Below are 72089 nucleotides of genomic sequence, written 5' to 3' on the forward strand. Positions count from 1 at the left end.
CATAACTTTTGCAGAGGAAACAACTTGGGAGTTTATATATCCACCTGGGACAAGAAATTGCTTGGGTTCACCCTTTTTTGAACCTAATGGGCTATCTTACTCATCTCCAATGTTTTGTTTAAGACCACGTTTTGGTACATTTGGTACTGGAAGTGGATATCAATTTCCTTGACTTGTTATGCCCAGCCCAACATCACCTGGATAACCAATTTGTTCTATCATATTTTTCCCTTATTTGTTGATTAAGTACAACATATTGTCCAGTTGTTATTGAATCAAATGTACCACTACTTGAAGTAGTGAATTTAGTGGAACCAGTGGTAGTGCCTATGGCTATGGATGAAGGATCCTTACAAACCTAATATTCATTGCCTTCATCAGCCGCATCACACTGTGTTGCTGCTACATTTGGATGCTCATTATCCCATAATTTGCTAAATGTTTCATACTCAGCTAAGTCTTCAAAATTTGTAGAGGTATTTGGTTCACCGAGATTCTTCCTCATCTCCCAAAACACATTAATTTTTGATTGACACCACTTCGTAGCTGTACAATCATGATTTATGGCATCTGTAAGATGTTTTTTACTTGGATGATCTGCTTTCTGGTAGAAATTGTAGGATGTCATAGGCTGCACTTTTTCTTTGTCTGTGCAATTTTTTAAATTGTGCTAACAATTCCTGTACTGAAATATTTTATTCACTGGAGCATTTTTCCATCTCTATTTTGACCTCTTCCCATGAGTCCATATTTTTAAATCTTTCAATCAATGACACACTCTCATGTTGACATTTGCTTGTGAAGTTCCCATTATGTACAAGCTTTGTACCAATTATGTCTAGGGGGTCATATTGTTAGTGCCTAGCAACATCAAATTTAAAAATTGCAAACAATTCATGTACCACAATGAATGATCTCCTCTTAAATGTAAACCCTCCACATCTAACAGGCAACAAAGTAAAAATGGTTTTCTTTTGCTGACCATGAAACAATACATCTATGCTTTCCATATGTTGTTCATATTCCAATGCAAATATCCTCTCCATCACATGTATAGGAACTTTGTAGGGTTCTACAACTAAACCATAAAATCTTAATACAATACACTCTTCTATAAGGTACCAGTCAACCAATTGAATTTGACTTCCCAGTTGAATTAATCATTTACAAGACACATGCAATCTAAGCATTGAATTGCCTATAATTTTATGATAAAGTGGTGCCAAAAAGAAGTCTAAAAAGTGGTTGTAGTTCCCTTGGGGATCACCCTTCCTAATCACAATTGTCCATTCAAATACTGGTTTACCAAAATTAAGCTAAAGCCTCTTTCTTTAAAAAATTTGATGATGGTTTGATAACAGAAGATAGCACAAGTAGGCCATGTATCTAAATGTCTTTTGTGACAGTGGGTCTGCCCCTCTTTTAATCATTAACAATTGTTCATTCATGTGATGTAAAATGTGCCCAATATAATTATATCTTATGAGTTGTTTTAGATAATGAATATTGAAAATCATTTCAAAGCACTGGCACCCACTTTCTCGCTACTTTCCAAACCTAGACACATTGATAGTTGAGATACAGTATCCTAAACCCACTACAAAAAATATCCAATTCATAAGGAGGTTTATGATCACGAGGAAAATTGAATGCATCTCTTAACATTCTAATATAACAATGTTTTTTGTCTGAACCTAACTTGTCATATGTTTCTACCAGTTTTTCTAGGTTAATGTGGGTTGAGTTTTGTTCTTCAAACCCTAGGTCCAATAGTCTACCAAATTCACTCTACATCATAGAAAAAATTACCTCTTGTGTGTTTCAATTCACAATTGCCTTTTTGTTTTCATCATATTTTTAGCACAAACTATTACTAATTCTAGACAAGGGAATACTTGAGGGAACCCCAAGCGGGCAATTCCACCAGTCCATGTTGCAACTTTGTTCACAATGGTCCCTATCATGGTGTTCAATTTAATATATTTTGATTCTTTTTGTGCATCATTCCACTTATCTTCAATTGCATATCTAATTTCCTTAATACTCCTTCCATAGATAACAAGATCCAAAATATCATGGAATTTATCAGTAAAACCTAGCATTTTAACAAGTTTCTGCATGTCAAAAACTAGTTTCTGGATCCCCTATATTCTCTTTTGGGTTGCAATTCCACTGCCAGTGCCACTCCTTTTGTATGTTTTCATCATTGTTGAAAAATTTACAAAACTATACACAAACACAAATTACAATTTATAGACACAAATAACATTTAAACCCTAAATTGTATTTGTAATTTTTTACTTTTCAATTTAAATAGCTGCTAAAAAGTAAACAATTTAGGCTTACAATGCACGATAAATTAGAAATTAAACCCTGAATTTTATAGCCAATACTAGTTGCTAAACTATTAGTAAAAAATGTGTTCAGGAATCAAGATCTTAGTTCTTACCTGGAAAGTTGAAACTGTAATTGATAACTATTTTCTGTGACGTTGTGAGTTGTAAAAGAAGACTAGGTTTCTAATGTTCATAGCTCCAATGCTTTTACTGAATCTTGGTCCTTGGATTGGTAATTTGTGCACATAGTAGAAATCCAAGTTTGAATAATGAAAACTAAACCTTAAGGTATGCACAAAATCTAATTACTCGAGCATGTGTTTGATATTAATTCTAACATACATTGTACAGTGGATAACTAACATCATAATTATTCATGAAACCATAAACATATGACCGTTATAGTATAATTCAAGATTAACTCTAATAATTATTGCTAATTTATGAGGAGTTCTTTCTGAAGACTTCTTTTTAGGGGAAATTTTGAAACAAATTTGAAGGTAGTCAAATTCGGCCCAAAATAAATCTTGAGTTGTCAATCTTTGATGCTCCAATGGTGTTAGCCATCAATCTTTACATGTCTTGTTACTGCACCATGGTCTACATAAATGCCACATTGTCTTCTTTCTAACCCGATTCCTGTATGGCAGGTGTCTTCTTTCTGCGACATTTGAGAAAGCAAGACTACTCTAGCCGAAATCAATACGATTAGGGCCATTCGATCTTTGTTGATCGAATGGTGTGTATCACTATAAATGATGTGAATGTTGTATAGATGTTATGTCAAGTATGCCACATGTCTTCGTCTTGGGGAATATGTGAATACAAGTCGTTTGTTGCTGAAATTGACCCAAAATTTATTTAGAGTCATTGATCTAAGTTGATCAAATAGTGGTCAGCTTAATTCCCTATATCGCTTGTCAGTATGGTATCCATCGTCCATGTCAAAATAATTATCAAATAGTCATTGGTATTACATGTATGCCACGTGTCTTATCTCCGAAATAATTTGGGAAAATGAGTTGAGTGCTACCCAAATAAGCCTAAAATACGTCTCGAGCCATTGATCCTTGTTCATCCAATGGTAGTGGTGGCATCCCCTTTATTATATTAACACTTGTGTCATCATATTAAATTATAACTAGTAGTTGTGTGTTTATGTACTCTCAACAATTAGCCAATAGGAGTCATTTGTTCATATGAATGTGAAAGAAGAAGATTTCTACTAAGACCTTTTAGATTTTTTATAGCAATAATTAATATTTTTAAATATATTTAATTGTTAAATCTTGGAAAATTTATATAATAGTCTACAAATTCTATTAATAAGAAATATATGATCAAATCCTACATTAGAAATATAATGTAAATTGCATATCAACACTAATAAATAAAAATCAAATTGCCACATGCTCAGAGCTTAAATACATATACATAGTTTAACTATTGATAACGACAATCCATACATAAATGAAGCTCTTGTAAAAGAAGAAGGCAAAGAAAATAATTTCAATTTTTAAAATTAGAGTATTTTTTTTGTGAATACATATAATTTTTTTTAACTGTAGATAATAAAATAAAATTTGATATTTATTTATTTTGACCTAGAAAAATAGGAGAATTTTAATTGTCACAAATAATAGCACTAAAAAATAGGAGAATTTTAATTGTCACAAATAATAGCCCTATAAATACTAAGATTTATACATAATTACTTGGAATAGATATTAAAAACACCATCCAATTAACTAAAATAAAAATTTAAAAAACATTTGTTACACAACTTTAAAATTATTTTTTCTTTACAAATATATGAATACTTTTATATTTATATTAATTTTCTATCAAATATAAAAGCAATAGTAATTATTTTTTTAATTGAATTAATTGAAATTCAAAAAATATTTATATTAGTGTACTATTGTCTATTGTAAGAATTTTTTTTTTTTTTCATAATTTATGGTGCCTATTCTATATTACATGAATATCAAATTGAAGTAATTAATAGTAATTTACAATGTTGTTTACATGTTAAAAATATAAATGACATTGAATGAACAAACATATATAATAGAAAGTAGATGTGAATCTATGAATTGCAATATCTACAAGAAATCAAAATAGAAACTTGCTAAAACATTAAAACTAAGATTGATAAGAATAAAATTACATTTTTGAAAATTATAAAGATATATTTTTTATGAATATCTCATTGGAAAATCAACTGTAAAGAGGTCTTACAACATTTTTGGAGAAATAGTAATTTTTGGGAGCAAAAACTCCCATAATAAGGCTATCGGCTTAATTATTATTATTAAAATATTATAATAAAAATAAGATTCTATTAACACTTGTGCATTTGTGCAATGTGCATTGAATTTCAAACTAAACCATTTACATTAAAAAAAAATATTTATCTTATTTTATGCTTTTGAAGATGCTTAAAACTTAATTAACTTAAAGGACCTAATATAGTATAGTTAAATTATTCTAATTCAAATAGTATACTTAAAGTTTTAATTAAAAAGTGATTACAATATGAATAGTTTAACGTTCTTATATAGTATATTTATTACTTATTATAGACTAGAGATGACACGTGTCTTTTTTCTGGTTGCATTTATAAAATTGGTTGAGCATGCCCCACATTTGCCCGAAAAGCATCTCTAGTCGTTGATCTAACTTGATCAAATGGTGCTACTATGCACATAGTGATTTCGCACTTGATCATGTTTTCCATTTGTCTTCTTTTTGGAGCTTTGGAAAAGCTAGTTGGTTGTTGCCGAATTCGGCCCAAAAATCATCTAAACCTATTGATCTTTGTTCATCCAACAGTCATAGTAGCATGACCTTTTAACTTTATAATATTAGTAACATAGTTCTTAAATATAGTAGAATATTTCTAATTTTAAAATTGAAATAGTTTTTCAACGATACTTTAAATTTGATTGTAAAAGTAACTATCGATTAAATTGATTGTTAAATGTGAAACCTCAATAAGTTAATTTTAATTCAATGTTAAATGTTATATTTTATTTCTTAACAAGTTAATAGAAAATTTGGAAAATGACAAAATATTGCATAAGTAAGCATAACAATGAAATACAAATTTATATGGAACTCCAAAATTTTCATTAATATTCATTGTCGCTTGAAAATTACAATCTGAAGTAGAGTTTAGAGACTCTAGAGGCATGTACATTGATTGTAATTTGATAGAACAAAATGGAAAGTGAAACCAAACTTCAAGGGAAAATGCTAGTATAACTGTACTAGTCATTGTAGAAAGCACAAGACCAAACTAAGGTTATGAATTCTTCTAGCCACAGGTTGTCCTATGCCACTTTGTCTAGGTTATACCATTTTTGGAGAAAATCCAAGCCAATTCATGCCCATTTCTTATGATGCTTCAACTGCCCAACAATCAAGCCCAACAAAAATGGTTGCAAAGCTTATGGATTTCACCCTCCCAAGGGATCCCCACCCCTAATTCTACATGAGCAATAATATCAATGTCATCACCATAGTATTCTACTTTAAAAATCTTCCTCAAGAGCAATAAAATGTTGACCCTTGCTTCTTTGATGTCAAGCCGAGAGGCTAGAAAATGATACATAATGTCAGTGTTGACACAATACCTATTCTAATTCTCCCAAAACTAATGCCCCATAACCATTTTCACAACATGAATAATTAAGTTCACATCAGTAGCTATAGCAAGAACAACCTCATTGTAGATTGACAAGAGGTTTTCATTAGGGCCTTTACCTAAAAAGGCCTTTTGTTCCTCTTCCAATTTGTATGTCAGGCAAAGTGGAGTGGCCATCTTGACTATAAAGCAAGGCCTACCACTCTACCGGACTACCACCAAGTAAATCAGACCAAAATTGAATGAGCACTAAAAGTATATACCTATTATGAAACTATTAACTACCAAAAACAAAAGAAGCCACTCAATTGCCTATAAATAAGTTGAGTGGCTGAGAAATGGTCCTGACTCCCTACATATTTGTCCATCTGGATTCCAATTAATTTTTTTTAAATTATTAAATATTTGTAAATCTTCAACATAAATGCAAGTTCGTGTCAAAAAAATTGTTATGCATGTGAAGGAGATGGAAGAGGTAATGCCAGTAACAGTAACAAAGACATGTATGTACTATCCACTGGAAGGAAACGTGTCACCATTCCAAAGATTTGAACAAGGTCAAGGCTTCATTCCAGACATTTGACTCGAAATAAACCTTCAACTGTTGATATATTATCATCCAATGGATGATGGTCTGTAAATGGATGTTACTTGTTACACATGTATATTGGGGATATTAAATGATATTAGAAACATTTTCCAAAAATCTATTACTGCATACATCAATTCCTGGTCACATGCGGCACGTGTAGTATGTACTACGTACTACTACCAACCAATAAGTACTTACTAGAAAGTGAAATTATGATTCACACCAATTTAGAAGGTAAATTTATGATTATTGTAAAATAACTAGAGTCCAAAAAAAAACACCATGCCCACTGAAATATCAAATGCCAACAAAAGTGTTTTACTTTGCATTATATTCTTTGCATCTGCTTTACATTTCATCTTCATACATATATATATATATATATATATATATATATATATATATATATATATATATATATATATATATATATATATATATATATATATATATATATATATATATATATATATATATATATATATATATATACCAATAATGGTTGTGGTTTCCCTCAAAAAGGGAGGTGACAAAGCTTTGAACCGTTACATTTCAAAATCATACATTTTCGATAATATGTTTAAAAAAATAAATTGACGATTCTCTATGTAGCACTTATTTTATCCTTCAAAACATCCCAAAAGCATTGAAGTTACAGATTTATTGTTCCACTACATCTACAATTTGATCTTCAAAATTAGCAAAGTCAAGACCCATTTCAACAAACATCGCTTGGAGGTCTACCTTTTCCATCTCCTTTTTGAGCTCTTTGATAGCATCCCCGAGATTAGCAGAGAAAACTTGTGAAGCTGCAATAAGCCCAATATAAAGATCACTTTGTTCCTCATCCTCCTCCACAGACAAATCTAGGTTGACAACAAGGCTTGGATTTTCATTCAACGATCCCTCTTCCATAGCAAGTTCCATTTTTGGCAACCAACTACTTTTCTGATAATGGCAACCACTGAGCAGGATGTCTACAATTTAAAGAATGTTTTTTGAAATAGATTCCACCATGCCATAAATGAAATAGGGCATTCCACATATGTGTCATCCAGCCACATTCGCCAACACATTATATATGTTTTTTCAATAGAAAGGAAAAAATTGCCTAATCAAATGTATATTTTTTCCAATACATGAGAAAAGTTGCCTAAAGCAATTTTTTTTTTTTCCAACAAACAGGAAAAATCGCCTAATGCAATATATATATATATATATATATATATATATATATATATATATATATATATATATATATATATATATATATATATATATATATATATATATATATATATATATATATATATATATATATAATATTCCAATGAGTCGCCACCTACAATATATACCTTTTGTATCAAAAGGGACAAAATTGCCTCGATTTTATGAAATTTTGTAATGGTTGAAGAAAATTCGCATCTAACATCAAACTTTTTATGACATCAAAAAAAAAATTGCCAACAAAAATTAATTTTTTTCCCCTAAAAGTAATGTTGGATTCACCATGAATTTATATATTTTTGGAGAGGGGGTTTCTTAAAGTTATCCCTATAATAGTGGCCTTGTTAGAGGTCTTTAGACACTTCAATCTAGAAATGCCACCTTGTTAGAGGATTAACAAATAGTTGTTAAGCCAACTTTGTTAAGAGATTTAGATCACTACTATAATGGTTATAGAGTAGTAATGAGATGGCCTAATTTCTAATGCAACTATATTGCTGATTTAAGATCTCAATTCTGGCTCGAATACTTGATCCTTCTTGATCGAATGTATCTTTGCAGCTCCTTAAGGATATTCTACTTATTCTTCTAATTCACTTCCTCTATGCATCTTCTATTCTTCCATATACTGACACACACATTCAATCCTCCACTTGACCTTATTCTTATATCATATCTATTGTCAAGTCATCTTGAATATATCTTAGAATAATTTATATTCATCTCCTTAGTCAAATAGAACCAACAAACAAATCAATTAAATTCAATATGCAAAAACAAGAAAATCCTTCGTTAGTTGAACCTGCTCGGTAGACACTAACTCAGAAAGGATTTTCCTATGTTAACCAAGTGAACTCGATTAACGCTACATCTTCACAAAATTCCTTTAGTAACCGAATGAGCTCGGTTAACACTGGTTTCATCTAACTTTTCTTTGTTACCCAAGTGAGCTTGGTTAACACTCAACTTTTGTGAACTTCTCTTCAACACCCAAGTGAACTTGATAGACACTGCCTTCTGAACTTGGAAAACACTAGAATTTGTTAGGATTAAACCATAGATAGAAATAATGATTACATGAAAATATAAAGAATATCATAAAATAATAGATCGCATAGAAGAACACAAGTCACTGAGATTTAACAAGGCTCACCCAATCCCTAGGCTACATCCACCAAACAACAAGTCCAATGTTATTACGATCTAGTGATTACAACTTGATTACAATCTCTAATCCCTTACAGCTCAATACCGCCACAAGAAGTAATTTTTGTATCACACATTATGAAAATCCTTAACCCTAAGCTCTTTTGTAGAAGTATTTTTGTTGCTTTAGGGTTATAATTAATTGTTACATGTCGGCCCAAAATCTTGATAAAATAGGGCCCAAAGAATTATGAAGTATGTACAGTACTTCCCTTATCAGTCACCACAAACTAACAATCTCCCACTTGGGGACTGATTAGGCTCCACACTAGACAACAATCTCCCACTTGGAGACTGATCCTATACCAATACCGCTACCACATGAGGCTCCCTCTAGATCAAACCACCTTGGACTTTGTTGCTCTTTTATTCTGTTCAATCTAGAAGACCAACTGATGCTGAAGAGGAGTTTAGCTTCTCCCTTGTCACTACCATTGTAAACATATCTGCTAGATCATCATATGTATGTATCTTGTCCAGCTTTAATTGTCCATCATCCAAAATTGATCAAATGAAATGGTACCACAACTAAATGTGTTTTGTCTTAAAATGCAGAGTAGAATTCTTCATAAGAAGAATGACACTCTGGCTATCTATAAACAAATAATTATCCCTTTGTGGGTGTTCTAATTCTTCCAAGAAGAACTAAAGCCATATCATCTCCTTGGTGGCCTTTATAGTGGATAAAACATTCACCTTCTATAACATAGAAACCCAACTCACTGTTGCCCCACCAACAGTAAATACATAACCTATAATACTCTGCTTGATATCAATATCTCCTGTCAAATCAAAGTCAACATATCCTTGTAAATCAGTAGTAGAGCCCCCAAAATGTAGACACTTACTGGATTTTCCTCTAAAATATTTGAGAATCCATTTTACTACATTCTAATGCTCAATTCCTAGATGACTCATATACCTACTAATGACTCCCACTACATATGCAGTATCTGACCTTGTACATACTATAGCATGCATCAAGCTTCCTACAGCTAAAGCATAAGGTACCTTGGACATCTTATCCTCTTCTTCTTGTGTCTTGGGACACATCTCCTTAGTCAACATCAAATGACCAGGTAAAGGTGTGCTGACAACTTTAGCATTCTCCATAGAGAAATGTTGCAACACCTTCATAATATAATTTGCCTGAGATAAAGTCAATTTTTGTTCTTCCTATCTCTACAAATCTTCATACCAAGGATTTGTTTTATTGCCCCCAAATTATTAATAGTAAATGCATGTGCTAACTGGCATTTCAACCCCTTAATGTGATCCATGTTAGACCTAGCTACAAGCATATCATCCACATATAACCATAAAATAATGTAGCTATCATCATCTAACCTCTTAAAGTAAACACAAGGATTTGAATGACACCTACTATATCCATGCTCATTCATAAAATTGTCAAATTTTAGATACCATTGTCGAGGTGCTTGCTTCACGCCATATAAACTTTTCTTCAATCTGCACACTAAGTTCTCCTTACCTTTGAATTCAAGTCCCTGTGGTTGTGCCATATATATCTCTTCATCCAAATCACTATAAAGGAAGGTTATTTTAACATCAAGCTACTCCAAATGCAAATCTTCAGTAGCCACAATACTTAAAACAATATGGATAGAAGTCATTTTAACAACAAGAGAGAATATCTCATCAAAATCAATGCCCTTTTTCTATGCAAATCTTTTTACAACTGACCTGGCTTTAAATATTTTCTTACCTCCATCCTCTTCTTTCAACCTGTAAAACCATTTATTTTGTAAAGCCCTTTTACCTATAGGCAACTTACATAAAGCCCAAGTCTTATTTTCCAACAAAGAGTCTATGTCTTCTTTCATTATAGACTCCTACTAAATCTTAGTATTCACTAGCACAACTTCATCATAACATTCAAGGTCACTAGCATTTGTTAGTAAAATAGAATAAAAAGAGGGAGACAATATTTTTGGAGGTCTACTTAGCCTTATTGACCATCTTTAACATTCACTAGTGTATGTGATGTTTGTTGTTATGGTTGTTGTACATCATGCGGAATTGTTGGAACACCATCTTTTGAAGTATCATCCAACACTTCATAATCATCTTCTTTCTTCTCAAGTTGCTGCAACAGATCTCTGTACAACACTTTCTCATTGAATATGACATCCCTGCTTCTTACAATTCTACAATTTTCAAAATCCCAAAGCCTATAACCAAATTCATTAATTTCATATCCAAAAAATACACATTTTTTTGACTTAGCTTCCAACTTGGTTCTATTTTCAAAATCTATATAAACAAATGCTTCACAATCGAAGGTTTTGACAAAAGAATAACTCACCTTTTTACCACTCCATGCTTCCTCTAGAATACCACAACCCAAAGGAGTAGAGGGACCTCTACTAATGAAATATACAATAGTATTGATAGCCTCACTAACATGTTTAAGGGCAACCCAACATACAACCTCATGCTCCTTGTATGTTCCATTATAGTCTTGTTCATGTGTTTAACCACTCCATTTTCCTATGGAGTCCTTGGAACAATTTTTTATCTACGAATACCATTAGTGGAGAAATAATCTTCAAATTCATGGCTACAATACTCACCAGCATTATCAGATCTGAGATATTTTATCTTTTTACCAATCTCATTCTCAACCAAGCATTTCCATTTCTTAAAAAGTTTGAAATATATTAGATTTATGTCTAAGGGAATAAACCCATACTTTTCTATTTGCATCATCAATAAATGTAACATAATAATGAGAGCCACCAAGGGAAGATACTTGAGTTGTTCCCCATACATCTATATGCACAATCTCTAATCTCTCACTTTTCTTTTCCTTCCAAGTCTTCACAAAACTCACTCTCTTTTGTTTTTCATACACACAACTTTTACAAAAATCCATATTAACACATTTTAGACCCACTAAAACTTTCTTTGAATGAAGTAATTTCATACCTTTCTCACTCATGTGCCCAAGTTTGTTGTGCCACAATGTTGTATTAGAGTCTACAACAACTATTTGTTCTCCTTGCTCAGTTGTAACAACTGTTCTTGAACATTTATTTTTCACTGAAACAATCAAAGTAGAAGGAACATTATGACCTGTACAAAGATATAAGGTGCCTACTTTTACACCTTTTGCTACTACAAGAGAACCTTTTGAAACCTTCCAATTTTTATTATTAAAAGTAACTACACAACCCTCATTACCAAGTTGCCCTACTAAAATTAAATTCCTACTCAACCTTGAAATATGTCTTACCTCATGTAGTAGCCAATGATTCCCATTCTGCAACTTAATCTTAACTTTACCCTTTCCAACAATCTGACAGGGTTCATTATCCCCCAAATGAACAAGCCCAAAATCCCCTTGGGCATAATCAATAAAATAACCTCTATGGGTTGTAGCATGAAATGAAGCACAAGAATCTAAAACCCATGAATCATCAACACTTTCTAAATACAGAAGCAAAGCATCCTCTACGGATTTTTTATTTACCACATCTGCCTCCTTGTTCCCTTCTAGTTTATCTCCTTCATTATCTTTCAAGTCTCGTAATCTTTCTTCTTATGCCCTCATTTTTCACAGTACCAACAATCTCTCGGTCCTCTGGATTGAGACCTCTTCCCCTTTAACTTTCCTCTTGATTTCTAATGATTTTCAAAATTATTTCCTCTCTCAGTCATTTTACCTATGCTTTGTGTGTTCAAAGCACTTCTTGATGTAGATCCACCTAAGGTTTTCCTATGAGTTTCCTCACTTATAATAACACCAATTATATCGTCAAATTTTAGGTTATTAGATCTAGAAACAATTACTCATAGCCATTACCAAGCCATTCCAGCTTTCAGGTGAAAAACACAAAATTTAGAGAGCCCTAATTCCTTCATCACAATTAATACCCACAGAAGGTAACTGACTAGTAACAATATTAAACTCATTTAAATGATCTGCAACAGATCCACCTTCTGCCATCTTCATATTAAATTAACAATTCGTGAGAAATACCTTATTTGAAGCATTTTTCATACAATTTCACTAGGGTTTCCATCAACTCTTTCATCGTCTTAGCTTTTGTAATGTTAAAAGTCACCAATGGTGCTAGGCATAACCAAATACTTCCAAGTTCCTTTTTGTCTAAAATATCCTAGTCCTAATTTGTCATAGTTCCCTAGTTCTTAGTTTTTCCTTCCAATTGCTTCCATAAATCCTTCTGATAGAGATAGTCTTCCATTTGTATTTTTCCATAGTTGAAATTTCTTCCCATTAAACTTGTCAAGCCTCAACTTACCCTCATTTTCCATCACTTCCACTCAATCGTGAGACTCCCACTCAACCTTGAGACTTTCTTGCAGAGGATAACAGAAAAAACAACCTCACTCTAATACCACTTGTTAGGATTTTCCTGTGTTAACCAAGTGAACTCGATTTACACTGCATCTTCACAAACTTCCTTTAGTAACCGAATGAGCTTGGTTAACACTAGTTCCATCCAACTTTTCTTTGTTACCCAAGTGAGCTTGGTTAACACTCAACTTCTGTGAACTTCTCTTCAACACCCAAGTGAACTTGGTAGACACTACCTTCTGAAGTTGGAAAACACTAGAATTTGTTAGGATTAAACCATAGATAGAAATAACGATTACATGCAAATATAAACAATATCAAAAAATAATAGATTACACAGAAGAGAACACAAGACAACAAGATTTAACGTGGTTAAACCAATCCCTAGGTTACGTCCACCAAACAACAAGTCCAATATTATTATGATCAAGTGATTACAACTTGAATACAATTCGTAATGCTTACAACTCAATACCGCCACAAGAAGCTATTTTTGCATCACACCTTAAGAAAATCCCTAAGCCTAAGCTAATTTATACAAGTATTTTTTCTGCTTTAGGGTTATAATTAATTATTACATGTTGGCCCAAAATCTTGATAAAATAGGGCCCAAAGAATTATGATGTACAATACTTCCCTAATCAGTCACCACAAACTAACATGAATGCTCAACAGACACATGAAACTATCTTCATTGCCTGAGTGAGCTTGACATACACTAACTAATAAAGATATGACATTTTGTGTAACATCAAAGCAATACACAATTAACCAATTGTTTTCAACACTTGGGCCTTGCACAAAAAAAAACCTAGCTTGCAAAAAAAAAAAACCCACAATACTTCCCACACATACTTTATGTTGTACCATCGACCACTCTGTCATGAATTGTGAATGATACATTTTTAAAATAATACTCATGTTTGTTAGAATTTTGATGAATATTGAACATGAGCATTATTTAAAAAGAAAAAACAAATTTCACACAAAATGAAGGTTTGCCAAAATGTTTATAAGAGTTTGAGACCAAATGCATTAGTGCAACCTTGACTTGAGACTTCCAAATTTTTAGGGTTAGCAGATTTTAGCTTCTTAATTCCAAATCTTGCTTGCTTCGAATTTCTTCTATAGTTTGACAATTTATTTTCACATTTGAATCAACACCCTCTATTAGCCCTTAAGGTGAGTTTGATTCCTTCTTTGTCATTTCATATCACTTACTTTAATTACATTATGATCCCTTATCTTTGGGAAATGAGGATAAAAACCTAAGGGACTTCGACATTGAGAAGATCATGCATTGATGCTTTATTTTGCGCTAATCAAATTTCTTTTATGATGGATTATTGGTATTCCTCCATATTTGTTTGTGTGTGTACCCCCTTTCACACCATTACAATAGGTTTTCTCAAGTTGGCTTTATCTTACGAGATTTAATTGTAATTGATACAAACATTTTAAATGATATTGCATCATTTCTTTTAAAGACCATAAGCCATTTCCATCTATAAAATTTATGGGTCTTTTTCACCTTAATAATAGTTTACTAGTGGTTTTTTTGAGTAAGATTAAGGCACATGTTGTCTTTATCATGGATTACAAAATCTCTCTTATAGTAAGATACTAGGAGAGAGAGATATGATTTCTTTTGACACTGAATAATTTCCATGTGACGCATATTGAGAAATCTATTTGTACAACTCATTATTGGCAAAGAGTGGTTCAAAGACAATCTCATTACTCTTGGTAATTTGGTGGCCTTACATTTCCTCATTGTTTGCATGGATTTGATTATGGACAAAGATATGGTCATGGTAATAGATAATGCTTTTACTTTAACCATACAAAATTTTCATCCTCTCTTAGTAAAGTATTGGACAAATACTCACTTTTTAATTGGTGATTTTCTATAGGAGGCTTTATAGATATTTATGATATAATATCTAATGGTTATTATGTTCAACTCCTTTTTGTGATAAGAGTAGGTGTAATTTATGATGATTATGATAATACTTGCAAGTTTTCTATAATTGCATTGATTTTGTGAAGGCTCACACTCTCTCTACAAGATTATCAAGTTTGTAGGCTCCACAATTTGTTTGGACATCTATTTCATGATGGAAATTCACTACTATAAACGACTTTTGTTCAATAGTTTCCTTCTAAAGAAGGTACTAGTAATTAAGAATCCTAATTGATTTTAGGTGTTTTATTGGCTTGTCTCAACTGTTAGAGTAATATTTTGCTTTCTTACTACTTAAATCTGTTTGATTTAATTAGTCAAGTTATTAATCTTTAGTGCTTAAGCTTTCTCTTAAGTGCATTAATAATTAATTCTTATATTAATTATTAATATGCAACCTAGCTTTCTTAGGCTTTAGGATTTCGTTCACTTTTAAGGTTGAATGCTTGTATTTTCTTTTTTATGATCTTGGAATACATTTTTGCTCTCACTCCATTGATATTTCCAAGCTACACTTTTTTCCTTCTTTGGTTTCTCTTCAACATAGGTTATTTGCATGTAGGTGTTCTTGGAAAACTATGAAGTTGGTTTTCACAACTTCTACATGGTATCAGAGCTTCCCTACTATTGCCTGGTTTGGAGATCTTGAAGCCACAATTCAAAGATAAAAAACCCAACTTTTTTTAGGTTTTTTTTCTCCAATCTGGAGGAGGCACCTTTTTTGGGTACACTTTAGGCAAAAATGGATGCTACCATTGCGCTCAAAAGGCCAGCTATAGTCGAAATTCATATAAAATTTGTGAATTTCAGCCACCATAGCCTCTGAATTTTTTTTGGCCTCTCAAGGGTCGTATGGATTGTAAAAATCGAAAAAAAAAAAAAATTCTTTGATTTTGGGCACTTTGTTTGGCAGCCACTAGCTTGCCACCTCGCCATCGCCGGTGCACTGCCTGTGCCAGGCCTACGCCCTGCTGCTGCCGGCACAACACCGACGGCTTAGCCCATGCCCAACCATCGCCAGCGGGTTGCCCTCCCACCACCAGCACTTGCGCAACACCACCCGGTGATCACGGTGTTGTGATCACTGTTGGTGCCCTCCTGCCAACGCCCTCCCACTGCCTAGATAGGCGACATCATTTCCTAGTGCGGTGACGTCAATATTTAGTGCTGACATCATCATTTTGACATCTAACATCATCATTATGATCGACAAATTTTTTTCAGGTTGTTGACATCATTTTTCGACAAGCTGACATCATTTTACAACACGTTGACATCATTTTTCAGTGACCAGATTTTTTTCTAGCAGATGGCCATATGATTGTCAAATTTTTTCCAGTGCTTGTAATTTTCCAGAGAGCTTATTCTTTAGAGGAGTAGTTCATTTTTTGGTCATAACTTGAGCATACAAAGGTCTTTTTTCGATCTGAAAGAAGTGCTAAAAAGCTCATTTTGAGCTAGAGATGATGATGCTAGTTTCATTTCATGATGCAACTATTTGAGCTCTTATTTTTGGCATTGAAGTAGAGGCTTCAGTTTTCTCCCTCTTTGCATTTGGCGTCCAGGTTTTCTTCTCAAATTTTGTGCTTTTCTTGGTTCTTTGGTTTATGAGGGATAAAATTATACATCGTGGGGGGTGCATTTTCATTTCTATCATTTAATTCAAAAATGACCATTGTACTTTCATTTTCTTCTCTCAATGGCAGACTCTTCTATTGCCTGCCATACACCTCACAACTACCATACTTGGAAATGATAGATGACCAAATTGCTTATGGAAAAGGGGTTATGGTCATGCCTCAATGCAGCTCAGCCAGTTCTACAGATGCCTTATGAGGTTCTTGTGTAGCACAATAAGATGGATGAGGCAATGTGCCTCATTACAATTAATATTTCAAATGGGCTATTATTTCACTTGGATGGTTTGACTACACCCAGGGCTATGTGGGACAAGCTTTCCACCTTGTTTAGCATAATGAATCAGTTTAGGGTTCTACAGATAGATGCAGAGTTCACCTCCTTGGTCCCTAAATCATTCACCAGCATTGATGACTTCTTGATGAAATTCAAGTCTCTTCATTCTATTTTATAGATTGTTGGAAAGACAAAGTCAGATGATGAGTGTATCTTTCTGATACTCTCAAAGCTTTGAGGTCCTTATCATATTTTCACTTCTACCTTCTACTCCATTATGGATGCTCTAGGTGCACGACATGTTATGCCCTCTTTTGAGACATTTTGGGATAGTTTAACTCGTGAGCAATCCAAGCTCACTCAAATGGATTCACTTATAGGTTCATAGTCATAGGCATTGCTTGCCAACTCACCTTAGGATACACAGAAGCCGAAATTGAAGCAGATATCAGATTCCTCTTCTCGACACTCTACTAGTCCATCATCTTCTTCTAAGAAGGAGAAAACAAAGAATGAGACTCCTTCATGTTCCTATTGTCGAAAGGGACATCATGATGAGTCACATTGTTTTCAAAAGAGATTTGATGGCTATGAGAAATAGATTGCAGATTTGCAAGCTCTTCTTCAGAAGAACACTGTTTCCTCTCCATCCTCTTCTACCTCATAGGGGTCTAGCTTTCAGTCTTCTTCCATCTCTTCGACATCTACACTGGATTTTGGACAGGGTCATGCATTACGGGCATCCATTGCATCCCCTTCCCAGGTCCCTTGGATACTGGATTCAGGTGCTTCTCACCATATGACATCTTCTCAAGGGGTCTTCTCCACTATTAAGGCTTCTCCCATTCCTCATATTCTCATGGGGAATAACACTGCCCTAATAGTTTGTAGAAAAGGTTAAATTGGCATTCAGGGTAGCACATTCAATGATGTATTGTATGTTCCATCTCTGTCTACTAACCTTCTCTCGATTTATTAGATTACACACAGTGGATCAGGGAAGATAGTTGAGTTCACTACAGATTTAGTCTTCATTCAGGATAGTGCAACATGAGGCCTTATTGCTGTAGGGATAGTAGATCATACCACCTGTGTCTACATCTCGCACTTTGGTCCACCATCTCCACTGTCGGAGCACAACTCTTCTCTTTCACCAGAGCATCATGTGGTGCTGTCAGGACACTTGAACCTTTGTACTGTTCTAGAGATCACTGTTCTGACTAGCACACAACATCCAGTTGAGGTCTTTTCTCTTTAGCAAGATTCTTCTTCCACTTTGCCTGACCCTCCAGCTCCATTCATCGAGCCTCTAGGTACACTTGTTGAGGATTCTACAGAGGACATTCATCTCCTCTTTCATGACAGTGTCAACACACCTGCATTGGGGATTCCCTTTCAAGATCCTCATGTTTTCTCCTTTGAGCATCAATTAGGCCTTCCAATTTCACCTCTCATTCAGGGGTTTCCTTGTTCTGTGCCCTTGTTTTTTTCGCATTGGAGTTCAATTGGTTCACTCTTTTCTACAAGGGCTCCATCATTTTGAGGGGGCTTTAATGTCTCTTCTCTCTCTCATGGGGGGGTTGGTTTTACTTATGGTTTTGAGAGAGTCTCTTGAGCCATTTCTTTTTGTTGTTTTTTCATCTCTTTTTGGAGAGGAGTTTTTCCCATTGGGCTTTCTCCTTTGTTTCTGGTTTATAGAGATTTCCTTGTATTGGGTACCTGATCAAGCCTTGTTGTCGGGACCCATTTTCTGCTTTCATAGCTATGCTAGGTTAGCTTATCTCCTTCGCTTAGCTTAAGAGTGGGTGTTAGAGTAATATTTCTCTTTCTTACTACTTAAATCTTTTTGATTAGTTAATTTATTTCTCTTTAGTGCTTAAGCTTTCTCTTAGGTGCATTAATAATTAATTCTTATATTAATTATTAATGTGCAACCTAGCTTTCTTAGGCTTTAGGGTTTTGTTCACCTTTAAGGTTGAATGCTTGCATTTTTTTTATGATCTTGGAATACATTTTTGTTCTCACTCCATTGAGATTTCTAAGCTGCACTTTTTTTTTTCTCTGGTTTCTCTTCAGCATAGGTTATTTACATGCAGGGGTTTTTGGTGAACTGTGAAGTTGGTTTTCACAACTTCTACATCAACTTGCCCAATTTTATATTTGTTTTAGTTTCTTTTGTGTACACTTTACACAATTTTGTATTTAGACTTCCTTCATCAATACCAATTTTGTTCAAAAGATTTCTTTGGGTTCAAAAGCCTTTTTAAAAGATTCCTTTGGGTTTAAAAGACTCTTTAATGTCTATAATAATAACTTTTCTTAACTTCCTATCTACCGTTTTTCAACCATCTCCTTTATTCTTCCTCTATTCTTCTATATAATAAATATAATGACTTTAAAGAAAGAAAACGAATAAAGAATAAAGAAAGAAAAAGAAAAAGAATAAAGAAGGAAAAACAGTGAAAAAAAGCAACATGAGACAATAAGAGCTATCAGATTTCCACAATCCATCAATGCTGAGATTTGCTATCTGGATTTGATTGTGTGACCAATTTTTTTACATCAACGTTTCGGATCACACTCCGTGATCCATCATTCTGGATTTGATTGTGTGACCAATTTTTTTACATCAATGTTTCGGATCACACTCCGTGATCCATCATCCGAAACGTTGATGTAAAAAAATTGATCACACAATCAAATCCAATAACAAATCTCAACATAAGACAAAATAAACAGTGTGTCTTTTCATTTTAAGCATCAATTATACTAATAAATTCCTTTAAAATCATAATTCATTATTAAGCATTAACTGCGCTCGTATACCTCCTCGTTTCTTCCAATTGGCGAGTTCATCTAAAGAGGAGTAGATTTTACTCATTTCTAACAAACATTTCAAAACGGGACGTGGAATTTCAAAATAAGAAGATTCTACTTTTTTTCTCACATACTTTTTTCGAGCGGTGCGAAAACTTTCTTTTCCTGTCGCAGCAATTGAAAATTTTCTTTTCTGAAGCGTTGCAGCTGAAGATTTTCTTGGAAGTTGAAGGCTGCAATATTATCTCTTTCATGCGATAATACTGCAGGAGAATTAAAAATGTCTTATGTTCCGCCGCACAGGAGAGTACATTCGTCGTCTAAGCCTGAAACGCCTCCAATCTCTGTTCACAAACAAAATTACAAATCCCCAAAACCTGAATTTGACATTAAATATGCCAACTCTAGCGTTCGCCAGTGGTTTGCCGTTGACGCAAATGTTAATCCGCAGGCTAATTTGCAGCTCGACTTCAAACCCTTCCCAGGCGAATCATTTCCACATCTGCTAGACTCGAAGCTTTACACCATTTCCGTAAATCCCCATCCTGTAGCCGGTAACGATTTTCAAATCTTTAATTAGTTTTGACAATTTTGAATTTACTTGTATCCATAGTATTGCCTTTGGAATTACTATATTCCAGCTTTAGAGGTCTCATTGTTAAGTCTTATCAACATCCGAATGGATACAGTCTGACTCCTTTTCTTGACTTTTAATGTGCTATAAAAATGTAGCTGCTATCTCAGTTGTAGGCAGATCTTTTAGGGTACTGACATGACAGACATTTCTACGATTGTTGTATACCCAATCTTTTTCTTGATTGTTAAGTTATTTAAATATGACCGACTTTCAACTCAACTGTGTATTTTTAGCATCGACGTTTTCTGGTGACATTCCGTAAGTACTAAACAAAATGTTTTAAGGCTACTTTAACCTACAGTTAGTTCTAAATATTTTATAGCTTCAATTACTTTTTCTTGATTTTCCTTTTGTTGTAAAATCTGCTCAGCTGTTTTCTTTGAAATAAATCTCTGTGAGCTATTTTGATGACATTCGATTATTAAAATTGTCACAGCGTTGATTTTATCTTGACTTTAGAATCGGCTTGGAATGGGTTTTAAAATTTGGCTACTATATCAGTGGGAAGCATATCTTGTAGGTCTATTTCAATGGTAATTAATCACAATATTGTTATTGAGATTTTTCAGTTATAAAAATGAAAAGCTACAGAAAAACAACAATAGCAATTTAGGATTTACTTCAATGATCGTTACATATGATTGATATAGTGTCGTTATTTTGCTTCATTTTCCGTTTTTTTACATAATCTAACAGCTCTGCCAGTATGAAATAAATGTTTCATGGCTAAATTAATAACAATCAATTCTTGAAACTATTATTTCTCGATTTGGCATTTTGGATGAACTGAGGGTAACTAGGAACGTCCCCTTTCCTAGATTGGTTCTGCAAGACAAAAGCCTCCATTATACACCAATTATATGCTCTCCTTGCGGTGAGGTTGAGGTCAGGTTGCTTTCTTAATGGATGCACGTTTTAACACTACACCACAATCCTTTGGGTTCCTCTGTTTTCTTTCTTGATTTTTAGATTAGTTTAGAGAAATAGTAGCTGTATCAGCGTGAAGATAATCTTTTGGGGCTACTTCAGTGGTAATTGAATGCAAAATGTTGTAGCCTCCGTTTATTTGACTTGATTCTAATTTAAAAAAATTTAAAGTAGGCAACAATGATGGTGTAAATATAAATGTCTAGGACTTCGCAATGGTCATGGTATAAGTTTTTTCCTTGATATTCAGTTTGTTGAAAAAATGATGTATTGTTAATGGATAGTAAATTTAAGGATTATTGCTGAAAAGAGCTTTCATATTTCAGAGCTGTCATCCAGAAATTAAGTTTTCGATAAAAATCATGCAGGGCATCTCAGTGGCAAACTTAATCATAATATTTTGCTATCTAGGAATCTATATTGTAACGACCTTAAAACTTTTATATCTATGACATTTGATTTTTATTCAAACTGTCTGTTGAGGATACAGAGTTTGCATAGTTTTCTTTAACACCAAATCTTGGTGCTGAAAAATAGGTTTTGTACTTCAGAGCTGTAATGCACAAATCAGTTTCCAGAATGCAAGATTCTAACAGCCTCGTTTTTCTCTAGATCTTCTCCATTTGCTTTTATTTTTGGGGTAATTAAATGGAAATTTTTATTTTGCATTAATTTTTTTCTTTCCTTTTTGAGTTAGATGTGGAAAATGATATAAGATCTTTGACAGTCAACGATACCTATCCATGGAGGTACATGTTGGAGAAGATAAAAGGTAATTTAAAAAAAAAATTCGACAATGTTGAGAATAATGCCAAAATGTCAAAGGCTTCAGTTTCAGCTCGACTTGGGAAAATACTTTTTCACGGGTACAAACTTTTTCTCTTCGCTAGAATTTTGCATATGTTTATTCTTTTTTTTTTTCAGAAGTATCCTTCAATTCTGCAATGGTGCTTTCATTTGTTCTGCAAATGTTATTTTCCTTTCCAATTGGACAGAATTTTCAAGGGTTGCATAAAATACAAATTTACTCTGAAGGGCCAAGATATTGGGTTTTAACTTATAAAGGGTTGCTAAAATCCTTTCTAATTGTAAGAACTACTGAATAAGATTCACACATAACAAAAGGATATTAAGTGACCTATTTTTAAATTCTTAACAAGCAGAAATGCTCATCATGCACACTAGTGACCAAAATGTGTCAATGGAACTCCAAAAGACACCTAGTTACAGCAGCAATGACTTATGGTAGAAAAAATCTTAAACGTAAAAATTGAAACCGCTAAGCCACCTAAAATAGAGCATATCAATCAAAAATTATAAAGTTAAAAGAATAAGTGGTGGCCTTGTTTGAAGATCTTAGAGTGGGATCTATGGAATCAAGCATTGCTATCAGATATTGGAGCAGAGGGCCTGTCATCATCATGTGGAACAAAAGAGCTGGTAACATCATCTGTAGCTATTCCATGATACTATAATCCTTAAAGGCTGGATACACAGGAATGAGGACTTCTCGTTGGATGATCCTAGGAGGGTGCAGACTAGTGATAGATGTCCATTCTAATTGACTGGGTTGTGGATGAAGGGAACTAAAATGTTTTCAATGTAGAGGTGGATGCCAGAATCCTCGACGAGCCCCTCACATAGGGAATATTGTTGCACGTATTCCTATGGTAACTAGCTTGATCAAATAGGTGTGTGTTATTTGCATGCTAATAGTAGGCTGGTAGAAGGAACTGATCTTTGTAGTAGCTATAGATGTTCCCTGTAGTGTTCAATTTGTAACAATAATGTGATCAGAATTATGTATGAAAGAGGAGAGGCAGTCTAGAAAATCTCTATGTAAAGAATGACACTGATATATAGATTTTGTAATAAATAGGATATCTGAAATTACACTAGTTGTCTCTACCTCCTTCCTGTACAAAACAAAAATGGTAAGTCCCGTTGCCACTAGATCTTGCTGTTAAGAAGAATAATCAATAACATATGCTCATGTGCCAATGCACTATATATGTTCAATTTTTAATGAGAGTTCAGACTTTGTTATACTAATAATATTTTTAGCATACTGAAAAATGACTGACTTATAAATAAATCCTGATTTTTTCTAAAGTTTATTGACTATACATAAGTATTTGCTTGCCTATAGAAATATCTTAGATTGTCATGTGTTTGAGAACAAGGCATACTTTGGTATCGGTATTGGGAGGAAGGGTAGTTTGACAACTCTGACAAAGAGCACTTAGAGATTTTTATTCCTTTTGAGATAAGCTTTGGGAGTTGAGGAAGAAATAGAAGTATGACCAAGTTTGAAAGTCTGAAAAAGATATTTAGGAAACTTACACAGAGGGCAAAGGATCAGACTGGTAGGAGTGATAGGGAACAAATAGCCAGGTAACGGAAGGCTGCAACTCCGACTGTGAATGACTTGGAGGAATTAAAGTGGGAGCCAAGGAGGTGGGGAGAAGCAAAGGAAGTACTTTGGTCAAGAATGGTACACTTCCTTGATCTAACAGGCTTAGGCGAATTTTGGTAACAAATACCAAGATTATGGGGTGAAAATGGAAATGGTACTTTGATGGGCTGGCAAGGTTGAGTTGAAGGCATGGAGGGATGATGGAGTCTGAAAGCCTTGGGAGAATAAAATAGTCAAAGTGTTTTATTGACGAGTTCTAAGGATTGGGGCCTGGATGTTAAATAAATGAATACAAAGGGAAGGACAAGTCTGCTACTCTGGTATTAGAAATGATTTATAAGATACATGGTTGGATTTTGGATTGTTGGAAAAATAATGGAGATGGTATTGTTGTTAGGGATTCTCGAAACTTTGGTGTTGAAAGACATAAATATTTGGATTGAAAAGGATCAGGCTTCAAGGATTGGAGGGAAATGATGGGATGACCAAGTTTGAATGCATGGCGACCAAAAGTCTTGAATTATTAATATGTTTTGAGATTCAATTGTACATGTCCTGGCACCGTAATATGCTTGATGATATTTGTTCTTGGTAAATAGTGCATTTTTTTGATAGAAACAATTTAAGAATACTTTTTGAGATTCTTGATTTTTTTTATCAAAGCAAATGATATAGTATAAGGAGCTAATGGAATATCATACATATTATTGAAAGGCTTTTTAGTAGGTGCTCCATAACATAGATATTTTAATACTTTATTTTTGGCCATGCATGAGCAGTATTATATTTTACAATCACCTAACATATCGGTAATGAATCTTGATTATGTTGATATATGTGGATGAAGGTATTTGAAGCATAGATGTTGATTCTCACTAATCATTGTGATGTAGTAGTGGGTTCGCCTGGCATGAATGTGTCAGCCCAGACATCCTGGAGAAAACTTTGAAAGGTGAAAGAGGTCTTCAGAATACATTGAAGAAAACATTTGATACAGACATTCCAGAAGATATATTTGACGCCCTTAAAGAAAGGAGCATTGCAGGCTTTGCCTCATCAACATTAAAAGAGAAAGTTGTTTATGTGATTCAGGTAACTATTTCTTCATTGTACCAGACATGGAAATGTTTTTCTGGAGACAGGTGCTTTAGAGCCATAATTATTTAATTGCAATGCTCTCACAGTTTTGATATTGTCTCATGCTTGATTTGTAGTGATACGAGAAGTTAACCTAGAACATGTTACTAATGTAGGTTGAGGATGATTTGAATCCTGATGTTGGTTTGAAGCTGACATGTCACAAGAAAGTTACAGATGGTAAAAAACTTGAACTCAAGAAGGTACATACCTAGTATTTCCCTATCTGCTTTTTTCATGATTTTGCAAAATATCCCAACATAAGCGCTACACTGCTTGTGAAATAGATGTATTCTCAAAAGTTAAACATTTTTATATCCTAGAAGATGATTTTAAAGGAAAACACATTGCAAGAAAGGGTATATTGTTGATGGATGAACTGAGGAAACTTCTATTTCATGTCTTTGTCAACTTGACCTGGAGGGAGAAGGAAATCCAAAGTTGGGGGCCAAAATCTATTTTTGTCACTGAAATTAATCAAAGGCCTAATCTATTTTTATCATTGCAATTAAATTCTTTTCTGAAGCTTGAGCACTTGTGTTACTCTCTCTGTTTGAGGAGAACAGCCCTTGGTGTGCAGAAATTTGAATGATGAAATCCCCTTGATTTCAAATTGGCGCTGGAGAACAAAAATCTCTTTTCCAAATTGGTACTGCATATGTCTTGAAAGATTGATTTCATTTCCTGTTTTCAGCTTGCTTATTAAGATTCTAGCGGTGTTGAAATTGCAGATGAATTTAAATTTTTAGATTGAAGAATTTCATTAATGATATCTTATAGAATCAGGTGCATGTGTTGCTGTTAATATTCCTGTCAATACCACTCTCAACATTGTTGTACCTCCTACAAGCTATCTCAGCTGTTATAATCAGTATTAAGGTTGCTGTACATATTGCTGAGTTGCCCTATGGCTATCATCTTATATTGAGTCAAACTATATGTTCTTGGTGTTAATCACAGACTATGGTAATTTTTCACTGCTGTTTAATACATGCTCCTAGTTGTACTCCTGACAACATCCTAGGTGCAACATTATTTGTAAGTGGATCACTTAAGTTTGATGAACATAATGACATTTTATTAGCATTAAACTAATACCTTGTTCAGATCCAGTTTGTTGAATGTATATCACTACCCACTATAATATGAAGAAGGTTATCTACAGTACCTTGCATTATCTGTTTTGAGTTATCAGATCTTTTTCGTAACTATTATATTTGAAAATTAATGAAGTTCATTAGAGCTGGTATTCTGTTTTTCTTTTATATTACAGTTTCTACGTTCTGCATAAACAAGAAAAAAATGTATCGCAGGGTTTAGGAATGTTATAACATGGGACATTACATTTTTTATTAATGAAGTTAAAACATAATGTATTGCCTAGCTATTACAGTTTTGTGTAAATTAGAAAAAGAATTGTCGGGTTTAGGAATATTTTATAAGGAGAGATTATACAATTTTCGCTAAGTTCTACTCCTGAAAGGAAAAAAGAATTGTGCATATTAGTTCAAATTTTTAAAGAAATGCCAACTTGACCTTTTTCAATCTATACCCAGCATAATTCCTAAATTGTTCCACAGTATTATTCCCCTAAAAAGCAACCATTTCCAAGACAAGGGCATCCCTATGATGTGACAGATGGGGATGAAATGTCTTCCCAAAACTCTACTGCTGCTTGAATGGTTGGAAGCCTCCATGATGTTCCTGTACAAGCAGGGGATAACACCCTGCTAGAGACAGTGAGGAGACTCCTTGGCCAGATGGTTTGGGATGCTTGGTATCCCTTGAGTGTCCCAGAGGCAGCTAGGCTCATAAAATTCTTTAATAATTTCTTGGGGCAATCCATTTCCCTAAAGAGACAAAACCACTTGCTTCAGACATCTCCGGAACGGTTGGGAGTGCCTTTGCCCTAAAAAAGTTTAATTGTACCCATCCAATATGAATTCTTCAGCACTTTCCCATGGTCATCAAGAGTTTGTACCCAAAACCAACACTTAGACGTATCTAAGAGGTAATTTACCACATTAAAGATCTCATTTGGAAAATAAATTACCTTACATGTTTGAGGAGTTGCTGCAAGCTTTTTAGTTGCTTCACTTATTAGCAAGTGCTTAAAATTCCTTGTTCTTGAGAAGATTTCTGTCTATTCATATTAATTTGTTTTGGATGTTTTGTACGGCCACAGCAGCATGAAAATAGTAGCACTAGTCCTCTCCAAGGGATGGATTCATAGGCTTCCTTCCAACAACTTAAAAGGAAATTGATGTTTTACCAAAATACAAAGGCTTGAGATTAATATATGAGCAGTTTTTTGATTTTGCACAAAGTATAAAATAAAATTTGATTGGATGGATTAATTTGAAAAATAGCTTTGAGAATAGATCACATGGCAATAACAAAAATTTGGTTTACCTTCTTTGTAAAGCTTTACCGATCTTAATTAGGATTCAGTAAACATTTGTCTCAGGCAACAGCTGAAGTCTCTTTTTTTCTGCTTATTTATTGTCTTGCCTGAAGTTGTCCTTTATTAACCTTAATTACGCTCATTAAAATTCTTTGTTTGCAATGTGTTGAAATTCAGAATTTCAGTGCATTGTTTAGTGTTGGTTCAATTCATAACTTGTGTTTAGTAGGCCAGTTTTTACAATTTAATTTGCATAGAAAACTTAGATAACTTTCTATTCCTATACATTTTATTATAATTAGCTTTTCAACTATTAAGTAGTATATTTTTTGCATTGCTGGCCACCTGCCTTCCTAAATTTAGGTCTGTAGTCCTTTAGTGTGGAAATTTGTCCTTGTGCTCCCTTGCCCACCTGTTTCTAAAGTCCCTGTAAACTTAGATATATATGATAGATGAAGATGATTCTTTTTCATATCCTACAACAAATCTGACTCATACCCTAGTTAATCTCTTACGGTGAGCCTCCAAAGAGTGTAACTTATAATTGAGTTGATCTCTAATGATGGAACTTCAAGGAAGTGCAATTTATAACAAAATTGATCTGAAAGTTTCCTGTTCCTAAAATATGGAGCATTCTAGTTTATCTTTCTTGGATGATTCATATGACCAGGAAAATAGTGGTGGTAGATCTTTCCAAGAATTTGTGTCCTTAAGGCCCCTTTCACAAGATTGAGAAAGATAATTGATGTTTTATGGTATATTAAAAGACAAAAGTTTCATAGGCTTATATATAATCAGGCTTTTGACTTTCCGCATAATATAAAATAATTTCTATTGAATGAATTAGTATAGAATATGGATAAAATAATTTCTATTGCATGAATTAGTTTGAATATGCATTTGTGAATAAATCACATGGCCAGTACTTAAAAGGTTTAGATTGTTTGTAAATAATTAACTGATCATATATAGGATTTAATAATACTTTAGCCTTTGATGTTTACTTTTCAATATAAAATACTATCTATTGCGAAGTAAATAGATTTAACACAAACAATTTATACCAAGAGTCACAGAATAGTATCACCTGTTGCTTTTATTCATTTCATGTATGCTCTAAGCTCTTATTAAATTGTAGTTTAGGGAGAAATTCTAACATTTTATCTTTCCTTGACTAGCAGTGATCTATATAACCCTCCTCCCTGTAATTGTTGCTAAGTAACTGCTATCTGAAATGACCCTTACTCAAAGGTCACTAAAAACTACTAATACTGAACTATGTAATTACGTCAAACATTTGGCATACTACGGCTGGAGATTAATGTTGAACTTAAGATATTGCTGTGTAACAACAAGCTGATGTAAAAGATGCCAATCATGTACTGAACTGAGACAATATATCAAACAATTGGCAAGCAAGTAGGAGCAAGCTGGAACAACCTCAAATTTTGCCAAAAACTAAGTACTGGAATTTTATTGTTTAACAACCCTCATTACATTAGATAATACCTGGGAATGCTGAAGTCAAAAATGATAGTGAATGTCCAAACTGAAGTGAAGAATGCTGGAGTTTCCTAACGATGCTGATGGCCAAATGTCCCTTCCAAACTGGGCGTTGCAGTCCTGTAACTGGCAGTTCTAGATCTGCTAAAAGTGCTGCCACCAAACTGGGCTGTACAGGCCAGAAACAAAAACCTTCCAAAACACCCTTTTTTCCCTACTAGAAAACTGACGAAAATTCCCAGAATACTGACACCTAGCCACTGGGATCTCTGCAATTCCTAAAAGGATTTTTTAATGATTTTTTTGAAACTGCCGAAATGACCGAAAGTACAGTTGCAGCAACAACTCTCGTACTTATTGTAAAATCCTTCTGGTGTAACCTGCAACCTATCAGTATAAACAAGCATTTACTTGGCTTCTTTGTTCCAACAGCAAATTCATCCTGATATACAACCTTAAGGGGTTGCAGCTTAGTTCAAGACCTTAGTTCTTAAGCACAGAACATTGCAAGTAACAGAAGCAGGAGATGAGAATCAAAATGAAACTAAGAAGGTTAAACTCTTTGCATTAATTTCATTGAAAATAATACATCATCTGTATATGAAAATTTAGAAGAGAACACCAAAATGACTGTATAATATGGAATACTTCAAAAGAGATATAATATGCTGTTCATAACAGAAGAATACTGAGAAAAATTGGTATCACAACTGTGAGAAAACTCAGGAAATTGGAACCAAACTGGTTTCACAATCCACCTAAAATCTTAAAAAAATTGGAACCCTTACAATAAGCAGAAAAGGAAGATATATAGGAGATAAAATCTTTTTGGGTCTCTAATTTGAACTTGACGTGTCCCACTAAAAGAGTCTTCAATCTGGAGTTGTTGAAACGAACCTTCCTCATCTACCTGCACTTTGAAAACCATAAATGATGTCAAAATATCTGATATATCCCCACTTAAAAATATGCAAATATCTCATGAAGGAATATCAAGAAATCATCACAATCTGTACTGAGGCTCCAAAAATCTGATCTCAACATGCCACATTTGCTTTGCTGTGAAATTCAACACTGTGCAGTTGCCAAATTTTTTTTTTTTGCTTCAACCACCTCCAAAAACATTCAATTCATCCTTACAATTGCTAGAGAAGTCAAATCAGATGAAAATATATCTAAATTTGATTGCAATTTCATCTGCAACATTAAATTTGCACTTCTTCTTTGTATAATTCCCGCTGCAACTCTTCGGATCGCTGGATAAAATTTCTGTGCCCTGGCTCTGAAACTTCTTTATGCTCTATTAATTTCTTGCAATTCTATAGTTCAAATAATGGCGAGATCGTAGATTATATTTGAGCATTGAAATCATACGAATGAGCTCTGCGCCATACTTAACTGTTAGTAACTGTTACCTCCAAATTGCAATGAGCTTTAAATTTTATCCGTAGATTTTCACCACATCGGGCAGTTCCGCATTCCTTAAGGGTCCGTTTGGTGAGCGGAATAGGAATATGTATTTTGGAATACATATTTTGGAATACGTATTCTAGAATAGAACGTATTCCTGTTCACCGTTTGGTTCAGCCAATATTTGATGGGAATTCGCGGACTCGAAAATTTATGTTTTCTAAAATAAAAAAAAATGGAATAGGAATATGTATTCCAATAACACCTATTTGGGTGGAATTGCAAAACCCCATTTTTGGGCCAAAATTGGAATACGTATTCCTATTTTACCTTGTATTCCAATCCCGTTTTGGTGCATCCAAACAAGGAATTCAAAATTTTTGGAATACGTATTCCTATTCCGCTCACCAAACGGGCCCTAAATTTCTTGCATCTTAAAATAGCGGGTAAGCGCCAATCGTTGATCTTCGAAAACTCCTACGATTACGGAATGAAAAGTGGGCTAACTCACATTTCCTCTTAACACGCTGGCGGTCAACCCAATAAAATAGCTCTATTTGTACCTTTCCTCTAATGCTGGTGTTTCAAACATGGCCCACGAATGACTGAGGACACGTGTCATCCACTCGCTACCTCGCTATAGATAACTTTCGAGCACCTTTCTATAGCGAGCTAGCGATAACCATTGATTTTGCTTTGATCCTATGGCAAACATTTGATACAACCCTTAAGAGAACAATGGTGGGTCCCTCACTCACTACCTCGCTATACATAACTTTCGCACATCTTTCCATAGCGAGTTAGTGAGTATCGTCGATTTATGCTTGATCTGACGATTTAGAATCACTTACATGTTCTATGCATGGGGAGTGGGTCCAAGATATTGTTGTCGCTGAGCTGGCTTAACATGCTGGCACACATATATTATTTAATTTCCAATGACATCATTTTTCCTTGACTCTGCCGTATTTGTCATTTTCAGGCATGTTGCTACCTCGCTACCGACGAAAATCACAAACTTCCTGTAGCGACATAGCGAGCTCCGGTGGAGTCAAAACTTTCGGCCTATAAATGCTAAGTAGGATGCCACTGTGTCATTTAATCTGCACAACTCATTTATGACGAATCACTTGTTCGGGGCCCATCTCTTTTAAAATTTCCATTACATCACAACCTTCCGACTAGTCGCTACCTCGCTATCGGTAGGTCGCATAGATTTTCTGATAGCGACCTAGCGAGTTGCCGAAAAAACTTCAATTCCGGTGACACCATTTGCGAATTCCTCCTTGTGCGTCCTTTCTGACATTGACAATCCTGGGAGATAGCACGTGACCATAATGCCTTCATATTAATACAGTTTTTCGGTGCCGGACTTCACTTTTCAGCACCAAGACATAGTTCTCCGATGGTTGCTACATCGCTATAGGAAATAACCTCGCAACTTTTTATAGCGAGTACGCGACATCCGTTGATTCTAACAAGATCCAACAGCGGGATAAGATTTTTCAAAAGGACTCAAAAATGACCTCGACGTAGGTGGGAAAGAATATTCAGTTGCTGTTAAGACTTTTGCGCCAAAATAATATTTAAAAGGCAAGACCTAGGGTTTTACACAGATTTTAAAAGATATCAAAAATACGAGACCAAAACCTAAAACCCTAGGACCTAACAAAAGAACTCACATTTGATTTTTTCACCATGATTCTAAAAAAAAATAATATGTAAAAAATCAGACCAACAGTGGCTCTGTTTGGGGATGATAGACTACTTGAGTCTATGCAAGAATTCAGAATCTTTGGGAGAGCAGACCACATACTTGGTACAGGGATGACAACTTTTTCAGAGAGCACAGAGCAACACACAGAAACAAGAAACAAGAAACCAAACTGTACAGATAGACTATTTACAGGGATTTACAAAATATATAGAATGTATAGGAAAACCAAGAGCCCTAAAACTATTATTCATGGAAAAGAAATACTTTTAAGAAAAGTACCTCTTCAAGAATTGTCCATGAACTGGCAATTCAAGAATACCTCCAGTTAAATCTTTCAGGAAATATGAATCTTCTCCATTTTTATCACAAATGTTATATGGGCCAAGCCAGATTGGGTCAAATTTACCACGCTTTCCTTTATTTTCCAATCTAGCATTCCACATCAGTACCATGTCACCTATTTCAAATTTCCTGTTACTGGCTCTTTTGTCATATAAATGCTTCATTTGTGATTGCAACTTGGCATTTTGAACAATAGATTCTCTCCTTGTTTCTTCTAGTTGCAATATATCATCCATTCTGAGTTGCATCTCATCAATGATATCATCCTCATATAGTTCAACAAATTTATACATCTCCTTTAGGTTATTTTGTCGAAGTCTAGCCTGTATACCATAGACCAAATCAAATGGGGCACATCCAATAGCCTTTTTCACAGTAACCCTGTCAGCCCACAGGGCTAATGGCAACTTTGAATCCCAGGCCCTCTTGTTTTCCCCCAAAATCCTCTTGATGATTTTCAATATACTCTTATTACTAGATTTAGCCTGACCATTACTTTGAGGGTGGTAGGGTGATGATGTGTATTCTGTAATGCCATACTTTTTACAAAAATCTTTATATTCCTCTGATCTGAAACACATGGCATTATCAGTTACAATCTTCTGAGGACATCCAAACCTAATTATAATATTATTCAGGATGAAATTAATCACCACCTTGCTTGTTGCATTCCTAATAGGCATTGCCTCAACCCACTTGGTGAAATAATTAGTAGCCACCAAGATCCAAGAATGACCTCCACTGGACTTATTTGTGATTTCACCTATAAAATCAATTCCCCATTGTTGGAAGGGTGCTTGCACCTCAACAGGTCTTAAGGGTACATTTCCAGAAAACTTCAACTTCCGACTAAATCTTTGACAAGTATCACATAATTTCACAAAGTTATGAGCATCTTTAAAAAGTGTTGGCCACCAAAACCTAGCCCTCAGAATCTTATGAGCAGTAGTTTTAGCCATATAGTGACCACCACATACACCTTCATGCATATCTTTCAAAATTCTTCTAGATTCATTTTCATCTACACACTTCAAAAGTACCCCTTCCATATTTCTCCACCATAATTGACCCTGCACTATAACATATCTTATAGCTTGCAACTTCAAAGATCTTTTCTGATTATCTATTAACTCTGATGGAGATTTTATGTTTTGCAAATAATAAATTATGTCTTTGTACCAATCAGAGATACCCATATCACAAAGATTATCCCTGCAACTACCATCAAGTTGATTGATTTGGTTTGCCTCTTAAATTAGCTTCTGTCATCAATTTAGCCAAACTTTGACCCCTAACCAGTTTAGTAATCTGAATATCACTGTTAAACTCTTGTATCCTATTAATCCATCTACACCTCCTACCAGATACCTCCTGTTGTGAAAAGACGTCCTTCACAGCAGCAGTAGGAACAAAAGCAATGACAGTAGCTCCCATTAAGTAACATCTAAAAGCCTTAACTCCTTTCACCAGTGCATATGCCTTTTTTTTCATTGATGTCATACTTAAGCTCTGATGCTTGCAAAGACTTGCTGAAGAATGCAATAGGCTGCTCATAACTTTCTTCATTTTTTTGTAACAGTACTGCAGCAATAGTGTGAAATGAGGCAAAAGAAAATATATGCATTGGTTTGTCATAATCAGGAGCTCTGAGAACAGGGGCATCTTTAATAGCTTGTTTAATTTTCTGAAATGCAATACTAGGTTCACCATCCCATTTTATCTTTAGCATTCTTGATATAGGCCTACTAATTTCTGCAAAATTTGTCACAAATCTCCTAAGAAAATTGATCTGTCCAAAGAATGACTGGATGCCTTTAACACTCTTGGGTTTCTGAATCTTATCTATTGCTTCTATCCTTTCAGGGTCAATCCTTACTCCATGCTTGCCAACTAGATCTCCTAAGAATTTTCCTTCAGTGACACCAAAGTTACATTTCCTTGGATTTAAAGATATTCCATATTTAATGGCTTTGATAAATACCTTTTCTAAGTGCATACAATGATCATTTTCATCCTTGGAATAAGCAGTAAGGTCATCCTAATACACAACCAGAAACTTGTCAATAATATCAGCAAAAGCTACATTCATGGCCCTTTGAAAAGTAGCCCCAGCATTGGTAAGCCCAAATGGCATCCTGACATAAAGATAAGTACCCCATGGAGTAGTGAAAGCAGTTTTAAACTGTTCTGATTCTTTAACAACCACCTGATTGTAACTTGAAAACCCATCCATCATTGACATAAGCTCTGAGCCAGTGACCCTTTGTAACATAGCTTCCATATTTGGCAATCCATAATTATCTTTTAAGGAAGATATATTGAGATTCTTGAAGTCAACACATAACCCTATGTCTCCATTTTTCTTCCTGACAGGAACTAAATTGGATACCCAAGAAGAATGTCTGATAGGCTTTATGATCCCAGCATCTCTTAACTTAATCAATTCTTCTTGCATTTTGGGAGCCAAGGTTGGATTTATTGGCCTTTGTTTTTGTCTAAAAGGCTTAGCATTGGTTTCAAAGGGACTTCATGTTGAAAGAGATCTTACCTATAGGGTTTTAGGTCATCATATGACCATGCAAACACATGTTTGTACTTCCTTAGCAGGTCTATTAGATCTTTCCTAATTTTAGGAGGCAATTTCTTACCAATATATACCTTTTTAGGTGTTTCCTGAGTTCCCAAGTTCACCTCCTCTAAATCCTTGGCATTATATCCACTAGTGTCCATTTGTGACCTATCTAGGTTGTCAAAAACAGTTTCTAAAACAACTAGACTCTTTGGAATTTTATTTGTCTTCAATTGTACAACTTCCTGCCCAAAAATTGTATCTTTTCCATCTACATTTTCCACATAGGCTGCACAATCAATTTCTTGTCCTGACAACATATGCTCACAATTCAAAAATCTCAGAATATCCTTATCATCTTCAAACACTCGCCAATTCTAAACATTATCAAGGACAAAAGGTCTAGTTTGAATCTCAATTTTAGACACACTAGCAAATGTGATATCATCAGGTTTTATTGCTATATTTGCTAATAAATCTGCCATTTTATTACTTGTCCTATCTTTCCAAATTATCCCAAATGCATCAAAACATTCAATCATGTCCCATACTGCATTTCTATACTGTTTCAATCTTTTATTCTTTGACACATAAACATTTCTTACTTGGGATACCACCAATTCAGAATCTCCTACAACATGTAAACACTTTATCCCATGCTTGTGAGCTAATTTAAAACCTAACAATAAAGCCTCATATTCTGCTATATTGTTAGTATAAGGGAAATTCAAAGTAAAGGAGAATTTATATGTTACCCCTGCTGGAGATATGAACAAAATACCTGCACTAGATCCATCTTTGCAGCATGCACCATCAAAGAACATAGTTCATAAATCACCCTTATCTTTTTTAGCATCAGCTTCTACTTCCATCTGTGATTTATGTTTATCTTTCCTCAAGGTTAGGATTTCAGCTCGGAATGCACTGACATCTGTGTCCACAAAATTTGTCATGCTGTCATCTTCCTCTATCATGTATATACTCTTAGGCTCCCTATTTACTTTTATCAGGTTTCCCTCAATATTAAAAGTAGCAAATGACAAATCACACTGTAGACTCCCACCCATAGCAGCACTCCACTTTCTTGATAATAACATGCCATACTGAGGTGGAATGTCAACAACCAATACACTCATAGTAAGTTCTTTGTCAAGGCAGGGTGTTAATCTATATGGCAAAGAGTTTATAGTGCCTATGACTGTCACTTCTCTTTTATCCATAGCACAACATCTTCCTTGAGTTGTATCCACCTTTAAACTTAATTCCGTCATTATTTCAAAAGGCATCACAGTGTTGGAAGCACCAGAATCAATCATGCAATTTTGTAATGTTTTACCATTTACTAAAATGCTTAAGAAAAATGGTTCAACATTTCCCAAACACTGATTTACAGAATTATCTAAAAACATTTGAGGATTTTGAGAGACAACTCCTTCAGCTTCATTGTTCTTTACTTCTTCTTTATTGCTTTCTTTGGAACTGTGATTTTCATTACAATCCTAATTTACCTTTACATCAGTATTTCCCAACCATGCTATAGCTTTATTTCGGTGTTTAGGGATTCTTAGCAATTTAGATAATGGGACCTTAACAGTAATTTGAGACAAAACAAGAAGCATATCTATGGAAGAACCAAGAGGATCATCATTAGTCACATTCCTTTTCTCATCTTGTTTATCCAAAATGTTCAGAGCATTTGGATTATTCTTATCATGTTTTGTGATGATCTTTGATACCTTCTCATTTGTTTTTCTGGGGACATTATTTGAAAACTCCATATCTTTAGGATTTCCTCCTTTCTTTTGTTCCCACCTTCTATTAGTAATTTTAACCTTCATAGCAGGAGCTTCTTTAGGTTTCACAATTTCCCCTTTCTTAGGATCAACCCCTTTTATGAAGATACTAGCTACCTTATTACTTTCATCTCTCTGAGCCATGTTTCTAGTCTGAACCTGAGCTACCATATTAGCAGTAATTTGATCAATTTCTTCCCTAGAAGGTTTTCTCAGTGTTACTTCTTCCTTTGCATTTACCATGTTACACACATTGTCTTCCACATCACTTTCATTAGAAAATACTTGCTGTTGTATGACATTCTGAAACTGTCTTTGGTCATACACATCTTTGTCATAATCTTCACAGTCAGAATAATGTGATTCAAACATATTGCATCCTACATCATCATTATTTTCTTCCTGCTCATGACAGTTTTCTACTACAGTTTGGTTTCCTGGGAATGACAATGCTATTGCACAAGATTCAGGGGAATGGGGTAATTGACATGCAAAGCACCATGTAGGTTCAGCAACAAACTCAGGATCATCTACGAAATTTATAGAATTTTTTGGCAAAGGATTAGGGGTCACCTTGTTGTTGTTGTTCTTGGGATGAGGGATACTAGGCTGACCATCCTTCCAAGTAGTGTTATAAGGAAAATTTTGCAGCGTATTTTGTCTATTGAAATTTGATTGATAAGGGACCCTATTATCAGTGGGGTTCCTATCATTCTTTACTTGAGGAATATTTAGACCTTTTATAGCATTTAGAATCTGACTCATTTCACTAGGCTCTTGCCTTTTTCCTCCTATGACCTTATTTTCTTCCTTTCTATTTCCCTTATTCCCAAATAACCTAGGATCATCTCTTTTGCTTTCTAATCTCCCTGAAATCCTTACATTATTTTCTATATTAATGGCAATTCTGAAAGCATCTCTTAAGGTCCTAGGCTCTTTATCCCTAAGTTGGTATGCCATTTTACCATCAAAAGCATTCAGATAAGTGATCAGACATACCTTGTCATCAATTCGCATGGCTTGCATTAGCTTGTACATCCTATGCTGATTTTAGCAAGGCCTCATTTTTAGTAAGTTTTCAGATTAGCACAAAGTGATGCAGGGAGAATCCGAGTGTAACCCTGTTGGAGGTAATCTGGATCCTTGCAAATAACCATGCAACGGAAACGGAACAACAAAGCAAGATCTGATACCAAATCACAGTTCTTTATTCATAAACAACTGATTACATGCAATATGCCTGGCTGTAAGGCCTTCCGGGTTAGGACCAAATACAACAACAAATACAAAACAGTTCTGCAAGATCCCACAAGATCCAATTGACAAAAACTAATTCCATCTAGTCCAGATCTGCACTCTGGTAGAAGCCTCCAAGGAAATCTTAACTTGTGCTCGCAAGCCCACCAAGCAATCTCCTAGTTTTCAAGCCGCAACTACTAGCTCTTCAAAGCTCGCATCCTCTTCTCCAAGATGGATGATAATTACTCAAAGACTCCACAAGACCCCCTACTTATACCCAACTAAGGCCCAAGTCAGCCCAATTTATTACAAATTAAATTAAAATCCTTTACTTTAAATATATGTTGAGCCATAAGTCGGCTACAACACAAATTAAATACCCAAAGTCGGCTCATAGACAACTCGGCACCAATAGGAACCAAGACCAGACCTAGTGTCAGGAAAACCAAGCCAAGCATCAGCAAGCTCCCAGTGCATGCCAAGCTCCCCATCCATGCTAAGCACCCAGTGCATGCCGAGCACCTAGTATCTATCGAGCAATCAACACATGCTGAGTAGCCAATACATGTCAAGCAACCTTTACATGTCGAGCACACAGAAGACGCCAAGCTCCAACAAAAACCGAGCCCCCTTCAATGACTGAGCACCTCGGCCAACACCACATCCTTTAGTGACCGAGCACCACTGTTTGGTGACCGAGTCCACAACACTTAGCCAAATACCTCCAACATGCAAGACTGCTAAAAACCCTAGGATGCTCCTGCATCATACACCCTAGGTTTGAAAAGATGTTCTCAGTAGTTGAAAGAACATCTTCTGGGATTCAACACATAAATCCTAGATTGGTTCCTCACATACATATCCTCCAAGTCCACAACTTGCACACTCTTTCCCTTGTTCTTCTTCCGCTTCTTCACATCCATCCCAGGTGTGCTACAGGTCTGCTTTCCATGCTGATCTCCAACCTTCTCAGTATCTTTCAACTCAACTCGGCTACCAATACTCAGATTCCTCCTATCGAGCTCTTCATTCTGCAAAGGAATCAGGGAATGCTTCCTGCCACCTTTCACAATAGTAAACACATTCTTGACACAATCATGCACAACCTTGCAATCATACTGCCAAGGTCTACCAAGCAACACATGGCAACTGTGCATGTCCACAATGTCACACAACATTTGATCCTTATACTGCCCAATTTGGAAATCAACAAGGCATTGCTCTCTCACTTCTAAAGCATGCTCCCATTGCAACTAGCCAATCCTATAATGATAAGGATGTCTCACTCTCTTCAAACCAAGTTTCTGAACCATCTCCTTAGCAACAAGGTTATTAGTACTACCACCATCCACTACCAAAGAAATATTCAACATACCAACCTCATCGTGAATATTGAATCTTAAACCATTAATGTACCGAGCGACCTTCTCCTTTGACAATTCTCTATGCCTAGACCGAATAGTCAACTTGTAGAACTCGGTATAATCTCACAGCCATATCCTTCTGTTTCAAATTTTGCAATCTCTTAAACATCTCAAGTTCATAATCAGCAGGAATGAACTTAGCCTTCAACTTAGTCACCATCAATCTCTATCTAGTGATCTTCATGTCATCTTCCTCCTCTTTGTCTGTTTGCAGTTCTTTCCACCAAAGAGCAACATCTCCCTTCAATTTAGTCTATGCCAACTTCACTTTGAGCGGATCTCCAATATCCTCAAGCTCAAAGTAGTCTTCCAATTCACCAATCCAATCAATCAGGTCTTCAAGAGTCAAAGTACCTAAGAAATTAGAAACCTCCATCTTATGCTTCAGCCTCAGCTGAGATCCAGGTCTAGCGAATTGACCAGCCCTAGTTCCAATAGGTCTCTCCATACGATCAGTTTTGTCTTCACCACTGGATCTAGCAATTTCAAAGTCTTCATCAACTTCCTCATAATCATCTTCAGTACCCACATGCCTAGGAACACCATCTAAAGCACTCACAATTTCAGCAATCATGTCACCCTTCATCAGTGCCATTTCAGATCTGAATTCTTCTCTAATATTCTCTGAGATCCTTTCTTCCACAACATCACTAAGATCATCAATTGCCCTAAGATCCAATCTTCTTGGAGGCATCTTCCAAGATTTTCGTAAACCCTCTGCAATAGATCCACAAATCTAGAAGATCAGTCAACTCCACTAGATCAACCTTCACCCAAGACCTGTTGCAAAGTGCCTTAGTTTCGGCGATTTGTCTACACACTTAGGAACACCTACGCTCTTATACCACCTGATGTAGCGAGAATTTGAGGGTACCCCTGTTGGAGGTAATTTGGATCCCTGCAAATAACCACATAGTGGAAACACAACAAAAAAGCAAGATTTGATATGAAATCACAACTCTTTATTCATAAACAATTGATTACATGCAATATGCTTGGCTATAAGGTCTTTCGGGTTAGGGCCAAATACAACAGCAAATACAAAATAGTTCTGCAAGATCCCACAAGATCCAACTGACAAACACTAATTCCAGCTAGTCGAAATCCACACTTTGGTAAAAACCTCCAAGGAAATCTTAACTTGTGCTCACAAGCCCGCCAAACAATCTCCTAGTTTTCAAGCTACTGCTAGTAGCTCTTCAAAGTTTGCATTCTCTTCTCCAAGATGGATGACAATTACTTAAAGACTCCAAAAGACCCCCTACTTATACCCAACTAAGCCACAAGTTGGCCCAATTCATTACAAATTAAATTAAAACCCCTTACATTAAATATACGTTGAGCCACAAGTCAGCTAAAATACAAATTAAATACCCAAAGTTGGATCACAGACAACTCGACACCAACAGGAACGAAGACCAAACCTAGTGTCAAGTAAACCAAGCCGAGCATTAGCAAACTCCCAAGCATGTTGAGCTCCTAGTGTGTGCCGAGTTCCCAGTGCATGCCGAGCACAATATTTGCCAAGCAGTCAACACATGCCGAGCAGCCAATACATGTCGAGCAACTAGTACATGCTGAGCACACAGAAGATGTCGAGCCCCCCCTTCAACGACCGAGCACCTTGGCCAACACTACATCCTTCGATAAGTAGGAGATGATTTCCACAGCTAGTCAAATTGTGATGTGAATATCAGGATTTAACTGTGTGATTTTGAGTCAAACTCGATGACCCATGTTTCATGAGTAGTGATTCAACATGAATCCATCTCTCATGAGAATAAATGGAACACTTAGCACTCATTGGATCTAGGTGATGCACTACATCCTTCACTGACCAAGCACCACTGTTTGGTGACCGAGTCCACAGCACTTAAATACCTCTAACATGCAGGATTGCTAAAAACCTTAGGATGCTCCTGCATCACATAGGGATTTGAAACACTCCTTAGCTCTAAAATTGATTTTTGTACATTTTGGGTAAGTTTTGAGCTAGGATCAAGTCTATGTTAAGAAGATATTAAAGATTTAAATTTGAAAATTTCCTTAAAAGTTCTCTAATATGGATTTCAAGGCTTCAAATAATGTTTTAAGGCCTTCAGGAAAATTGAGTAAGTAAAAAAATTTAAGCACTTGGAGCACTTTGAGATCTTCAGTTCCAAGAAAATTTAAAAACCTAAGCTCAATCAAGTGTTCGGATGAAAAGTTATGGCTTCTGGAAGATGGGTATTTTTCAATGAGTTGCAAATATTGAAATTTTTCTGTAGGCATTGAGAAGGTATTTATCAATGTAACCCCAGTACTGGGGTATGTTGGGACGGGGGGATGCCAGGATGAGTTCCTAGGACGGGGAGAAAATTGGCCTCATTTTCGGGACGACAAGGGGACGGCCAGGGGAAGATGGGGCAGGGAAGCGTTTTGTATAATATGCATATAGAACTTGAAATGCTTGTTATGAAATGATGTTTTAGTAGAACATACCAAATTAAAACACTTGAACATATCAAAATCGCAACATGAACTAGAACAATTGAACATTCAAGATAGTAACATATTACATACCCAATAGTAACATTCAAAAAATAATTCAAATAGAAATCCAAGTACCCATTCCAGCGGAAGCATGGTTGTGGAATGGTGGAGGTGGGGGTACTTGGGTGCGCAAGTACCCGGTGCGGGGATGTCTTGGGGACGGGTACTTCGAGGTTGTCAATATCTTGTAGGCAACGGTCTGCCTAGAATTAAAGCAGGAGATATGGCAGCCACACCCAAAGTGGCATAATTGGAAAAGTTCTGTCATAGGGTTATGGTTGGGAATCATGACTTGACCGGAAAATCATGCTTATCCTAGAATCTCAACACTTCATGCAAAACGAAAAAATCCCTAAGCACTAGGAAAATCTCTACCAGATCCTTGAGGCTAGGAAACCATGTTTTACAACTCTATTTTTGTAACTTAGACTGGACAGAACAAACAAAATTTGTAAATAAATTCCAGATTGGAGTATACTGTATATTACCTCTTCATTTTAGACATCCCACCCAAGTTTGAGTACATGAATACAAAAAAACATGGAATGAGGTCCAGCTGTCTTATATTTAACTCTTATATTTAGCTCAAGCAGAGCAACATTCAGCTCAGATGGAGAAATCTGAGTGACCCTAGAGTCTAGACTCTAGAAGAACTCGTGTGCTAGAAGGGCAAGCTTCCCCAGGCTCCTGTTTGCAGTGCTTGGAAGGGGCGACTGGCACACAAAGACAGCACAGTAGGGGACGTAGTAAACTGAGATCCAATGCAATTGTTTCATGTAGCGCAAAACCATTAGTCATGCACATCTGCACATCAGGAAATGCCAAAAGTTGGATAATCTCTAGGATCATTTCTGGCAAGACTTATAGTGTTAGGGTTTGTTAAAGAGGAACTGGAAGAGTCATTTGAATTGGTATCCTTGCTGCAATTGTAATTTTTGTCTTATGTCTGTTTTAACGTCTACATACTAGATTTGACATGAACCAAATTTGATTCATTCAAAGAGATGTTTATGACTCGCGACTATTGACTAACATAAAGCTTAATTTAGTTATATAAGTAATTATGTAATTAATATATGTAGCTAGGTTGGATTAGATGGCATCTATGTTATGCATATGGTGTATGCACATGTAAACATATGTATTTGTATATGCATATTGTTGATGTGTGTTTTATGACTCACCGAACAGTAGAACAAAATACCGAAATATCTTATCCTCTCTTGAATAAAGTCTTGTGTATGCTAAGATTGCTAGAAGATCATACAATGACTTCAAGGTTCCTTTAATGCCAGGTCTTGACTGTGGATAAGATCGGTGGTTGATGTGATTTGCTGATGATCACAAGGGGCCTTACGTGTTTATTCATATTCATTTCAAGCCATACTGGATGTGGGAGCTATCTTAAGGTTTTGCAATGAAGTGCTTTTTTTGGATTTTTCGCAGAATATGCAGAAATTAAATAGGATGGGGTTCAAGAATTCTATTCTAATCCTAAGGGTAGTGATAACAACAAATAGTATTCTAGTGGACAAATTCCTCAATTTACTGAATTCCGCTTCGCCAAGTTATACTACAACTAAGCGTGAACCAGTGCAATCTTCAAGGGTTATGCCAAAGATTTTCATATCACTGCATACACACCATCATAAAGAACAATGTATATAAATGATAGAAGTTGAGCATATGCATGAAAGGGGTTCAGGCTAACTTTACACAACGAATTAGAATCACTAAAACGTCAAAAGTATGAACCAAAGGAATTCATCAATACACCATCATATTCTCCATTGTAATCACCACACATTGACTATGCTAAACTTAATCTACTTGAAGAAATTTTAGGAGAACAAGCAAGAACTAAGATACGTCAAGTATTCACCAAACTCCAATGAAGACTTTATTATCTCAGTAACTCATAGCAACAATCTCATAAAAATCTCCCCTTTACAAATGAGAAATGAGGCCTTTATATAGGTCCTCGATTACAACGGGTGGCCTGGATGATCACAATAATCGATGGCCAAGATCTTGCCACATCAACCCTAATTAGGGTTAGGGCAATGGAAAGGAATCTACATTAATGCCACAAGGAATCCACTACTATAGTGGGTAATAAATGCCCACTATGCATGCTCATGTAAGAAGGAGTGGAGTGTAATAAATGATCCTTATGCACACCCACTATGCATTTAATGCATCTATCCTTGATTCTTTCGCTTGAAAGATCGAAATCGATCTAATACTGTTTCCAACTCCTCTGTACTGATGCTTGGTGTAGATTCTTGCTTGAATTCCAGAACTGCAATTGCTCTTTCTGCTTTTCCCAAGCTTTCATCCCAATCTGGTATCAAGTCCTTAGTAGTGTGCATTGTATTTGAGAAGATGGAGAAGTTCTCAAAATCATCTCTTCCATATACATTTAGCTGAAAGAATTCCTCTAACTTGACTTTCAGATTATCAGTTGTCGTTTCTTCTTCCAACAATCTCTGTGATAACAAAGATGCAACCGCATTTGATATTCCTTGCTTGATGTTATCAATAATCTTCTTCCATCGACTAGATTCCCTGGCAAAGCTCTCAAACATTTCCTTAGCCATGATCACTGCACTGTACCATCGAATAAAATCATAGACATCCCCCTCGCTGATAACTCGACCATCAATTAATTCTTGCTTTGGGGTATCCATTAGACTCTGAATGTCGGCAATCACCTCTTCTTGGTAAATATGCTCATCCACCCATGATTCCTCCATGCACTGGATCCTAGAGATTGCAGCCAATGCCCTATTGTGCACTTGCACTAACTCTTCTGCATGTTTGAAGGCTACCTCCTGAATTCTTTCGATCCAAATCTTTGCACCCTGAGCAATCCGCTTGATTCTGTCAATATCACCTACCACTTCACTGGAAACATCTGTTGGAGGGACAAATGATGGACCTTCCTCTCTTATTGGATGAGGCAAGTTATTGATGTACTGACATAAGGCCCGAATTTCTCTTTTCTGCTTTTCATACCTTTCTTCTACTTTCTTCAACCTATCCTTCAAAGCCTGTGTGGAGTCATCAAATTCTTCTAATATTTGCTCTCGGGAGGCCCGACCAAGATTTACTTCTGTAACATGGTATTCATCTGGAGCAATCTGATTTTTCCCTTTGTCAACTGTGGGAGTCGCAATCTGTAAGATTCTGGATCCCGATTATCCTCTGATGAATTTAGTATATCTTTTTGCTTTCCCTTGTTCGTCTGATCGGTCCAAAATTTCCTGTAATTCAATTGCTGGATCAACCTCCCTTTGTTGACGCAAATGAATTCGTTGCCTCAACCATTCTGGAATGGGTATACTTTGGTCCCCTGGAATTACCAATTGTTCTTTCCTTTGGACTGCACGAACATCAATCTCCTCTTCACCTCCTGGACTATCCATCGTAACCTCAGGAACTATGGCCTCAGTACTTGGAAGATGTATTGCTACTCCTGGAGTTTCTTCCTCTAGTGGGCCATCTCCATCATTAATCATTTCTCGCTCTAAGATCGTAGCAAGACTTTCTTCCGTAGCAATATCTTGATCTCTCCCTCTTTCTTGCATGGATTTTTCATAAGCATTTATACTCAACCTATCATGAGTTGGCCTATCCAAATTCTCTTCTTGCTCGAATCTCCTTATACTTGTCCCTACATCCTGCCTTTCAAAAGTTTCTATCTCTTGGACACTTGGAGTTCGACTCGGAGAAGAGGGAGCATCTCCATGTTTCTGCTTTTTATTTTGAGGTTCTCGGATGACTTCCTCAATCCTAGGGCACTTTTCTCGAGGTACCTCCTTCCCTTTCTTGGTTCCTACATCTTCGGATAGAGTTCCCCTTTCTTCAATAGTCCCTTTAGATATTTGTCTTGATCTTTCATCCCTAAGTGGTCTATGGCCAAGCAACCTATATGTGAATCCATTTGCTGGTGCGACTAATTTTTTAAGCTTACGCTCGATCCACCACTTTGTAAAATCTAAGACTGGTTCTGAAAGGGCTTCAAGATCTGTAATTTCTTTCTTCTTCCAATCAAATGGTTGAGCTATCATTTCTGGATTGAATCCTTTTCGCATCACGTTTGGGTCCTCCTCCATTTGATCAGGAACCTTGAATATGTTGCATGTTCTAATAATGTTCAGTGGTAGTCTTGAATGCAATCTTTTTCTAATCTCGTTCTCATCTGCTGCATTTGCCCAAAAGTCTTCAAGGTGAACTTTGTGTTGGTACTTTGATCCTCCTACTAATGAGATCTTGTTGTAAGGATCAAAATCATTCCTCTTTGGATAAAGCGGAAGGCGGAAGAAGTGGAGCTCATCTGATGATTTCTCTGCAGCTTTTAGACATGGGCATACTTCAGTTTTCCCTTCTCCCATGGAGATTGGAAACTGCAATCCCAACTTCTTCTTCCCTTTCTGAATCTTGTCATAGGTTGTAAGTTGTCGAGTAAGCTCTAACAAGACCATCTTGTCCGTTGGATACCTGGGAAGTTTGTATGGTTCTGTGGAGAATCCTTGAACTCGGATATATGAAAAGGTAGGAAACTGAATGAACCAAGCGCCATATTCCTCGACCAATTTCATTGCACCTATTGACATTCTTATATGTGGCCTCTTTTGTAGTGTTCTTACTATTCGCATGGAAAATATATCATTAACTTTCATGTAATCCTCCTTTGAATACAAATGCAACTGCGGGTAACATTCATGGACTTTGAGGTGTTGGTTTCCGCTTCCAATTGGTCCTTTGCATTGTAGTCCATCATAATTTGTCCTCCGTGCTAGCATGTAGATGACATAGGAGCTCATGTAAAATTTCCTTGTATGTTCTAGATTCATCAACTGTTCATTTAGGTTATCACTTATAAGCCTAGCCCAATCTAGTCTGTCGCCTTCCTCCATTACTTGCTCAACAAAATACCACATCCAAGATTCAAACCTATAAGAATAAGGCATGCCAAATATGCGACTCAACATCATGACCATATCACTATATTCCTTCTGCAAGTCAAGCCATACTATTTCTTTAGGAATCTTGGAATGATGCGGTCTATTCTTTTTCAACCATTTTTTGTTGATTATTTCTTCACAAAAATTGATTTCAGATGTATAGATTCTCAGTGCTTGCTCTTGTGTTTTTGTGACCATCCTTGGATTTGAAGGAATTCCAAATGCTTCAGAAATGGATGCCGAAGAAAAATCTGCCAGAATATTTCGTTCAGAATCTCAGATGGTTCTATCTCTAGGACTGTAGTGCTTAGTACATTCCACGATCAATTCTGGATGCTGAAAAGGAGGGAAAGCAGCTGCAGCAAAAATTCCACTTCTCACAATTCTTGTGGCTAGGTGTGTCGGTTGATGGTCATTGTATCCGAGCATTCTACGGTTGAAATCTTTCAAATCAAGGCCGCCGAGGCTTGTATCTCCGATTTTTGCCCACTTTGACACAATTTTGGATTCAGGATAGAATCCTCTCCTTTCATTCTTTATCAGTTGTCCTCGCGTTTCTCCTGTTCCCTTGGGCTCTGCCATTTTCCTTTCCGCAAAGAGAATTCCTCTTTGATGGGATTCAAAATCTTCTATCGTGAATTCTTAGAAAATTCCTCAACAATTTCAGAAAATTTCTCAAAAATCTGTTCCCTTAAACTCCTCAAATCTTACTCCTATTCTTGATTTGCTCTTCAAATTTCTGTGTGAGCTTGAATGAATGAGAGGGTTTCTTATATAAATCGTCCTTCAAAAAAGATGCCTTTAAAGCTGTAGACTAAAATTACGCAGTTGCTTTACTTAACCATTAAGGTTTCCATTTTTTGTGCCACTTGTCACTTTTTGCTGTTTGATTCAAAAAGTTGCTATTTTTTATGCTCTTAGCTTCATGATGAAGCTAAGTACTCTTCTATTTTGATTTTTTTTTAGTTTTATTAATTAAATATCAATTTAAAAAAAAATCAATATTCAATTAACTTCCATTTTTAAATGAAAAAAAATCAAATTCTTTTGCAACTTTTTCTCCATTTTTATTTTTTTGGATTATTATTCAAAAGAAATCAAATTAAATATTAGTAAAACTAATATTTAATTTTTTAAATGTAAATATTAGTAAAACTAATATTTAATTTTTTAAATGTAAATCCAAAAAACTTTTTCTGAAGGAAAAATTATTTTTTCGCTTTTCTCCTCTGAATCCAATTTTCACTTCATAAGAAATTTCACTCTCTTGCTTTAAAGTTTGGATTTTTCCTCAAAATTTTCAATATTCCGGCTTTTTATTGGATGTCTATTGCTTCAATGATAATATTTCTCTGCCACAGCTGCATTCCGTAGTCCAAAGCGATCTTTTCCATGATTTGCGGGTCGGGCTTTTGAAGGAGTGGAGGATTTTATTCTTTCCCCGACTTCCTTGGATTTGCATTTTTTCAAATTGTGGAATTGGCTTTTTGATGGAGTGAAGGAATTTTCTCTCATCACAATCTTCCTTCATTCCCTGGAAACTGCGACCCACGAAAAGCGGGATTTCTAAACTGGTAGATTTTTCTCTGCATGAAATTTCCTTCACTCCTTGAAAACAATTATTTTCTTGAGTGTAGATTTCGATTCTCTCAGCATAGAAATCCTCTTGAGGAGATCTCGCCTCTTACTGACTGCTTTTGGGATTGCTTGAAGAACTTCACCTATTTTGGCTGACCACGTTTTGCAGGCAAGTTGGTGCTGAGATCTCCCCTTGAAACTTTCATCTTCTTGTTGGAATGAGATGTGGGTTTCGCAAGTCCATCATTGCTCATTCCATCTTCCGAATTAACCCTGAAAATATGTACTCTCAGCTTAATAACGATATTACTATTGCCCTTGTCTACCCTCTCAAAATGCAAATGTCCCCGTTGTGGAGATTGTTTCCAACGCAAAATTGCTTCCATCATGCACCATAAGAACCTAAGTGGTTGGTGTCACTCCAGTTGTACCACACTTTCCATTCCTCATTGCCAGAATTCACAAGGGTCACCACCCGCGTTGCTTTTGGTAATTTCGGATGCTCTTCAATACCTTTGGGCAATTTAAGCCAACAATTTCTGCCGACATGAGATGGAAACATTTTTACTAAACAGAAGGGTTTAGTCAATGTAAAGGAATAAGCAACCTGGATGGGCTTGTTACGGGCTTCACAACTCTCTCGTTCTCCTGTGGGCTTTGGACCCCTCTTTAGTGGTGGGACAAAATCAAGGGTGTGCCTCACTATCCTATGCATATTTAGTTTTCTCAATTATGGAAATCTCGTTCCTCCTTCCTTGCAACATGAACCATACAAAAATAAAATATTCTACCATTCTCCCGTTCAATTCTATGATGAGTGCAAATCTACAATAATGCAGGAATTAGAAACAAAATTTTACAATCCCTAAATTTGTGCTTGAAATCTGTTGGAGTGGAATTTTCAAGGAATGAAGGATTCATGCCAATATTCCTCCATTTCTTCAGACTTGCGCCTTATGAATTTGACTCTTTCGGGATCTTGAAGGAATGAGGGATTTCGTTTTTTCCTTGACTTCCTTGGATTTGCGCTCCACGATTTTCGCGTCAGGATTTTCAAGGAATGAGGGATTTTTCCTTGATCACAATATTTCTTCATTTCCTGAAAACTGCGACCCATGAAAAGCGGGATTTTTCTGAAGTGGGAGATTTTATGCACTTTACAGAATAAGGAAACAGCTGGCAAAAATAGAAAGGGGCCCCAGGCTTGGGCGATGATGTGACTATTGGTCACAACACATATGTCAGACTATACGTATTTGTATATATTTCATTGTTTATGGTTTATCAGTTTTTTTAATTTTAAATCCAAGTATTGGAAAATCCCATTTACCCTTTCAGTTTTCTCTGTCACTGCTGTGTAAATGGAATGCTACTATGCTTTAAATTGGTAATGAGTTATTGTAGTACAAAAGAAAGTTGAAATGCATTCTTTGTTATTTTCTCTGAAGCTGAAAGGAGAAGAGATACTTCTTTTCTAGCTAACTACAAGAGGAAGCACACAGGAGTACTTATTTATAGTAAATCCACCTTTTTTGTTTAGGCTCTATACAATATTAGATTTTAATTGAAATGGACATTCAGACAAAGTAGCATAGTTAAAAAGTCATGTACTGCATTTTGGGTTAACCTGCAGCTTCATCTGAGGATAGCATATTCCATTGAGATATGACATGAAACACAGTTTATATGGTGATCTTCTGCTCTCATTTCATGCAAATTGTTCAAACATTCTCTTGCCTCTGCAAGATGTACTAGTTTCCCACTGAATTCTCTTTTGAAGGTTGAGGCTGCAATTATTCTGAGAGGGTTTTGATTGAGGTCAATTGCACTGAACTTTTGGCTTTAATGTTGAATAGCAAATATTTTAAACTTACAAATCCAGAATCGTTAGTTGTCTAATTGACATCATTGACCGTACTCTAATCACTTGGCCCCAGAATTTTATGGTTTGTAGCCATCAGTGGCCTGGTTATTTTGAGTAAGGAGTACTCTCCTTTTGATATTTTTGTATATCACTGTGTTTTAAAAATTGGAAGTAGTCAATCTCTTTCCATTGTCGTTATTGTGCGTTGGTGTACTTATTCATATATATTTAAAGAAATTCGGCCTCTTTTTTTGTTTACATAAAGTGAATAATATAGCTGAGAAATATTATGTCTTAGCCATAGTTTCTATATGTTGCCAACTTGAAAGCAACGCCTCTGTAAAATTCTTAAGCATAACTAGAAAGTTTATGTTAGATTATAATTTCATCCTTCTGCTTTTGTTTACATTTCTAATAGACTTGGACTGTTTCTTGAAGGAAGTCCTTTTGCAGGGACATTTTTATTTTCATTTCCATGATTTCATTTTCAAGAAATATTTATGGTGATTATATATCCTTGTTCCATATTCAGATTGAGCTGGATCCTGTGCGCCACTTTGTTGCAGACATATCTTGCCTGAGCAAATTGATGGATGTGCGCTTAATGGTCACGACAGAAAAGTATTTGACAGATCTTAGTGTGAGTATCAAATACCGATAATGATTAGAGAGTTTCTTGCATTTTTAGTTGACAAACTTGCAATTGGCTTCTGATGATGATGGGCTGCAACTGAGTCTCTGTACATTTAAATTAAAGGAAGAAGATAGAGAATCTATTGAAGGAATAGTGAAATCTGCATGTGTTGAAGAGAGTGCAAAAGGAGGATTGCACTGGTCCCTTGGAGACTCGGTGAGAAACAGGTTTAAGGTCAAAGAAACAATGAAACTCAATGTTACTACCATTGTTGGGAAAACATGGAACATAAAATTTAAGCATGCAAATAGAGGAGAATTTAAAGCTTCCTCTGGTAGAGTGTCAAACGAAGTAACTTTAAAGATGAAAACCATAAACACATATTTGAGGGTAAGTTCTGCAAAGGAATTTATGCAACTAGTGCACGTTTACTGCTATCATGTTTATTTAATTGGAAATTATACTACTTACTCTCAAGGTGAAATGCAGAATCAGAGGCAACGGGAGGAAGATGACATAATGAATATGATGGAAGATCTCTTGAAATGGATTTGGATTGAAGGCTTGGAGGAATTAAATTTTGTGCACAAAGAGTAGAATTGAGGAATACATTTAGGGGAAGTTCGAGACAATCAAGACCAAACACGAAGGACTGCTTAATTAAATTGAGTCAAATGTTGGTTTCTACGGGAATATATAATCAAGGCCAAACAATCGAGACATCTTTTTTTAACATGCCAATATTGTTTTCGAGTCAAGTCTTGGATGGAAGGGAATATGCTTCTACCAGTTTAGAGTTTAGAACATTCACAATGTTTGTTGGCAGATTTTGAATTATTAATGAAGTGGGTGAGCATCTGGGTTAGACACTAATTCTGGGTCAGTATGATCACAGCTAGTTGATATTTATTTAGTAAAAGAACATAATAGTGGAATTGATATATGCAGATTAGACTGATAGCAAAGGTCTCTGTTTTCCAAAGACGAGCAATGTTATATGCTTTTGTCAGCATTTGGAGATGTGGAAAGAAATGTTACTTTTTTTATAACCATTAACCCGTCAGTAAATATTCTTTCACACATTCATTTTTCTTGTTGCTCTAGAAATGGAGGATATAGACATTTACAGAAGCACATACATTTCTGACACGAGGCTGTAAATGGTCATTTCTTAAACTGGTCAGATAAAAGAACTGAGAGGTTAAATTCATTGTGTATATTAGATTGGTTATCTTGCCTCTGAAGAGCAATTTTGTGGTAAAACAAGAGACGCAAAGCGTCAAAGTTCCTGCCATAGTGTATAATGCATTTAGAATTGAAATCAAGTGAAATTAATATATTAATCTTAGTAGTTAATATATTTTACTTCAAAATTAAACAGTAATCTTAAAATTTTGTAGAAGTTTATAGCTCTAGTTATTCAATAATGAAATCTAGTAATATCTATGAGTAAATTTGGTCTTTGTAATCTCACATCTAATTTTGTGTCTGCTAATTGTATAGGTCTCTAGAAAACATAAAAGCATTATATAAATTTATTAATATAGATACCATGTGAGCAATGAAACAATAGTTGTGCTTGCAATAGTAAAACGCATGTTGATCAAATTACAATTTAAGTCAGTATAATTAAATGAAAGTAAAGACAAAAGATCTAGCATCTAAATAGGAAACAATAATGGAGCTAAGCTTTAAGATAGAAATGTGTATAGAAAACAAATAAAATAGAATTAAAAAGGTTAAAACATTTCAATAGAAATGGATCACTTTAGCATAATGCATATAGTCTTATATTAAAGAGATAATTTACTTCTTATATAAATATTTTTAAAAAGAAATAATAAAAAATAATTTTAAAGTTGGGAGGGGCAAAGATGTGAAATATCATTCTATTGAAAGAATACTTTGATTGGATAAATCAAGTATAGCAACATTGTTCATATGAAAAACTAATTAAAATTAAAATTTATATATTTTTAAATTAGAATTTATATTTATATTTATTTCAATATTTTTGATTGGTTTGATTGATTTGTGTCATTTATATGTTTAGTGCTTATTAGTATATTTATAATTAAATTATTTTATAGATATAGTTCCACATTTTAATAATATCTCCTATAATTCTACTAATCCGTACATTTAAAATTTATTTATAAATATATTTATTAATGTATAAATATATATAAGATTACAAAATATGAATAATTACATTTTATTATTAATCTTATATATATATATATATATATATATATATATATATATATATATATATATATATATATATATATATATATATATATATAAAGCATGAGCAAACTAGAATTAATTACTACATTTTATTAATAGAATTAAAGCATGAGCAAACTATTAAGAAAAAATAATAGAAAAATCAACAAACCAAACAAATGAAAAAAACAAATAATTGCATATAAAAGGATATGTTTACTTAAAGTAGGTAGTTATGTTTTTTCACATTAAAAAGAAATCAAACTTTAGTCCAGGTGGATGTTACTAAATTTAAAATGCAAGGTCATGTTGGTTGAAGAGTTTTTTAGGTGCAGAGTTTAATGTGTAGAGATTTTGTGGAATAAAAATAAATGATGTGTATACATGTAAATGTGTAGAAACTTCATATTAAATGAAAATAAATAATGTCCTCTTTTGACATTGACTTTTTTTTTAAATTTTGGTTTGAGAAAATTATTTTTCTTCTTGCCTTTTTTTTTTGTTAAGAATCAATAAGATTTCAAATAAATAGTTATTTCTTAATTTTATAAATATAAATAAATGTATGAACTATATATCTAACATGAGAATTAAATTTTTTTGAATCTTATTGGTTGGAAAGTCGAGCTGCATCTTTGTAATAAAAGATAAAATCTTATATGCATTCTGTAATGGTGAACTATAAGATTACAAGCAAAAAAAGAGAGAGCATGAATCCGCGAAAATCCATCTATAGATATTAATGGAACTGGAAATTATTTTGCTACAATTTCTTCGCAAAGTAAACAAATTTGTAAATACATGTAAATCACTTAGAATGAAGAGGTTACTAAGACTATGATATTGTTATTAGGATTAGACTATATGGGTTTTTTGAGTCAATCTCATTGATCTATGTTTTATGAGTATCGGTGTACACGAATCCATCTCTAATGAGAATGAGTATTGGTGTACACAAATCCATCTCTAATGAGAATGAATGGAACATTTAGTATAGCACTCATTGTCTCTAGGTGATGCTTGCAGAGGCGAAGCATCGTGACTTAATGGGAGGCCATCCATCCTAGTACTCCAACTCAACTATGTTTAACTATCATTGTTAAACTTGCTTTCCTTGCAATCCCATTTGCAAAACCTTGAGAAATGTTGTGCATTAGGATCTTTCATTAGAAAGTCTCTTAAGCTTATCAATTGCTAAGTAGGAAATATTTTTCACAAGTCAATTTGTGATATTGTTTTCAATTAAGATAAAAATAGGTTTGGGACCTCGAAACCCTTTACAAATTCACATCAAGATGATTTTTAGCTAAACATAGCAACTAAACAAACTCCCAAGAGATATGCAAAAACTCGAAACAAAGGCCATATAGGAACCCCACAACACCAGACAAAATTAGTGTAGCATATAAAAATAAAGAGTGAAGACCCAATTTGCACTGAGCGAAATAAGTTTAAACCTCAAGTAGAAAAAATAAGGAAAACACTAGGATTTTCCTTCTCCCTTCTTCTGATTTTGAAACTTCATGTCGAAATTAGGAGAGGATTTATGATGTTTTATAATAATTGGGATCCACCCCTCAACCAAAAAAAATGCCTCCTACAATTCTAGAATAAGAAAATATGTTGTAACAGATAAACTATGATATTGTTATCATGATTTAGTTTTGCAGTTTTTCAAGTCAAACTCATTGACTCATATTTCATGAGTAGTGACTCACATGGACCCTTCTCTCATGAGAATGAATGGAACACTTAAACACTCAATATGTCTAGGTGATGCTTATAGAGGTGAAGCACTAGGAGTTCCTAGGAGGTCACCCATCCTAGTACTACTCCACCTCGAGTGAGATTAACCAGAGTTTCTTCCATGGCTAAACCCACTATGCTTACAACTTGACGTGCAAAACTATCAAAAAGTGTTATGTCTTATGAACCATCCATTCAAAAGCCCCTTAATACAATGAGTGCGTAGTGTTCCATTCATCCTCATGAGAGACGGGTTCGAGTGAACCACTACTCATGAAACACGGGTTAATGTATTTGACTCAAAAAATTACATTTTTTTTTGGCGAAAGTGGTAAGCCATTGATATATTAATAAATAACACTAGTTCAAGGTTCACGAGGGAAAGAACCAACAAGAAAACCCTCAATCCTTCCCAAATAAAAAAGATTACATATTTAGGGGCCCATAAGGATACCCATAAGAATAGGTAGCGAGAGAGTGGAGCCTCATATCAAACAAGAAAAAGAGTTAAAGTGGGAACACTGAAATACCCTTATAACATGGGCTACAATCAATATTGCCAAGGCTCCACCAACAACAACCCAACCAAAAGGCTATTATCAGCCTTGGTTTTTGTTAAAACTATTGGGTTTTAGGGTCCTTGTAAAACCTGTTTTTCTTATAAAAAACAACCCAACCAAAAGGCTATAGAATGAGGAAAAATTGCAAGTACTCAACAGAAAATCGGTTCATAAAAGGGTATGAGGTGAAGCATGTGTAGGTCGCCCAGAATCTGAAAGGTCAAATGATGTAAAGGAACATAGAGCATCTATAGTTTGAACTACGGATAAATTGCAAGTTGATAACTGGTTGTAAAAATTTTTGTCACCACAACCGGTAGACTGACTACCGAACCAACATCCAAAATTAGATTTCTTGTGGAGTGTGGAGATGAAGTCCAAACTAGTTGTAAAAGTAACATAGGTCATAGCCAGTAGCCACAACATTGAACTAGAGTGTAGAACTAGAGACCACTCAGGGGTGATGATGATAGTACAAAATCCAGGCACTACTAGTAAAACAATGAACAAGCATTGAAGATAACATCTCAACCTTGTCCCATTTAGCCTCCAAAGTGGAATGAACAAACTAGGGGCAACCATCAGTAGGCAAAATGGGAATCAATTTGGCATCAAAACAAAAAGTCAACAAAAAGCGTATGAGAAACCAACTTGAGACCAAAAATTAACTCGAGGGTCCACTTAACTCTTCCATGGGAACTATACGGTACACATTAGTATCTTCAACTATTTTCAATCTAGAGAAAGCCTCAGACAATTTAAAAAAAAAAACATTATATTGAAGAGGTAATCCATCAACAAAGCATGAGTGGTGAATTGTCATAGGGGACACCATTGCAACATAAGGATGAGAAAAGTTAGCTTCTTTGGCACATGAGTCATAGGAAGGAACCCCCAACTAAATAAAAGACTAAAGGTGAAATTCATGACCAAGGTGTGAGAACTTCACAATTTTTTTTTTGCTTGGAAAATAGTGAGTGCCAAGTTTCTTGACATCTTAAGGAGTCGAGTGACAAGCAATGCCAAGTTGTTTGACAACACTCGGTCTCCAAAGGAAAGAACTTGACAAAAATGAGCTTAGACAATACTTCACCAAGTGAGCTGGGTTGACAGAGGAACTGAGTGAGCTCAGTCAACTCAGACAGGGAGGGGACTGAGTGAGCTCAGATAATATAGTGACCAAGTGATCTTGGTCAACACTAAGACCCAAAAGATTTGGTAAACACAAGAACAACTCGGTCAAAACTAAAACTGAGTTAGAGTAGACAACGTGGTTAACAAGGATACCAAGTTACTTGGTGACTAACCTACAGTTTGGTTTCTTCCACCATTAAAACATAGAGATAAGAAAATGAATTTGCAACTCTATTCTTTCACAAATACTGAACACAATGCAAAATGAATAGAAAGGAGACAAAAATAAGCCAAATGACTAGACCGACTAATATGCTTGCTTGCTTACTTTCTATTAAAAAAAAAATTGATTCAACTATTACGAATCTAGGAGCATATGGCTTCAACCAAAATCAAAATACTTTAACCTATAACTACTATTTTTAATATAAACTTATAGTACTAGAAGGCTGCATACAATAAATCTTGGAGCAATCATTGCTTCAATAGGACAAACAAAATGAGCACATAGAGAACAAAAGAGATCAAGACCTGTGCTATTGCAACCTTTGATTTGCTTCTAGATTTCCTGAACCTTCCGTCTGCTCTCTGAAAGCTCTGCTCTCTTCAATTGATCTCTATCCTTCCTGCTTATCGAATGATGAGCATTCTTCCCTTTTGTCTTGTCTCAAAAAATTTCCCTCTCTTTTCAAATTTGAAATCACCCACTGAGTTTAATGTTTTTGATGGGTAGGTGGGTAGTTGGCTCAAGGGGCAACCAACAGTTTTCAACACCCCCCTATATTCCAAGCCAACAAGTAAGGATCATTCCTAATCCAAATAAACTATGCCAAGACTGCTTCTTAGGTACACATAAGCTGCTATGCCCAATGGATTAGTGAATATGTCTACTAGCTGCTGCTCAGACTTGCAAAATTCCATCTTGATTTCTCTATTTTTCACTAGCTCTCTAATGAAGTGATATTTGATCTCAATGTGCTTTCTTCTCCCACGGAAGATTGGATTCTTCAACAGTGCAATTGAGGAAATGTTATCACAAAAGATTGTGGTTACATCCTCTTGCTTTTCATTCAAATCTGCCAAGATTCTCATTAGCCAAATAGCTTGACATGCTACTACATTTGCTGCTATATATTCAACCTTTGCTGTAGGTTGAGCAACAATAGGTTGCTTCTTGGATGCCCATGAAATTGCACCTAGGTCCATATGAAACAAATAACTAGAAGTTCTCTTCCTATCATCTAGGCTTCTATCCCAATCACTATTAGTGTATACAAACAAATTAAAATCATTATCAATAGCGTGCAAAATGCTAAATCCTTTGGTACCATTCACATACCTTAGGATTCTCTTTCTGGCTTGCCAATGAGAATCCTTTGGTGTTTCCGTAAAGATGGAAATCAAATTTACTACATGCATAATGTTAGGCTGAGTTGTAGTAAAATACATCAAGCTTCCAACCATACTTTTGTATAATGTTGGATTCACATTTTTGCTATAATCTTCCTTGCTCAACTTCAGACCTACTGTTGTTGGCACTACAACATTTTGGGTCAAATTGTAACGATAATTTGCAATGATGGTATAATTTGTGGTCTTTAAAAAAAAAAAAAACAATTGTCTTTGACGCCATTGCAATTGATGCAGGAGCATCTTGGGTTTGCTTAGTGACTACTTTGGAGTTTATGGGAGGAGCCTTAATAGTTACTTTGGAGGGTGCTTGGACTAGTACTTGGTCAAAGAAGGAGTGGTGCTTGGCATACTCTGGGAGCCCAAAATGTTCTATGGAGCTTGGCAAGGTCGTGGAGCTCAGAATGTTCTACGGAGCTTGACATGGTCTTGGAGCTTGGAATGTTCTATGGAGCTCGGCATGGTCTTGGAGCTTGACATGTCCTATGGAGCTTGGCATGGTCTTAGAGCTTAGCATGGTCTTTGGTTACTCGGCATGGTTCTTGGTTGCTCGACATAGTCTATGGTTTCTTGACATCGTCTATGGTTTCTTGGCATGGTCTTGTGACTCACCATGGTCTTTGGTCACTCGACATGGTCTTTGGTTGCTCGACATGGTCTGGGAGGAGCTTGACCTTGCTTAGGAATTTGGTGCCTATTGCAGGCCATGTAACTAATTTTCTATAATGAGTCAGAGGATGCAAATTTTAGGGATTAAAGAGGGCCTAGAGTACTAACTATGGTTTGAAGCACAAGTTCTAATTCATTCAGAGCTAGGAGATATCATAATTTTTCTAAGACATCAATTTTGGGCATTTAATTGTTGTTGTAGGTCGAATTCTGGCATTTAATTTATGTATTTGTATTTAATTTGTGTTATGGGCCATCTTGTGACTTAGATTGCAATAATTAGGGGTTGTGGGGAAGTCTTTAGTGATAATGGATCTATCATGGAGAAGAGGAGGAACTTGAAGAGAAAATTTGGAGAAGAGGTAGTAGCTGCGGCTTGGAAAACAAGGGGATTGCTTGGTGGGATTGCGAACACAAGTTGAGATCTTCCTTGGGGGTTTCTACCAGAGTGTGGATCTAGACTAGCTAGGGTTTAGATTGGGTCTTAAGGGAACTTGTAGAACTATTACTTGCTTTGTATTTGGTCGTGACCGAGAAGGGCTTATAGCTCGACACATTACATGTAATTAGTTATATTTTATGAATATATTATTGTGATTTAGTATCAAATCTTGCATTATTGCTTCTTGCTATTGTGTTTCTGTTGTGTTATTGTATAGCTGGGGCTAGGAAATCTCCGTTGGGGATTCTCCTAGCTTCTGCTACATTAGGTGGTATCAGAGCAAAGGTTGTTCTTGAGTGTGTAGATAGATCACCGAAGTTGAGGCAGTTTGCACTAGGACTGGGATTGGAGAAGTAGATCTGAGTTGGTCTTGATTTGGTGTGAATTTTCTTTCTGGAGTCCTAGATCTTTGGTTTTGAGGTGACAGATCATGGTTCTAACTTGCAATTACAGAGGGCTTGTAGATGGATTGGTGGATACAAAGATGGAAGGTTGATCTTGTTGAGGCATGATTATAGAGAGTTTGTGGATTGCAGCTCTGTGGTCCTGGACTTGTGATGAGGTTCTTGATTGTTCATGTGAGGTGGCAAGTTGTGATCTAACTTGAAAAATATTTGAGGTTCTCACAAGGAGCGTAGGAAGGATTTGTTGCAGAGGGTTTGCGAAGATCTTGGAAGATGGCTCCAAGAGGATTGGACCCTGAGATGATTGCGAATCTCCATGATGTGGTGGAGAGGAATTTTTCTAAGATGTCTACTTGGGTAGAATCTAGTTTAGCTTATTGAACTAAGAAGGTGGTTGCTTAGTTTGAAGCTAGCTTGGTTGGTTGAGTTAAGGATGAGGTGAGGAACGAATTCTGTAGTTGTTTGTGGAGCTGGAGTCTACCGATTCTAAAGAGAGTTGTTTAGCCAATTAAAAGACTTGTTTGTGAGAGAAGATGGCATAGCAAGGTTGAGTTTGGTTTTGTTGATTAGATTGTGGAGTTTGATAAAAAACTTGTAGAGTAGCTAGAGGTTGTTGCTGAAAATTTTCCTAACCTTGTTGATGTTGATATGGACATTGGTTTTCATGATCAATTGGTTGAGTTTGACATGGAAATTGTAGAGCACTTAGTCGTGGATGATCTAGTTGCTATTGGTGATGAGTTGTGTGTTGTAGAGCATCTTGTTGTGAGCAATGAGATTGCTGGGTTTGTGAGTTTGGCATGCGTTGATGAAAATCTACATATTGCTGCTGATGTAGAGTTTTTTGTTGTTGTTGCTGTGGAATTTGTTGCTACTGGCATGGATTCACTAGTTGCTGATGTGGATAAGGATTTGCTAATGAAACATTATATTCAGTTTGTTCTTGAGAGTAAGCATGCTGATTGGATGGTTGAGATTATAGTGTTTGATAGAGTGATGCAGATGTGGATGGCGTGTAGATTGGTTTTCTTGTCCCTGTTGGAGTGGAAGCCTTTGGTGAAGATGAAGTTAGTTGGTGATCTTTTTTTTGGGCATCAAAGTGTGGGACACACTTTTCTATTTACCTGGGGAGTCGGATGCAAGAACATCTTGGGTTTGCTTGGTGACTACTTTGGAGTTCATGGGAGGAGGCTCAGTAGTTCCTTTGGAGGGTGCTTGGACTGGTACTCGGTCGAAGAAGGATTGGTGCTTAGCATACTTTTGGAGCTGGGCATGTTCTATGGAGCTCGACATGGTCTTAGAGCTCAGAATGTTCTATGGAGCTTGGCATGGTCTTGGAGCTCGACATGTTCTAAAGAGCTTGACATGGTCTTGGAGCTCGACATGTTCTATGGAGCTTGACATGGTCTTGGAGCTCAGCATGGTCTTTGGTTACTCGAGATGGTCCTTGGTTGCTTGACATGGTCTATGGCTACTCAACATACTCCTTGGTTTCTCAACATGGTCTATGGTTGCTTGGCATGGTCTTGGGACTCAACATGGTCTTTGGTCACTTGGCATGGTCTTTGGTTGCCTGACATGGTCTGGGAGGAGCTTGGCCTTGCTTAGGAATTTGGTGCCTGTTGCAAGCCATGTAACTAATTTTACACAATGAGTCAGAGGATGAAAATTTTAGGGATTAAAGAGGGCCTAGAGTACCAAATACAGTTTGAAGCATGAATTCTAATTCATTCAGGGCAGGAGATATCACAATTTTTCTAAGACATCAATTTTGGGCATTTACTTGTTGTTGCAAGCTGACTTGTGGCATTTAATTTATGTATTTGTATTTAATTTGTGTTTTGGGCTAACTTGTGGCTTAGATTGGTATAAGTAGGGGTTGTGGGGAAGTCTTTAGTGATAATGGATCCATCACGACGAAGAGGAGGAACTTGAAGAGAGAATTTGGATAAGAGCTAGTAGCTACGGCTTGGAAAACAAGGGGATTGTTTGGTGGCTTTGCAAGCACAAGTTGAGATCTTCCTTGGGGGTTTCTACCAGAGTGTGGATCTGGATTAGCTAGGGTTTGGATTGGGTCTTGAGGGACCTTGCAGAACTATTACTTGCTTTGTATTTGGCTGTAACCGGGAAGGCCTTACAGCTTGGCACATTACATGTAATCAGTTATATTTTATGAATATATTATTGTGATTTGGTATCAGATCTTGCATTATTGCTTCTTTCTATTATGTTTTCCGCTATGTGGTTGTATAGATGGGGCTAGGACATCTCTTTTGGAGATTCTCCTACCTTGTACTGCATTAGCAATACCAACGTTGGTGTCATAATTACAATGCCCTCACGAGATTTTTTTTTAAAAAAGACACATGACAATCATTTTCCATTTGTTTTGATTTTGGAGAGAGCTATGCACGAAAGAGGTGGAGAGCTTAGAAATTGTTGTGGTGCCCTTCTGATTAGTGTGTTTGGTTGTTGTGCCCTCATGATCTCTGCATTTCATTGTCGTTGCCTTGCTCTGTGATTTCATTGTCATTTCGTGCCCTTGCTTTGTGATTTCATTTTCATGCCATGCCCTTTCTCTGCAATTTCATTGCCATCCCATGCCCTTGTGATCTATGTGCCCTAGCTTTGCAATTTTTTTCAATGGCGAGAAGGGGTACGTACGTAAATGTTTTTTTCTTTTCCATGTAAACATGTATGTGTTTATATTTCCTTCTAAACATGTATCTCTTTATATATTCAAAGAGATTTTTTTCAAGGTGCTTATTACATATATGATCCAACTACATACATATTCTAGAATCCAAATAATAAAACAATAAAACTCACTCAACCCATGCTAAGTGACTTACCTCAAGATCCTGCCCAAAAATAATGCAGACTACGAAAAATGGGCTGAGTTTGCAAGAAATTTTACAAAAACATATCATTGTAGATATTTTTAGAAAGAAACAAGCCATAACCAATTAAGTGGGTCTGGTTGCTGATTAGTTGGGTTGATATATACATATATTTAACTGGGTTATCTTATCTACAAGGGAATGAGCCTCATGATTATGTATATGTGTTTGGTACATTTCTTTCTTGTGATACATCTTTGCATTTTGTTGTTGTGCCCTTTCTCTACAATTTGGTTGTTGTTTTGTTTATATCTAAAATCACATTCACATTGTGTTGTAACTCTACCATAGGTGTTTGATCCTCGATAGCTTTCATTTGAACATTTCAACATTCAAGTTTTCAAGTTTTCTCTTCATTATATAGTCCTTTCCACCCTAAAAACCACTTTGTTACTTCATTAAAATTAGGACTTGAACAAAGCCAATGATAAAAAAAACCCATATTATAGAATCCAAATAATAAAATAATAAAACTCACTCAACCCATGCTTATTGACTTAGCTCAAGATCTTGCACAAAAAAAATGCAAACTAGGAAAAATGGGCAAGAAATTTTAGAAAAACATATCATAGCAGATATTTTTAGAAAGAAACAAGCCATAACCTAGTTAAATTGGTCTAGTTTTTTATTAGTTGGGTTGATTACAAATTCCTATAGAACTATCATTAGATTAGGTACAATGAAACAAACAATCAACTGTTCCTAGCTACTAGGATCAAATACAATTTTTCAAGGTGATAAAATTGCATATGCAGATGTCTATCTGTCTGTCTATATGTATGTATATATAGAGAGATCTTGTGGATTGTGGAGATCAGTGGAGATCTAGGATTTTGTTGTTGTGCCCTTGTGATCACTGCATTCATTGCCATGCCCTTGTGATCTTTGCATCTCATTGTCGTGCCCTTATGATCTCTGTATATGTATGTATGTAGTGTATGTATGTATGTATATAAATAAAAAGATCTTGGCACAACATTAAAAAAAAAAAAACTCACTCAACCGATAACATGTAGCATGGCCACAGGTACTGTCACGAGCTTTTAAAGATAACTATATAAGGAGTGAGTTAGGATGTATATAGGTTAACCTTACATTAATTATAAACTACAACCCAAAAGTTGCACTAGGGTATTATAGTATTTTAATTATAGAAAACTGCCTAATTCACCCGAGTGGGTGTATGATGAAAAAGAGCTATATTAGGTAAATAAAGCTCACCAGTGGTTATAGGAATATAGCTACATCAAAATAATTAGAAACCATAACTACATATTTGTTAGAGTGAGTAGTTCAAAGGTCTTGATCACATGGATACGAGTATGTAGGTAGCTTGGTAGGCGAAGTATGGCTCTAGTGTGCAGACACCTTAGACATAGTTAAGTAGCACTTAACCATGTATGTATGTAACTATATTCTACTTAACAGTGCCATCCACATGTACTGGGGGGGGGGGGAGTAGAGGGTTGCAGTTGAGCTTGCACCTTTGGCAATACTTCATTTCCATTTATATAACTTTATCACTTGTAACTATAATTTTCAAATAGTACAAACTACAATAGTTTCTTATACTTATATGGTTCTTTTTGTAAGTTTATAAACTAAAGTTTATAAATTAATTGCATTTATGTGCATCTTTTTAAAGTTTGATATTGCTCTTTTTCTTGGCTCACAGTCCAAGAATAATTTTTCAAAACACTTATTGACTAGTTGGAGATTGAGCCAAAAAATTGTAAGAATGATTGTGCCAAAAGAGCTTAAAAAAATTATTGTGCATAATAATCATCTTTTTATATTCTTTTTGGCACAATTGTTCTTACATTTTATGATTTTTGGTGAGAACAAAATTCCAAACTAACTAGGTAGGTGATAAAACTAGTGTCTTGTGATAAGAGCTTTTTCTTTATTTAATAGAAATCCTAGAATATATCTAATTGAGTTGATTTTTATTTGTTTTTAGCTAATACAAAATTTTATTTCAAATCTATGTTTTTTTTCCAAATGCCATGATTTCTAACAAGAAAATCTAGCTGAAATATTATATAAAAATCCTAGAATATATTTAATTTTGTTAAGGGCAAATTTGTTCATCTTTTTAAAGAGTTTTCTATATTTAATGATTTCTTTCTTTTACAATGGGGTTTGAAACATGTTTAATTGTCTGTGCCTCTTAATTAACTTCAATTAGATTCAAGAAAATTAGATAATACATGGTATTAACCATGTAGTAACATGTTGAAAAATTTAGTGGACTATGTTATTATTTGTTTTATGTTTGCCAATAAATTTAACTGGAATGTCTGGATCTAGCAAACTTGGTATTTTATGCCTATCTTATTAAAGGTTTAAAAGAATTGCAGATAAATAACTTGATTTAAATTTTGCAAGTTTTGAATTGTATTAGAACTCTCTTTCTATGAGGATCCCAAGTATCTACTACTATTGTTAATTTGGTCTAGTTGTTGATTAGTTGGGTTGATTACAAATTCTTGTAGAATTGTCACAAGATTTGTTAGAGTAAATAATTAATAATAAATTATTTATTCTATTTACTTAAGTTTACTTAGGTTAATGCATTCATTTAATTGTTGTAGTGATTAGTTGTTGACAATAGGGGAGTTTGTTCCCTTCTAGCATGTTCCACCTTTTTGTGGAAGAGTGCTTAGTTGTCAACATTATCTTTTACTACTTTTCAACTTATTCTACAAGCTTTCATGAGGCCTTTATATTTAGACTCTCCCATTGTATTTTCATAACACATTTTTTTTTATTGTAAATACATTTTTATTGTTTTGCAATATGTGCTCTCTCAAGTCCATTTAGGGTTTTTCCAAGCTCCACCTCTTCCTTCCTTGGTTTCTCTTTGACATGTTATTTGGATGTAGGTGATCTTGGCAAGCTATGGAGTTGGATTTCATCAACTCTTATATGGTATCAAAGCCTCGTTACTGCTTCTTCATTGAAGGTTTTTTGAAGTCATGATTTGGAGACACAAACCCTAGTTTGTTTGTGCATCTTTTTTCAATCTTGGGGAAGACAATTTTTTTAGAGCACTTTGGGCCTAAATAGACATTTCCATTGGATCTGGAAGGCTGTTTACAATCAAGATTCATATAAAATTTATCAATTTTTGAGACAAATCTCTGGGAGGCAAATCTGTTTTAGTACCAAGCCCTACCGTACAGTTGTACGTACAATTTTTGGTAAGAAAAATTAAAAAAATATTATTTGGGCTACGCCACTGCCTAGCGGCCACCACGAGGCCACTCGCACTCTACTTACACTTAGCCAAACACTAGCATGCCACCCTTACAACTCCTGGCCCCCACTCAGCCCGTGCGACACCCTTTTGGGTGGCGCACCTGATTCCTCCATTAGTAGTGCACCTGTTTTTGCCACCTGCAAACCGCTCCACTGGTGTCACCCGCTTTGCTTTGCTCCTTTGCAACTTGTGGAGTTTCTGCACAGTCAATGCATGTAGTTTCTAGTTAGCAGGTGACATGTGGCATGGGTGCCATGGTGGCACTTTGCTACGTGGCCCCTAACACGTCACTTGCCATGTCAACCACCTGCCATGTGGCATTATCACATGGCATCTTTTTTTGCTACGATGGCCCCCAGGTCATCAAATTTTTTCCCATAAAATATTTACATTAGCATGATGTCAGCACTACATCATCAGTCTCTTACACCTCTCTAGGGTCCTTTTTCACCCACTTACATTTTTTGGCCATAACTTGAGCATACGCAGGTATTTTTTCAATCTGAAAGAAGTGCCAAAAAACTAGTTCTAAGACAGAGACATTGGTGTAGGTATTTTTAGGTTTTGATGTAGTTTTGCTGCATATTTTTTTAGTTGAAGTCCAAAGTTTTGTTTTTGACTGTAGCATGCATATCTTTTGCGTCCCATGTCTATTTTTTGAAAACTTTATATATTTGGAAAGCTGGTTTTGTCATCTTTTTAGAAATGTGGTCATTTTCCTTAGATTTTGACCCATGCTCTTTCTATCCTATTTTTTGCATTTTTGCTCTATGGTGGATATCTTGGGTGTTTCAGGTCGCAGGATCATTTTCAAGGCATGAGATCTTTTTTTTTGGGCTGTACTATCTTTTGTATAATCTTTTTTGCTTTTATGATCATTGTCGACATCATTTGTAAGCACTTTTATGTATACACACTGAGATATAGTGCCACTCTTGCATTTCAGGTTCATCAACATTATTTTTAGACAATTGTACTTGCACTATTTTTATAAAGCACCATGGGGGGATAGTTGTCATTTTGTGCCCTTTTTCTTTGTTGAGTGTCCCTTCCATGACATTAGCCCCATGCAGAGTCAGTGTGACCGTGTCTTTATAGGTGTTTGTACCTCTTCTCCTCTCTTATCATTCTTGGTTTTGTCTACAAAGGATTTTGGCCCACCTTCTTAGTTGCCTATCATCTCACCCCATTTGCATTAAGGGGGGGTTATTCTGTTGCTCTAAAGCATCATTGGTTTGATGGTTTGATAGTGTGGGCTATGTATTCAGTGGTTGATCCTATATATGAGGCGATTGTAGTGGCTAGCTACCTATGCATTTCAGTGAGATGGATCATCTACCATATAGACACACTCACTTCGTGCCTTCTTCTTCCATGGAGGTTCTTCGGATCAGTAGTTTCTTTCTGATGGCAAATTTTGTGACTTCTTCATACTTCAGTGATGCTTTTCATGATCACTCTTTGTTCCTATTTTAAGGGACATTTCTCTAGTTGGAGACTTCTTCAGTTCTTCACTAGGTTTACCTCTTTTTGGGGGAGGGTTTTTTCCATGTGGTTTTCTCTCTTTCTCCATTTTTAGAGATTGCATTTCTTTACATTATACATGGGTACCTAACATGGCCTTGTTTCTGGGACCCATTCTGCATTTCATCTTAGTTTTGTGAGATTAATGCATTCCCCTAAGTTGCATTTAAGGGGGGGTTGTTAGAGTAAATAATTAATAATTAATTCTTTATTCTATTTACTTAAGTTTACTTAGGTTAATGCATTCACTTAATTGTTGTAGTGAATAGTTGTTGACAACATGGGAGTTTGTTCCCTTCTAGCATGTTCTACCTTTTTGTGGAAGCGTGCTTAGTTGTCAACCTTATCTTCTACCACTTTCCAACTTGTTGTACAAGCTTCCATGAGGCCTTTATATTTGAGCTCTCTCATTGTATTTTCACAACACAATTTTTCATTGTAAATACATTTTCATTGTTTTGCAATATGTTCTCTCTCGAGTCCATTTAGAGTTTTTCCAAGCTCCACCTCTTCTTTCCTTGGTTTCTCTTCAAAAAGTTATTTGCATCCAGGTGATCTTGAGAAGCTATGGAGTTAGATTTCATCAACTCCTACAAGATTAGGTACAATAAAATAAACAATCAATTATTTCCAACTAGCAGGATCAAATATAATTTTTCAAGGTGATAAAATTGCATATGCAAATGCATCACTTGAATGCTAGACATGAAGCACATTCCCTAATTTATAATGAATGGTTGGATATAAAGGCTCCATATGCTGGCCCAACAATGGAAGCCAAAGATGTAATCATGCATGACACACTCTTCCTATGAGGATCCAAAGTACCTAATGCCATTGTTAATTTGGGCATCAATATATGATCCAGAATGTAATGAAGTACTAAAGCTGGTAGTAACTGTTAGATTGTGGTGACTGATCAGGGAGTAATTGTATATACTACATAATTTATTGGTGTAGTTCGAGGTTGGGCTGGGCCTCAAATGAAGCTTCAAGGGTGGAGTCCCCAAGATTTTTTGGGGGCTACTATATCAACATTTTATGGTTTATTTTAACCCTAAAGTAGCAAAAATACTTATATAAAAGGGCTTAAGGTTAGGGATTGTTTCATTATGGGTGATGTAAAAATTGCTTCTTGCAATAGTATTGAGCTATAAGGGCTTATAGATTATAATCATTGGATCGTAATAATATTGGACTTTCTATTTTGTGGATGAAGCCTAGGGATTAGGTGAACCACATTAAATTTTGGTGTCTTATGTTCTCTTCTATGTGATCTATTATATTCTGACATTGTTTATATTTGCATGTAATTTTTATTTTTGTTTGAGGTTTAATCCTAACAAGTAGTATTAGAGCAAGGTTATTTTTTCAAATATCCTCTGTAGGAAAGTCTCACAGTTGAGTGGGAGCAATGAAAGATGAGGTTAAGCTAAGGGTTGAAAAGTTTAATGGGTAGAACTTTCAGTTATGAAATATGCAAATAGAGGACTATCTTTATCAAAAGGATTTATGGAAGCCGTTAGAAGGAAAAAAAAGAACTGTGAAACTCTGACAAATGAGTACTGGGAGATTTTAGATAGAAAGGCACTTGGAAGCATTTGGTTATGCTTGGCACCATCAGTGACATTTAACAATACAAAAGAGAAGACGATGGAAGAGTTGATGGAACCCTAGCGAAATTGTATGAAAAGTCCTTCGCTTCAAATAAGATATTTCTCATTAAGTGTTTATTTAATATAAAAATGGTAGAAGGTGGATTTTTTGTGGACCATTTAAATGAGTATAATACTGTTACTAGTCAGTTATCTTCTTCGAGTATTAATTTTGATGAAGAAATTAGGGCTCTCTTGATTTTGTGCTCTTTGCCTGAAAGCTAGAATGAATTGATAATGATTGTGAGTAATTCCATTTCTAGATCTAATACCCTAAAATATGATGATGTGATTAATGTTATTTTGAGTGAGAAAACTCATAGGAAATGCTCAGGTGGATCTACATTAGGAAGTTCTTTGAACACACAAAAAAAAAGAAGAATGATTGAAAGAGGAAATAATTCTAGAAATCATGGAAAATCAAGAGGAAAGTCAAAGGAAAAGGTCTCAATCAAGAGGAGCAAATGATTGTTGGTACTGTGCAAAACTAGGGAATAAGAAGAAAGATTGCTAGACTCGAAAGAAAAATGGAGATAAACCAGAAGGGAACAAGGAGGAAAATGTGGTAAGTACCAACTCTGAAGACGATGCTTTTCTTATGTATTTAGAAAGTGTTGCTGATTCATGGGTTTTAGATTCTATTGCTTTATTTCATGCTACACCTCATAGAGGTTATTTCATTAATTATGTCCAAGGGGATTTTGGGCTTGTTTATTTAGGGGATAATGAACCTTGTTAGATTTTTGGGAAAGGAAAAATTAAGATTAAGTTGTAGAATGGAAATCATTGGCTACTACATGAGGTAAGACATGATCCAAGGCTGAGTAGGAATTTAATTTTAGTAGGGAAACTTGGTGATGAGTGTTGTGTAGTTACTTTTAATGATAAAAATTAGAATGTTTCAAAAGGTTCTCTTGTAGTAGTAAAAGGTATGAAAGTACTTACCTTATATATTTTTATAGGTCATATTGTTCCTTCTACTTTGATTATTTCAAAGAAAAATGAATGCTTAGGAACAATTGCTACAGTTGAGCAGGGAGAAGAAATAGTTGTTGTAGATTTTGATACAATGCTATGGCACAATAGACTTGGGCACATAAGTGAGAAAGGTATGAAATTACTTTATTTAAAGAAAGTTTTACCAGGTCTAAAATGTGTCGATATAGATTTTTGGGAAAGTTGTGTGTAAGAAAAACAAAAGAGAGTGAGTTTTGTGAAGACTAGGAAGGAAAATAAAAGTGAAGAATTAGAGCTTATGCATATAGATGTATGAGGATCATCTCAAGTATCTTCACTTGGTGGCTCTCATTATTATGTTACATTTATTAATGATGCAACTAGAAAAGTATGGGTTTATTTCCTTAGACAGAAATCTAATTTATTTCAAACTTTTAAGAAATGGAAATGCTTGGTTGAAAATGAGACTAGAAAAAATTAAAATGTCTTAGATCTGATAATGGTGGTGAGTATTGTAGTCATGAATTTGAAGATTATTGCTCCACTAATGATATTTATAGACAAAAAACTATTTCAAGGACTCCTTAGGAAAATAGAGTGGCTAAATGCATGAACATGACTATAATGGAGTGTGCAAGGAGCATGAGGTTGCATGTAGGGTTGCCCTTACACTTGTGGGTGAAGGTTGTCAATACTATTGTATATTTAATTAATATAGGCCCCTCTATTCCTTTGGGCTATGGTATTCTAGAGAAAGCATGGATTGGTAAGAAGGTGAGTTACTCTTTTCTCAAAACCCTTGGCTGTGAAGCATTTGTCTATATAGATTCTAAAAATAGAACCAAGTTGGAAATTAAGTCAAAGAAATGTGTATTTGTTGGATATGACATTGATGAATTTTGTTATAGGCTTTAGGAATTTGGAAATCATAAAATTATAAGAAGCAGGGATGTCATATTCAATTAGAAAGTGTTGTACAAAGATCTATTGTAGCAACATGAGCAAAAATAAGATGATTATGTAGTGCTCGATGATACTCCAAAAGATGATGTTCCAAAAATTTCTCATAATGTGCAACAACCACAACAAAAAATACCATAGAAACTAGTGAATGTTAGATGGTAAAAAAGGCTAAGTAGACCTCAAGACAGATTTTCTCCTTCTTATACTCTATTTTACTAACAGATGCTGGTGAATCTGAATGTTATGATGAAGTTGTGCAAGTGGATACTAAGATTTAGTGGGAGTCTGCAATGTAAGATTTAGTGGGAGTCTGCAATGAAAGACAAAATGGAATCTTTGCTAAAAAATAAGACTTGGGATTTATGTAAGTTGCCTGCAGGTAAAAGAGCTTTACAAAATAAATGGGTTTATAGGTTGAAAGAAGAGGATGGAGGTAAGGAAATATTTAAAGCTAGGTTAGTGGTAAAAGGATTTGCACAGAAAAAGGGTATTGATTTTGATGAGATAATCTCTCTTGTTGTTAAAATGACTTATATTCGCACTATTTTAAGTATTGTGGCTATTGAAGATTTGCATTTGGAGCATCTTGATGTTGAAACAACCTTCCTTCATGGTGATTTTTATGAAGAGATATATTTTTCAGCCACAGGGATTTGAGGTCAAAGGTAAGGAGAACTTAGTGTGTAGATTGAAGAAAAGTTTATATGGCTTGAAGTAAGCACCTCAGCAATGGTATCTGAAATTTGATAATTTTATGCATGAGCATGGATATAGTAGGTTTCATTTAGATCATTATTTTTACTTTGAGAGGTTGGATGATGACAACTACATTATTTTATGGGTCTAGTTTTTGATTACCTGGGTTGATTACAAATTCCTATAGAATTGTCATCAGATTAGGTATAATAAAAAGGAATAATCATCATTATTTTTATGCAGGATCTCGAGCTAAGTCACTTAGAATGGGTTGAGTGATTTTTCTTGTTTAATTATTTGGATTCTAGAATATTTATGTGGCTAGATCAATCATTTGTTGTGCTAAGATGTGATAAGCACCTTAAAATAGATCTCTTTGTATACATATGTATGATT

At 35.3% G+C, this 72089-nt stretch overlaps 1 protein-coding gene across 4 annotated transcripts; it reads left to right on the top strand.

The window, feature by feature from the left end:
* Positions 1-20068: 20068 nt before the first annotated feature.
* Positions 20069-52224, top strand: LOC149536330 (uncharacterized). Of its 4 annotated transcripts, none has more exons than XM_089803811.1 (7): positions 20069-20600; positions 22308-22476; positions 24923-25118; positions 25280-25366; positions 51041-51148; positions 51266-51532; positions 51632-52224. In XM_089803811.1, the coding sequence occupies exons 1-7, from the start codon at positions 20327-20329 to the stop codon at positions 51737-51739; spliced, it is 1209 nt and encodes a 402-aa protein (XP_089659937.1). In that variant the 5' UTR covers positions 20069-20326; the 3' UTR covers positions 51740-52224. The 4 variants fall into 4 exon arrangements, with proteins under 4 accessions (XP_089659937.1, XP_089659939.1, XP_089659936.1 ...); XM_089803813.1 differs by having other exon boundaries at positions 20147-20600; positions 22338-22476; XM_089803810.1 differs by having other exon boundaries at positions 20181-20600; positions 24920-25118.
* The last annotated feature ends 19865 nt before the right edge of the window (positions 52225-72089 follow it).

Source organism: Cupressus sempervirens, chromosome 10 (assembly GCF_028749045.1).
Source record: "Cupressus sempervirens isolate cs-2001-9-10 chromosome 10, ASM2874904v1, whole genome shotgun sequence".
NCBI lineage: Eukaryota > Viridiplantae > Streptophyta > Pinopsida > Cupressales > Cupressaceae > Cupressus > Cupressus sempervirens.

Excerpts from the sequence above, each read along its gene's own strand:
- LOC149536330 (XM_089803810.1), top strand. The coding sequence starts at position 20,327 with ATGTCTTATGTTCCGCCGCACAGGAGAGTACATTCGTCGTCTAAGCCT. Across the intron at positions 20,601-22,307 it reads AAATCCCCATCCTGTAGCCG|ATGTGGAAAATGATATAAGA; the intron begins GTAACGATTTTC and ends TTTTTGAGTTAG. Across the intron at positions 51,533-51,631 it reads CCATAAACACATATTTGAGG|AATCAGAGGCAACGGGAGGA; the intron begins GTAAGTTCTGCA and ends GGTGAAATGCAG.